This window comes from Rattus rattus, chromosome 5, assembly GCF_011064425.1.
Source record: "Rattus rattus isolate New Zealand chromosome 5, Rrattus_CSIRO_v1, whole genome shotgun sequence".
Taxonomy (NCBI): domain Eukaryota; kingdom Metazoa; phylum Chordata; class Mammalia; order Rodentia; family Muridae; genus Rattus; species Rattus rattus.
The window spans coordinates 133271450-133342965 of NC_046158.1; the positions used below are offsets into that span (position 1 = coordinate 133271450).

Consider the following 71516-nt stretch of genomic DNA (forward strand, 5'->3'; position numbering starts at 1 on the left):
TTCATTAGGCATGAGATCAGGATGAGATGAAGAAGCCAGAAAACAATGTTGGGCACTTCATTTTTAACATTCTCGTATGAATGGTGTTTCCAAGTCTCCTGGGATGAGATGGGCCTATGTAGCTCAGAAGTGCTGTGAAACTCAGAGTGTCGGGAACAAGCTAAAGAGAGTGTCTAAGTGGAAGGAGTTGGTGTTAACAGTGGAAGACTGTCCTGTGCTCATTCTCTGAGGCAGATGAACAGGAGTTGGTGTTAACAGTGGAAGGCTGTCCTGTGCTCATTCTCTGAGGCAGATGAACAAGAAGTCTGGGAAGATGGAGTGGGTGAAGGAGGGTAAGGCAGGGAGGCTGCCAACGTTTCCTGGAAGCTGAGCCCAGATCAGGTGTCACCCCATTCCGGCATGCCCCTCACTTCCTAAGGGTCTGAGGGTCTTGTCCAAAAACAAGAGCAACAGCTTGCACGGCTTAGAGATCTCAATTTTGTGCTTACAAATTAGAGGTCTTTTGTCTAAGGATCAGAATCTAGATAGCTGGGGTCCAGAGCCATGTTCTTAAGCAATGGTGGATCCCACTGCTCGAGGGGAGGGAAGAGTATTTGTTGGCTGACTGGAAGTATAGAGGAATACCTTGATGGCCATGTTGGTGAGTGGATGGATGGATGGACAGATGGATGGATGCATGCATGCATGTATGCATGGTAGAGGGATTAATGAATGGGTGAGTGGATTAATGGACTGCTGAATGGATGAATTAGTGGACAAATGGATTGCGGTGTTTCTCAACTTGTGGGTTACAACCCCTTTGGCAAAACTCTATTTCCAATAATATTTACATTATGATTCACAAAAGCGGCAAAATTATAGCTATGAAGTAGCAACAAAAATTATGGTTGGGGGAGCATCACACCATGAAGAACAGTATTAAAGGGTCATAGCAGTAGGAAGGTTGAGAACCACCAGATTAAATGAATGGGTGGATATATGATTGTATAGTTTATATATAGTTTATATATGCTTATATAATAGATAGAAAAATGGATGGGTGAAGGGAAGGTAGATGTATAGATGGATGGATGGGTAAGTAGAGAGGAGAGTGGGTAGGTACATGGGTTGATGTGTGGATAGACAGACAGATGGAGAGATGGAAGGATAGGAGGGTGGACGAGTTGGAGGATGGATTGGTGGGTGGATGTTCAGCTTAGCAGCTCTTTGGATAATGAGTAGACAGGAAGATAGGTAGAAGATGCTGGAAGGATGCCTGGGTAGGAGGAGAAGAATGAGTAGAATGAGAGAATGGGAGGTAGAGGGTGAGTAGATGGACAGGCATTGATTGGAGAGAGAGCTACAAAGACTTGCTAGCTGCCAATGTGTAAGCAGTTGGAATTTCCATCCCTTCCTCCACAGCTCAATCGGTAAATTCCATCTTGGGTAATAGATTTCTATGCTCTGGAATAATTTGTTTAATGACTATTTTTTGTCCCTAGATCATTTTAATTATTTGAAGAATTTTAAAGTGGCATCAATGATTCTGGACTATGTCCTACTGTGTGACTCTTGTCAGTTTCCTGTCTCTGGGTCTTGGAATTCTAATATGACTTCTAGGCTGAGGGTGCTTATCTCTGCTTTCGGGCCAGAGCTGGATGGATGGATGAAAAGAGGACAGATGGATAGTGGAAGAATGGAAGGGTGGACGGATGTGTGGACAGATGGGTAGATGGGTGGATAAGAGAACCAATGGATGGGTGAGTGGCTAGGATAGACAGATGGCTGGGTAGATAGGTGGATTGTTGAGTGGATGGACAGATGGGTAGGTGGACGGACAGATATCAGGACAGATGGATGGATGGGTGAGTGAATAAAAGGATGGGTGTATGGGAGGATAGTCAGAGTGGTGACACACACTGTCTCAGCAGGAAAGCAACATCAGCATGTGGACTGCTTGGTGTGTGGCAGCTCTGTCTGTGGCAGCTGTGTGTGGCATCCGTCAAGACACAACCACAGTCCTCCGAGTTACAAAAGATGTGCTGGGCGATGGTACGTCCGATCCTAATGGGGGTCATGGGTGGTATGGGAAGGGGTGGGAGGTGAGCCAACTCCCAGTACCTAAGGACCCTCCCCATACTAGCAGACCCCAGGGTTAGTGGCTGGGCGACCTCTCCCTTTTGGGCTGTAGCTTCTCCTTTCTCTCGGATGCCACTTCCTAGGCATTAGCTCATTCTCTCGAGACAGAGATTAAGAACTTAGGCCCCAGGATTCCTGAGATTCAAACCCTACTTATTTAACCTGAGTCTCAGTTTCCTCATTTGGAAAGTGGGTGGGGTCATCTGGAAAGGCCTGGTATTGGGAGAGCTGAGTGGGGTGACTTGTGGAGACCCACATGGTTCCTGGGGCACAGAAATTCAGGTACAGTTGCCTTTGGACCATAAGTTCTTGTTCCGTACCCTGAGAAATGAGGACCTGCTGTGGCCCCCGTACCTGACCAGGGCTCCGGTGAGGATGCTGCAAGATGATTTTCTATCTGAGAGCCTCAAAGCCTCTTGTGTCTTCATTTCATCACTAAATGGAGACTGTTAGTCTGGCCTTGTCTGTCCCCTGAAGTTTATAATTCATGAGACTTTAACAAGCCATGGAGTGAGGGAAATCAAAAGGGAGGGAGAGAAAGGAAGCCCATTAAGGTTTGGAATCTAGCTACAGGGGTGGGAGTGACACCCAGGACATGAGCTCTCTGGGTGCTGGTCTGTCTCCTTGATCTATTGCTGCTTTTTCCTGGGGGTGGGGTGCCAGGATGAGGCCCCATAAGTAGGGTGATGCTCTCAGGCGGTGCCTGGGGACTGAGAAGGGGACCCTCCTGGCTGACACCTGTACCTCTCCACAGCCATCTCAGGCACAATTCAGAAGAGTGACGCCTTCCGCTCCGCCCTGAGGGAGGTGCCCGTGGGTAAAGCCCGTGGTGACGGTGGAGGGCCCTTCTTGGGTGGACTGCTTGGTGGAAGTGAAGGGGGCAGTGGTGGGGGAGGAGGTCTCTTGGGGGGCCTGCTTGGTGGGAGTGGAGGAGGTGGTGGTGACCTGTTGGGTGGAGGCCTATTGGGTGGTAGTAGTAGCAGTGGTGGGGGACTGCTGGGTGGTGGTAGCAGTGGTGGGGGTCTGCTAGGTGGCAGTGGGGGACTGCTGGGTGGTGGTAGCCATGGTGGGGGTCTGTTGGGTGGCAGTGGGGGGCTGCTGGGTGGTGGTAGCCATGGTGGGGGTCTATTGGGTGGCAGTGGGGGACTGCTTGGTGGTGGTAGCCATGGTGGGGGAGGGCGGGGTGGCAGTGGGGGCCTGCTTGGTGGTAGTAGCCATGGTGGGGGTCTGTTGGGTGGTGATGATAGCCATGGTGGGGGGCTATTGGGTGGTGGAGGGAGCAGTGGGGGGGGACTGCTAGGTGGTGGTAGCCACGGTGGGGGTCTGTTGGGTGGCAGTGGGGGACTGCTAGGTGGTGGTAGCCATGGTGGGGGTCTTTTGGGTGGTAGTGGAGGGCTGCTGGGTGGTGGTAGCCATGGTGGGGGTCTGCTGGGTGGCAGTGGTGGCCTTTTGGGTGGTAGCAGGCACCGCTATGATGACTACAGACGAGCTGAATTCCCCCGAGGTGTCGGTGGTGTCCCCTACAACGACTTCCATGTCCGAGAGCCTCCCCCCAAATACACCAATGGCAGACAGCTTGGTGGCAATTACAAATATGGTCACATTGAGGCGAACGACAACACAGCTCAGCTGGGGGGCAAATACCGCTATGGGGAGATCCTGGACTCTGATGGGAGCCTCAGGGACCTGCGGCACGAAGACTACCGTCCTTCAGACTATGCCTACCACCGCGGCTCCGGGAGGTACAGGTCTGCAGCGGACCCATCCTCGGTGGGCAGGCTCCACCGGCGCGAACTGAGGCCTGGAGAGATCCCAGCTGGTGTGGCCACTGGAGCACTGGGCCCCGGAGGCCTGCTGGGCACTGGGGGCATACTTGCAAACGAAGGCATTCTGGCAGGCCAAGGGGGCTTGCTTGGAGGAGGCGGTCTTCTTGGAGATGGAGGACTTCTCGGAGGAGGTGGTGTGCTCGGTGTGCTGGGTGAAGGAGGAATCCTGAGCACCGTCCAAGGCATCACTGGGTAAGGAACTGAGCTCCACCTATCAACAGGTGAGCCACAAACAGGCAACCATGCCCCGAGGCTGAGGAGAGGTTAAGACATCCTGACAGGTCCAAGTTACACAGTGAGCAGTGTTCACTTGAAAGAGGCCAGAGCCTGGACCCAGCACTGCCTCTTTTATTCGCGTGTGACAGACATTAGGACATTCCTTTCACCTCTCTGTCTTTCAGTCTACTGGAATGTAGAACGATCAGAGCAACTCAATTTATGAAGAAAAAAAGTGAAGGATTTAAAACTATGTGACAAATGCTATACCATATGCTATACCTTATGCTATAGTCTCATGATGAGGCACATTAGAATTATTAATTATAATTATCTATTATAATTCCAGTCATGCCCAGGTTCCCTGCTATAGTCATTTGACTCAACCAATATATTGTGCTCTTATGATGTGAGGGACACTTAGCCCAGGGAACTTGTTGGCTGGTGAGGTGTGTGGGATTGGAGAAAGAAGCTCCACCTAGTAGAAGAGTCCACAAGGACTGGCGGGAGCTTCTGGTGAATAAGAAAGCAAAGAATGATGGAGAGTCACCACCCTGGGGTTCAGGGCAGGTGGCTTCAAGCTAGAGTACCCTGGCTGAAGTTTGAGGATTAATGCAGGAAGGATCCAGCAGGGGGCAGTGTCTTCACAAAAGATTCAAAGGAAATGAGGGGTACAGAACTGCACACAGATGTCCCCGCGGGTGGGATGCTCGGCCGTGGTCTTTTTGCCTTGAACTTCTCTATGTTTTGTTCACGGAGCTCAAGTATCTCTGTGGTAGGAGGACAGAGTGTGGGGAGCAGAGGAGGCGGAGTGAGGGAGGGTGTTCTGTGGCAGAGGGCGGCAGCAGTCGCCAGCTCACTTCTCTTGACTGCATGCAGGTTGCGCATCGTGGAACTTACCCTTCCCCGGGTGTCTGTGAGACTCCTGCCGGGTGTGGGTGTCTATCTGAGCTTGTACACTCGTGTGGCCATCAATGGAAAGAGGTACGTGCCCTAGGTCCAGGAGAGGGCCCTGACAGAAGAGCTTGGGCAAACTACTTCTCCTCACCATGTGTGGTTGCTGCATGGTGGGAGACCAAGTGTCTGCACTCCGAGTCAGCCTGTGGTGGTCCCTTCAGTAGTAAAGGCAGTTCAGGGCCTGGGAGGCTGGAGGTAGGGAGTAGCCTAAGTTCCAATACACTGTGTCTTCTTGAGTTCACTAGCAAGGCCACTCTGCTGCTTCTGGTTGACTGTGGCCACAGGGAGAGCACCTTCCTCATCACCCTCTGTGGGGACCTTGGAGTGGAACTCATTTCCTTGGGGTGGGGTGGAGTCACATGTACAAAGTCAGTATGGTTACCTTACAAACTAGAGTTTACCAAATGCTGTTCCTAGAATTTAAAATTCTCACTGGCTGTGGGTGAGGGAGATTTGTCCCGATGCCTTGAGGAGGTGGGATAGCATTTCGTTTGGGGCTCCGAGACGTGGTGTCAGGAAGAATTGAGGTGACAGGTTCCTGACAGGCCTGCTCAAGACTGACACCTGGTGGTGAGAGTGGCTCATGGTCTCATTGGTCACCTGGTCTGTTCTAGCCTCATTGGCTTCCTGGATATCGCGGTGGAGGTTAACATCACGGCCAAAGTTCGGCTGACCATGGACCGCACAGGCTACCCGCGGCTGGTCATTGAGCGCTGTGACACCCTCCTGGGAGGCATCAAAGTCAAGCTGCTTCGGGGGTGAGTGTGAGGTGGAGAGGAACAGGGCAGGACTGAAGGGCACTGCAGTCACCCATCCCGGGAAATAAGATGGTCTCACACAGAGACCACACATACTGAGAGACTGGTACCTACTTGGTGGTAATTCAAGGGCTGCACCCTTGAGCCCAGGATGTGGGCATCCATCCACCTTGGAGAAACTTGCCCAGGTTCAAATCTCAGTCCCGCTGCGCCTTGCTGTGTGACCCCGAACAACTCTGAGCCCCAGATTCCACATCTGGGAAATGGGGTAAATTCTGTCTTTGGGGACCAAGATAATGAGCATAAAAGTAGTTGGTATAGAATCTGGCATGTTGTCAGAGTTTATGAAAGTATATCCCAGAGGGCTCAAATGTCCATGAGTGTCCCAATGCATAGAGCAGTTTCTTGTCTGGTTATAGTCAGCATACCCCTGGTTGGGGGTGTGTGTGAGAGATTATTGTTTTGTCTTCTCTACAAAGCCACTATCTTTTGTCCAGAGAGTTGTCAGGCCTACGTGTTGTCCCCAGGTCTGGGAGATCTTGGGTGAGAGCCCATTAGTGACAGCTCAGAGCACAGGGCCCATCTGTTCACTCCCTCAGTCTTTGGGTCTCTAGTCCCCATTTTCTCTCCTTTGACCACATCACTGCAGCCCACATCTCACGTGCCCTCTAGGACTGAGAGACTCACTGTGCAACCAGAATCCCACCCCCTGCGTCATGTAGCTTCTCCCCTTGTGCTTCCGGATGGATAGGGGCAGAGAAAACAACGCTCCAGGGTTCAAAGCGCGAGACTTTCGCATTCGCTTCGTTCAGGATGTCAGATGACGGAGGTGCAGAGGGAGCTGGCCATGCTGCTCACTGTGGTCCTCCTTCTGCTTCCTTGGTTACATCAGGCAGACACCAGTGTCTCCACTGCCCACCCCTTCATGCACTCAGGCCTCTGCTCTGAAGCCCGCAGCGCGTGGCTCCTTCCTTTACTCAGATGGGAGGAATTTTCTGCAGTCAAACCTTGCAGTGTCCTTGTCTAACAACTTAGAGCTGTGTGTTACTCCTTGACGAGCTGTCATTCATTTGCCCACACCCTGTTTCCTCCATCTGTTTCTGTGACAGTCTGTAGCTGTCTACAGACGCCATTTACAGGAGGCCTGATGCACCTCAGCACTTCCCCTAAGGAGATACGCATAGAGCAGTGGCACACCATTTCTGACACACCAGGACATGTGCACCTCAGGCATACTCCCAGGGACCTCAGGAGAACCAGGACAGGATCAGCCCCCCTTAACATGAATCCACTTATGAGGAGGACCAAGGGGCACAGCGAGCCTTGGAGGTGTCCAAGATGCTGCTTTTTCCAGGATCTCTCTCCACAGCTTGGTGGAGAAGTGGCGGTTGGCTCTTTGTGGGGGAGAGGGTCAGCTACAGTGTAAGGGGTGAACAGGAGTGGTGTTAAGATCTGAGCCCTCCAGGGAGATTGTCTGTCTGTCTGTCTGTCTGTCTGTCTGTCTGTCTTTCTGTGCATCATCTGTGTGCATGACCCATCTCTGGCTTTCATCAGCTAGGATCCAGGTGAGCATCGGTGATCCACTCTGATCAGGTTTCCTGCCTTCTTCCTGCTCTGTTAAATAGCTCCCACCACCAAGTTTTCAGTCCTACTTGCCTGTCCTTGAGTGTGACCCAGTGGGCACATTTTCTTGACTAGATTTCTCCTACTGCATCTATACATGTGTTTTGAGCCCGTGGAATGTTCTATATGCCATACTGTGAGCTTAGATATATATTCATTTGTGCCCAGGCAAATGACAAGCCAATAATAACCCTGCAGAGGGAACTGCAGGGAAGGTCTGGGTAGCTAGGAATTCAGAATATCCCAGCCTCTCTGGTATGACAGAGGCCTGATATCTGTGGTTTGTGGAAAAAAGGAAAGGAAGAAGGAAGGAAGAGAAAGGGAGGGAGGAAGAGAGAGAGAGAGAAAAGAAGGAGGGAAGGAAGGAGAAAGGAATAATGGGGAAGAGGAGACGTTAAAGAGAGAACAGAGGAAGGGGTAGGAGAGAGAAAGGGGATGGAGGGATGGAGGGATGGGGGATGGGGGGATGGGGGATGGGGGATGGGGGGATGGAGGGATGGGGGATGGGGGATGGGGGGATGGAGGGATGGAGGGATGGAGGGATGGGGGATGGGGGGATGGGGGATGGGGGATGGGGGATGGGGATGGGGGATGGGGGATGGGGATGGGGGATGGGGGATGGGGGGATGGAGGGATGGGGGATGGGGGATGGGGATGGGGATGGGGGATGGGGGATGGGGGGGATGGGGGATGGAGGGATGGAGGGATGGAGGATGGAAGGAAATTTGTTGTTGGCCTATGTGGACAGGCCTGAGGGGAGCCTTCTGTCTAGTGCCACTGTCCAGGGCTCAGGGGCTCTCAATGCTCAGAGCTGGAACCAGGCACTGGTGTGGCTGGATAGCCCAGAGCCCTCCATGCCTGTGAGTCTCCTCACCCTGCCTCTCCCTCTGTAGGCTTCTCCCCAACCTGGTGGATAACTTAGTGAACCGAGTGCTGGCCAACGTACTCCCTGACCTGGTAAGGATGGGTGAGAGGGCTTTGTGTCTCCAGGGTCACACAGGTGACCCAGTGGGTTGGAAAGGACCAGGTTGGTTGGGACCATTGAGTGGCAAGATGGGAGACCCACAGCTCTGGACCCCAAGCTGGGGTGCTTTCTTTTTGAGTGAAAGCTTGAAACCTGTTTCCCATCTTAAAGATGGGAATTAGGAGAGGTCCCCTTCCTGGGCTGTGGTGAAGACGCAGCCCACAGGGAACAGTCAAGCCATCCACACCGCTTGCTGCTTCTGCCATGTGTACATGTTCCTCCCCGGCTTTTATACCTCCTGAGCTCCCTGGTGTCTCTTTCCACAGCTCTGTCCCATTGTGGATGTGGTTTTGGGTCTTGTCAATGACCAGCTGGGTCTCGTGGACTGTAAGTGTGCCTTCTTTGCTGTGGTTGCCAATGTCTACTGAGGACTGCTTGACCTAGCCCCAGGGTTGTTGCAGCAGCTGGGAGGAGGGGGCAGGGTGGTGGGCGGAGAGTGAAAGTCCCAGAAGTTCCACAAGCATAGTCAGGCCTCCTGCACTGGCTTAGGGCCTGGGAGGCATGGCCTAGACAACAGTCAGAATTCTGTGTAGAAGCCTGGCTCTGCACTGACAGCTATGGAAGTAGAAAGTATCCTCATTCTCTAAAAGAAGGCAGTTCAGATCCTGACCAGACCCTGAGGACCAGGCTGCAGTGCACCCACCAGTCCTGGATTTCTGAGATGGCTCCCGAAAGCAAGGCAGTCCCCTGGCATCTTCTCTCACACAGCAGCACCCACAATGCCTCAGCCTTTAACTCCCGCAGCCACACAGCACAGCCTTATTTTCTATGGAGCCCATGTCTCTGCCACACCAGGCCCCTTGAGAATGACTTTCCAAGACTGGGAAAGAAAGTGAAGAAGACGATGTGTTTATTACAGGGAGTCAGGGAAATGTAGATCCAACCGTGGCGCACATCGTGCGGCCTTAAATGTTCCCTGGTGCACTATGGTTCACACCTTACGGAGTTTGTCACCATTGGGATCTCTCTCCCGACTCTGCCGCAGAATCTAAGAGGTGACATTAAACACATTTTCCAAAGGAGGAAGTGAGCTCCAGAGAGGTGCAGGGACTTGTCTGTGGTCACACAGCAAGGAAGAGTCAGAGATGGGGGTGGAACAAAACTGGCTCTTCCTTGAAGCGTAAGCTGGATGGAGCCTGGGTCCCCACACCACCCCCAGCCACATGCATAGGTATGGGGTCCTGGAGGTTTGCTTTGCTGGGAAGGGACCCGTAATGTGACATTCTTCTTTCACGACAGCTTTGGTGCCTCTCGGGGATACTTGGGAGTGTGCAGTACACTTTCTCCAGCCTCCCACTGGTGACCGGGGAGTTCCTTGAGTTGGACCTTAATGTAAGTGATAGACTGGGAACTTCTCTCTGAAGTTGAGTGTGGACTTAGCATGGATGCTCACACACACACACACACACACACACACACACACACACACACACACACACACACACACTCACGAGGTATTAGCACATACTGGGAACAACATCTGATCAGGACCATTCTAGGACAGAGCTGAGAAGCATCCTCACCCACCATTCAGTGCTTACTCTGAACCATGCACGTCCCAAGTGAGTGCTTTACTGATGAGCTGCTCAGTGTGTTCTCAGAACTGCAAGAGTTGTTTCTCTGGCACAGAGAGGTAGTTCCATTACCAAGATCACACAGCTAGTGATTGTATGTTTGGGCTCTGAACCCAGGCATCCAGCTGCTAGTGTCTGCAGCTGCTACTGGGGACTTGGGACTGCTGGAGAAGCACTGGCCATTAATTAGCATGCTAGTGTGAAGTTAACGCGTTTTCAAAAGTTTGGTTGGCAGCGTTTGCTGTTTTCCATAGTATAAGCACCCCCACAGTGGCCAGTTCAACCTGGGAAACATGACTTCACTGAAAAGTTGGGAGATTGGATCTCGTGAGCTGGGGTGAGCAGATCCTCCAGCACTCCATGGATCTTGCACCTACTGTGCATGGGCACCCGTGCCAGCAGATCCTCCCTGGGTCATGTGGGCATGATGCTCCCCTGAGCCTTCAGCACAGGTACATGCCCATGTCACATGGTTGTACAGACACGTGTGTCCATTGCAGAGACATGCTTCCTGGCCTGTACCCACTGCCGGTGAAGCAGGGACTAGAACAAAGCTTCTCCTTTAAGGGAATTTCTGATCTATTGCAAGAAAAGCCAAGAGAATTCTTTAAGCAAACAGGCAGTTACAGACCTAGCGCCATGACAGAACCTAAAACAGTGACTGGGATGCACTGGCAAAGCCAATGAGGGCTTCTAAGAGGAGGCAGCCCGGGCTGGAGAGATGGCTCAGCGGTTAAGAGCACAGACTGCTCTTCCAGAGGTCCTGAGTTCAATTCCCAGCAACCACATGGTGGCTCACAACCATCTGTAATGGGATCTGATGCCCTCTTCTGGTCTGGTGTCTGAGACAGCGACTCACATACCACATAAAATAAATCTAAAAAAAAAAAAAAAAAAAAAAAAAAAAAAAAAGGAGGCAGCCCTTGAACTGTTGATGTGTGCATGCGCATACATCTGCACCATCTACTGTCTGTTTGGTTAGAGGAATGCAACTAGTAATGAGCAGGGAAGGTGGGGTGGTAAGGAGGAGGGAGGGGACCTGGCCCGGTGCTGGCCTTGGTGGCTGAGGTGCAGAAAGAAGGTGAGGGCAGAGTAGCTAACCTATGAGTCCAGAGAGGTCCCTGGAGCAGTGCTCATGTACCAATGTGGACCGTGCAGGTGCAGGGGCATGCATGCATGGACTCCCTGTGATGGGCTAAGACATTGGATCTGTGCCGTAGTATATGTATGCACACATGTGTGTGTGTGCATGCCTGTGTGTAATTGTAGCTGTAACTGATCATAAAGCAGGAGCTGCCATGACCCCCTTCCCTTTCAAGCAGAGAGAGATCTGTCCAAAACAGTAGCTCAAAATCATGGGCGCAACCAGGAAGGACTGTCCAGACACCTCCTTCCAACCTTCGGTCTCACGTTCTTCCCTCCCCTCTTCTATGCTCCCCAGACTCTAGTTGGGGAGGCAGGAGGTGACCTCATTGACTACCCCCTGGGCCGGCCAGCTATTTTACCCAGGCCACAGATGCCAGAACTACCCCCCATGGGCGACAACACCAACTCCCAGCTGGCCATCTCGGCCAATTTCCTGAGCTCGGTGCTGACCATGCTGCAGAAGCAAGGTGCATTGGACATAGACATCACTGATGGCATGGTGAGTCGACCTAGCAGGGCACTGAGCGGCTGGCCTGGGTCCTTCCTAGCTCATGCTTTGGAGGAAGGACTGAGGATGGTCCTGCCTTTTGCCTGGTACTCCAGTTAACCTTTTCAATGGTGATCTACCCACCCATTCACTCATCTACCCACCCACCCATCCATCCATCCATCCATCCATCCATCCATCCATCCATCCATGTCTCCACCCATCCATCCATCCATCCATCCATCCATCCATCCATCCATCCATCCATCCATCCATCCATCCATCCATCCATGGTCACTATGTCTCTCTCTCTCTCTCTCTCTCTCTCTCTCTCTCTCTCTCTCTCTCTCTCTCTCTCTCTCTCTCCCTCCCTCCCTCCCTCCTTCTTCTCCTTCACACTCCTCTCTTTATCTTTCTGACAAGTGGTACTGCCTTTATCATTTGAGGTTTTAGGAAGTGAGTAGATAAGAAGGAGAAATGAAGGGATTCAGAGGAGGTCAAGCAGACGCTAGGCTGTGCCCACGGACTTGCCCAGGATTCCCTGGATTTTATAAAGAATTCTACCAGAGAAGATAGATTTGGGTTTGCCTTGAACACACAGGCCATTTGTGTAGATAGACAGCCTAAGTAGTTGACTCCATCCACTTAGCCACACAACTGCAATATGGTCTACACAGTGGCTCCTCTGGTGTGTATTCTTGAGGTGTTAGGCTTTCCAAGGGATGTGTCTGTTTTAGGGTGCACTGGGATCTAAGCAACTCACATGACCTTGTCTTTGTCCCACAGTTTGAAGATCTCCCTCCACTTACCACTTCCACATTGGGGGCCTTGATTCCCAAGGTATGTAAGCAATCCCAATGGCTGTCCTTGTCTCTACTTCTTTTATGTCCTGAGGGGAATGTCTCCACGTCACTGTAATATAGAGTTAGTACTCTGCAATTTTAAGCAGTGCCCTCTTGGTTAAGAGACAATAGGAATCATGGCTGGAGATCTCTGCAGGCCATGATGACACCTGGAATGGCTTTGCCTCTTCAGTTGGGCAGGGTTCTAACCTGGCTCCTTGGGGCTCAGGATGGGTGTGGAGGCCAGATTCTGGTGAGGGAACACAGGAGGATCAAGGATGAAATACCCTGAACTCTGATGGTGGGCCAGCCTGCACAGTCTCGCCTTGGCCTGGCCACTCCTGGGCTGGAGTTTGAACTCAGGGTCCTGCATATTCCAGACAAGTGCTCTCCCCTCTGTGTGACTTTGGACATAGTCTTGGCATTTTTGAGTTTATTCTTCTCATTTTTAGAAAAAGGCTCATCCAGGTTGTCCAGAGAGACAGCCAGGGCTGGGCACACACAGGCAGAGGGAAATCCTGGAGGGGTTGTCAGGTGTTTGGAGGAAGGCATGACTCAGCATATTACAGATGCCAATGACCTCACTGGCTAAGCCTTTGGTTCTTCTCATCTGAAAATGAAGGCCCAGAGTGGGCATTTGCAGATGTTAACAGCTGTTCTTGCTGATATCTACAGATTCCCTTTCAAGTGGCCCTGCAAAGGCAGAACAAAGGCCTCTCTATTCCCAACTCTAGTTCTGAGCACCAAAGAACTCTATGGATGGTAGAGGCCACATGGAGGATACTCGTTTAGAGCCCTCTGGATCATTCCTCATCTCTCTCCATCTGCCCCTTTAGTTCAGGAGATAGAGAAGCCATCAAAACTCAACAAGTGACCATTACCGCCCTCGTGTGGTCGGCATTTAAATAGCAGAAGCAGCATTTTGAGTTCTAAGCCTCTGTGGTTCTATCATGGACCTGGGATACTGGACCACTTCCTGTCCACACTGCTCGTGATATCTCAGGAGACTGTCCCAGAATCTCCTCATTCTTTGGGAGACAGATCCTGCTCAGATGGGCAACAGGCAGAGAGATCACACGCAGAGCCAGAGCCTGTTTACAAGAACACAGGGCTTCAGACGACTCAAGATGGTCTTAGAGGTTAACGCTAGGCAAGGTGGCAAATGGCTTGACTCACAGCGCTCTGGTGGCCTCTTGGTGCGCTGCTGCTCTGGGGACACAGTTCCAGCTGCCTTGGGGTCTCTGAAGGAGGCATTACTAAGTCTCAGACACAGTGCCTTTTTTGGTTGGGGCGTTTGGACCCCAAGCTTCTCTGGGAAAACATCCTGAAAATCTCTATGAATAGCCACTTGGCCAAACGTCTGATTAGTTGGTGCTCATGCCCTTGAAGGTGACTTAGGAGGATGAATTAAATAGCTGAATTTATTGAATTTGTTTGTGGACCCAGAGTTCATACAGAAGACGATCAGCCTTCTTATGTCTTCTTAGGCATAATCGCCCTCATCCCAGTCATGGGCAAAATCTGCTTGAGAAACAGTTGCCTCCCACTCCCTCTGAAAGTGACCAAGGGTTTGTGCAGTGTCCAGGACCTGCTTTCCATATTTAGAGTTTTCCATGGAATTAACTGGTATTTAATAACTGTGATAAACCAGTCTTTTAGTGAGATGTCCCTTCAGCAAGTTAGCTTTGGGGAGCTGATCTGCCCCCAAGTGCTTGCCCTGGGGTCCCCAAGGGGATCCAGCTAGTCCCTGCTGGTGAACTCTACCTTGAGATGATTTGGGGCTACCTTCACATCCCAGGAAGGGTGTAAAGGGACCTGCGCCCTCTGCTGGTCATAGACAGTAAGCTGTAACAATTGTCTCTGGCCTCTTAATTTCTCCTCTAGTTCAGGAAAAAGAAGTGCCCAGAGTTTGAGTCGCTGAATTAATTAAATTTTGACTGTCACTCAGACCCTATTCCAGTCTTCAGGAGACTCCACCTGGCTCTCAGCCAGATCCTGAACATCTTCACATGTCTGGTGTTGAGCTTGAGGCTCCACCCATCTTGTCACATGTAGTTTGTGTGGTGCTCCCATGTGAGGGGATCAGAGAGAGCAGACTCTTGCCCTACTCAACAGCAGATCCATGCCTTTGCCTGGACGGAGTGGGCATCCCACCTTGAGGAACCACTCCACGCTCTGCCCACTCTGTTTGCTGACAAAAACCCACTCCCGATGACCCTGTTCACTCAGTCTGGTTCCTCCTGCAGGTGTTCCAGCAATACCCTGAGTCCCGCCCACTCACCATCAGGATCCAGGTGCCCAACCCCCCAACTGTGACCCTGCAGAAGGACAAGGCACTGGTGAAGGTGTTTGCCACCTCTGAAGTTGTCGTCTCCCAGCCTAATGATGTGGAGACCACCATCTGCCTCATCGATGTGGTATGTGTCTGATGGTAAAGGCTTCTGATGGTGAAGGTGTCTGATGGTGAAGGCATCTGATGGTGAAGGCGTCTGATGGTGAAGGCGTCTGATGGTGAAGGCGTCTGATGGTGAAGCCCCCCCCCCAGCTATATCTAAAGACAGATCCATAAGGTCTCCCAGGCTCCTGTCTTCTTCACAGCCCCACAGCCCCACCAGTGGTGAGCCGTCCAGCTTAGGGGTCAGGGAAGCTGGCTCACATCCAGCCTTAGTCACTTTGACTGTGTGACTTTGGGTTAATGACTTCCGATCTCTGGCCTGACTTTTTCCTCTCCTTGGGGAGTGTCATATGGGCATCAGTAAGCTGCTTGGAGCAACTTTGGGGACACCATGAAAGTCTTGAGGTGTACCTGCCAGTGGTCAGACAATAGGCAATATGCATTGGACACTACTATGTATTATACCTTCGTGTAGACAAGACCAGGGTCACCAGCACACCCAACCACTCACGCAAGCATGAGCTCACACACCCATCACCTCATTCATTACCAGCTTATGCAGCCATCAGCTCACACACTCCTACACCCATACACTCATACACCCATACACTCACACACCCATACATTCATACATTCATACACTCATATATTCACACACTCACACACACATCAGCTGACATACCCAGCTTATACACATATACTCACTCATACACTCCTACACTCATATACTCACATACTCACACACCCAAACACTCTCACACCCATACACTAACACACCCATACACTCACACTCCATACACTCACACACCCATACACTCACACATACACTCATACACTCACTCATACCTCACACACTCCTACACTCCTACACTCACACACTCATACACTCATATACTCACATACTCACACACCCAAACACTCTCACACCCATACACTCACAGGCCTATCAGTTCACACAGCCATCAGTTGACAGTATTATACACTTGCACACTCATCACCCACCTCATACACCCACCAGCTCACACACCCATCTCTTCTTTGCACTGGAAACAAAAGTTCTCCTTCCCAGTTATCTTGAGGTCTGATAAATTCTTGTGAACCCTGTCACTTTGCCGTACACTTCCCAAGGGCTTATTAAAATGAAAATAATCCTTCTTCCCTGGTTCCCAAAGCCCTCAGAAGGAAGTCAAGCATCTAACAATGTCCCCCAAAGTTCTGCAAGGTCTTCTCTTGGTCACATTTCAGTGCTCTTCCAAAAAGTCAAGTGTGATGTAACCACAGGGCCTTGGTTAGGCTGCTCCTTGATGTCTGCATGGCTCGGTCACTTGCTTACTGTAGGCTTCTGTTCAAATACCACCTTCTCAAAGGCTCCTCTATATCTTAAAAACCAGCTCCCGTCTTCCGAAATCGCTCATCTAAAATGCAGCCCCCCACACTGCGTCTCCCTGGCTTGTCGCCTTATTCGATATTACAAAATACATTTTTGAGATTATTGCTGGGCAGAGATTGATCCCATTCATTGTCAGATCCTCAGAGTGCAGCACAGGCCCAGCACATAGAAGGTAGCAAGAAAACATTTTGCAAAAAAATATATGCTAAGGGCCGCTCCCTCCTCTGAGCGAGGCTTTTGGCACTCAGGGCTCTGATCTCATCTGCTGTCTTCACAGTGCCTGCAGCTCCAGGACCAACGAGCTATTTCTAGGCTGGAAGGTGGTGCTCTTGGCTGAATCACGATAAGCCATTGTGGTTGGGGCGAATGGGGTGGGGGTTGGGGGTAGAGGGTGTCATTCTTTCTGGGCATCATCAGATGTGACTTGGGGATGGGAGTGTGTGTCATGTGTACCATGGTGAGTTTCCAACAACAGCTCAGGTGTGTGAGCCGGCTAAGGACCCCGACAGAGTGACCCAGCACTGAGATTGTGGTCCTGACTTCCTGAGCCCACATCTCTGCCTGGTCTGGCCCAGATCATTCCACCTCAGCCTCAGAGTCCTCTCTCCTTCTTGTCCAGGCTTCTGTTGTATAATACCTCCTTCTTCCTTGCCCCAGGGCCTTTGCACATGCCTACCCCAGAACCTAGACTCTCCCACCACTTGTCATCTGCTCAAACCCACACCCTTCAGTCCCCAGCACAAACACCAAGCACAGGATGGCTTCCTATGCCAGCTTGGATCCTTGCCACAGGCACTGGGTCCCCAACTCTTCTTCACCACTGTTTACCAATGCTGTCCCCTTTGTTTGTTGGAAACAGACATTAATTTTCATGGGGCTGTTTCATTTTATTTTATTTATTAGGGGAAATCAGTCAGTGGGAAGTGAGAATTTTCCCCTTGATGAAGCTTCTGTTGGAAGAGGCAGAGGAGTGTAGATATTTTATGCCTCTCTTTAGGGGAGGGCAATTATGATTGGCAGGGGTCCTGTCCAATGGCATCTTCAGTGGCTCATTCCCAGCAAGTTTCAAGCCTGTAAGTCCCATCCCCAAGGGACCTTGGGGAGTTTTGTCAATACCTACAGAGCTGGTGTTGGCATGTCTCAGAGAAACGTTCTCTCAGCCCCTACAGAGACTTGTGTGAAAACAGCAGGGGGTGTTGGCTGACCTCTGCATGCGAGCCATAGGTTTGGGGTGCTTCTGGCAGTCTCATGCTTATGAGGGGGCTGGGCCTTTTGACAGAGTGACTTACCTTTTGGGTGAATGGGGCACCAGTGGGCACTGTACACTGTGAGCACTCAGCTGGCATCAGGAGGTGAGAGAGCGCTGAGACTGAGGTGGAATGATCTAGGCTAGACCAGGCAGGGATGTGGGCTCAGGAAGCCAGGACTGCAGTCTCAGTGGTGGGTCACTGTGTCAGAGTCCTTAGCTGCCTCACATACCTGGGCGATGCTGGAAACTCACTATTGTAGGCATGGCACTCATTCTCATTCCCAAGTCACATCTGATGATGCCCAGAAGGGATGACACTCCCACCCCCATCCCTGGCCATCGTGGCTTGCCATGCTTCAGCCAAGCGCACCACCGTCCAGCCTAGAAGTGGTTCATTTGTCACAGATATGCAGCCACTTTGAGGACATGGCAGTACCGTAATGCTTATGACATTAATGGTGCTTATTCTTCTCCCCCTGCCTCCAGGACACGGACCTCTTGGCTTCATTTTCTGTGGAAGGGGATAAGCTCATGATCGATGCCAAGCTGGATAAGTAAGAGGGACTGTGGTGGTGGGTTTCTGCTCCTCAGAGCACGTCTTCTGTACTGAGACAGCTGGTGTCGGCTCATGCAGGGCCACCAGGCAGGGGTTGAGGTGGGCTATGTGGCTGTCAGAGCTGGGTAAATCCAAGAGATGGTAGAGGTGACCAGGGTTCTGTCTGCTGAGACTGTCATGGACCAAAGCCAGGAAAAGAGCCAAGAAAACCTGTTGTGTCAAGAAGTGCATTAGGGGTCACCAAAGCGCTGGTGACAATAAGTTGCTAGACGACTCTACATGTTGTGGCCTTCTTAAAGATCCATGGCATCAGGGCCTTCATTCTCTTGTCTTAGAGGTGAGAAACTAGGGCTCAGATAGGTGGATGTGCTAACTTAAGGCCACCAGAGTGAAGCTAGGAGCCAGTGCAGGTCCGGGTGTCTGCCACCCTGAATGGGGAGACCTGAATCTAGAGTCCAGAAATACCATTCAGATCCCGATGTGATCACTGACTGGCTGTGTGATGCCTGTCAGCTGACTTCTCTGAGGGTCAGTCTTCTCATCTGGCTACCACAGCCTTTACCTCACAAGATGCATGAGAAAGACCATCACTCATTGGGTGCCTCTGGGGCAACTAGAGGTTACAGAAGGGTCTCTGTTTAATCTTGACCCAATTCTGTAGAAGTAAGTATTACTATCAACCCCATTTCAAGATTAGTGAGACCCTACTTTGGACTGTCAGTCCACATTTAGTTCAGGATAAGTTTTCCTTTTGATGATCAGTGTTATGAAGCCCAGCAATGGGTTCATACATGGTGCTAGTTGGCTACCCAGGATGGTCCAGCAGGTGCGGGAGGGGATGGCGAGCCATGAGTGGTGAGAAGAGCAGCCATGGGCAGACCAGGGGCTTCGGAGAGGAAGAGTGGGGCTTCCCACTGGGGAGACTGACATGGACAGTTTGCAGAGTGTCAAGGCATTTGGAGGGTGTGTTGGGAGAAGAGTGGTAGGCCTGGACCTCAGGATGCTCAGCTTGGAAAATCTTCTCCTTGGGAGGCTGCTGTCACCCCAGGTGGAAGCTGAATTTTGCTTTTGAGGAGCCACAAAATCCCTCTGCCTCCAGGGAGAGTCTGTGAGTCTGTCCAGGCAGGACTGTGGGGTTCACTGAGACCCTGTTGGTGCAGACTGCAAACTCACACCTAGATCTCTCTTAGAGTAGGACAGGAACAGAGGGCACAGGATCAGGGTGAATCCTGTTCCCTATCTTTAGTTCTGTGACTGAGCTGAAAGACCCCGCAGCCTCAGCCTGGGGTCTGGGATGTTATGAGGATTAAGGGAGATACAGGTAGTCAGTGTCCATGCAGAGCACTGGTCATGTATCACACACAGACATTCCGACATCCTAAGAGAGATCCCTCACTTAGTTCTGGCAGCCATCTCCTCTACGGGAGGGGAAACTGAGGCACAGAGGGGCGAGGCTCCTAAGATCTCACAGCCAGTCTGTGGTAAAGCTGTAATTTCAGGCTTATCTATCAGCCTGGTGTCTGAAACGTTCTTAGTGCTCAGTACGGGACAGTGAGCTGCTCTAATCGGTTCTGCCAGGACAGTCTTCCCGGGGATGCTGGTGGAGAGGCTTCTGACAGTTGCTGCCAGTTCGGGGCCACTATTGCTTTTAACGGACCACATTCTTCTTCTCTAGGACCAGCCTCAACCTCAGAACCTCGAACGTGGGCAACTTTGATGTAAGTATCAGGACTTAGGCATTAGAAGAGACCTTTTGAGAGGTCCATGCCCTCTGGTCCTAGCCGAGACCAGCAAGGTTGGGATTTGCAGGGGCTTGGCAATGCCGCTGCCGCCCCTTCTCATGGATGGAGACTGAGGCTGCAGTGTGAGAAAGGGGTGGGAGGTGGGCACACAGCAGCCGCTCAGCCACAACGGCACCGCTCATCCTAGAGGATGCCCTGGGGCCTCACCCAAGTCCTATTTCTTCAGAAGGAGGAGGCACAAGGGCAACCAGGTGCTAGGTACCCATCTCTGCTCTTGAAGTTGGGGGGGCAGGGCCCATGTGTGACTGGGTGAGCATTGCCCACTCATGCCAAGTCTCCATTTTCTTCTACAAAAGGGAACTGGGTATGGACTCATTTCTCTTCTAAATATCGGGCCTTAGCACGCTGCCTTTTAAGAGTTCATAAACCTGAGGTCCTTAGAGTAAAGACCATTTCTTTTGTTTATTCTTGGGTCCCCCACCTAAAGCTTTAGAACTCTCTCTGTCTCTCTCTGTCTCTGTCTCTCTCTGTCTCTGTCTCTCTCTGTCTCTGTCTCTCTGTCTCTGTCTCTCTGTCTCTATCTCTCTGTGTCTCTGTCTCTGTCTCTGTCTCTGTCTCTCTCTCTCTCTCTCTGAGATTGTGCACATGCTGAGAATGGCAGGCCCATTCATCTTGTCACTTGCTTTTGAGCTTCTCCAACCGCGAGCCTTGTAGTAGTGAAGTTGATGTCACCAGCCCAGTTTCAGGCAGAGAACCTGTCCCCAGTTTTGCAGCTGCCTGGCAGAGCTCCAACTAGAACAGGAATCTTTGGCTCCAGGTGGGGAGGCGGACCTCATCCCACGGTCTCAATGCATACGCATGAGGTTTCCAAGCAGGGCATCAGCTCAAAGCTAGCCTTTCCCCCTTGAATAGCCTTTCTCATGCAGTCCTCTCAAACTTCTTGAGACTTAGACAGTGTGTCAATCCTCCCTTTTTTCCTAAATAAGAACAGGAAACTCAGGGACTTTGCTGACCTACCATAGGCGATATGATTTATCAGAGCCGTGGAGGGGACACTGGGAACTGGGTGCCCACACTTGGCCTGTGCGGAGCCCTGGGTAGGTGTTTGCACACATTGTTTGTTCTGGTTTTCAGTACCACTGCATGTAGTAGGGATCAGCTACTCCTCTTTGGAGATGGAGAACCCATAGCCTAGAGAAGTTGAGGGCAGTTGACAGCTGACCCTCGGCATCAGTGAGGGATCAGCTCCAGGGCCCCCAAGATGGCCAAAATCTGTGGATGCTCATGGTCTGTGTGTAAATGGTGCGGTGTTTGCATGTGGCCTGACGGTCTTCCTGCTTACTTTCCATCTGATCTAGATCATGTGACATGTGAGTGTGGTTATTATCTGTATAATTGAGGGAATCATGAAGAGAAGAGAGACCTAAAACACATTTAGTGAAGATTCGTTTTTTGTTTTTGTTATTGTTACAGAGTCTTATACTGTTAGCTCAGGCTGGTCTTGAACTTATGGCGATCTTCCTGCCTCAGCCTACATATAATTCTGATTATACTTGTGAAGCACATTGATCGAATCCTTAGAAACAGGGCTCATGGACACAGAGGCCTGGCTATGTGACTAATAGCGAAGGCCAGGCAGCTAATCCCCAGAGTCCTTGCAAGTCCCAGTGCACAGTTGAGGAGGCTCAAGGTCGGAAAGGTTCAGAGCCTTCCCACAGGTCCCTGGAGGCTGGGTTGGGACACCCCTCAGCCTCCTGGGGGAGGAGCTAAGCCTTCTTTGCTACTTACCTCCTAGCAGCTTCGCTCTGGTCCTTTTCTTCTCTTTCTGTACTGTAAGCAAGTGGATCAAGTGCACGGAGAGGCTGTGATCTGGAGCCTTTGGGGTTCTCTTAAGGCAGAACTAGGCCTTTACCTTGAACTCCAGGTCCCTCTGAGTCTGTCAGAGCCGATCGAAGCCCTGCCTGAGCTTTGTTCTTCTTCCTCAGGTGTTCATCTTGGAAATGTTGGTTGAGAAGATCTTCGACCTAGCGTTTATGCCCGCAATGAATGGTAAGAGTGGGCGCCCATGTTTCTCTGAGGCGCGTGGCTTGGGGACCTACTGATTACAGACATATTGGGTAGGTTGAGTATAGATACCCGATGAAGTAGCGTTTCCAGGGACTTCATTAAAAGTAGATTGGTTTAAGTTTACAAAGGCAGATGCTCTTCAAGCTTAAAAACGAATAAGAGGTAATTTTAGATTGTTTTGAGACAGGGTCTCACTGTAGAGCCCAAGCTCATGATACTCCTGCCTTATCTGTCTACATGTTGGTATTATAGGTGCCTGCTGGTGGCCCAGTTTAATGTCTTTACTTAGCAAGGAACGAAGGGCCACATTTCTGTTGTCAGGGTATAGCTTTGCTCCCCAGCTCCCGCAAATGTTTCCTGTTTGGCTGCTTGTTTGGTTGTATTTTTCTGATTCCTATCAGGATTGTCTGTGTGTAAAATTTCAAAGCACAGAATACATTTTAGAAGATGCCACCCAGGGATGAGTCATCCAAACAGCTGAACAGTTAGTGTTTCCTTCTAAACATTTAGCATTTCTGGGCCCTCAAGATCACCCCTGACTCCTTAGATGTCACAGCGGCCTAGCAGGTAGAAAGAGATGTGGCAGGACTGGACAGACCAGAGCTGAGACTCTTGACCTGACTTGGTACCCTTGAGACAAGTTTTTTTTTTTTTTTTTAGTTTTCCCAGATACAATTTATCACCTTCAAATGTGAGAGATTTAACTAGATCTGTGCTTCCCAAATAGGTTCCAAACAACAGCACTGTAAGGACAGTGTTCTGTGGCCGAAAGAGACTGGGGAACAGCGTAGTTCCTCCTGTAGGGCAGGCTCCATGCCTTCCAGCTGACAAGCCCTGCTGGGGTCCAGAAGGCTAACTTCAGCTAATCCCGAACTCCACCTACCCTTTCCTCTACCTTCCTCCTTTCCTTTCTTCTTTCTAGAACATCAACCAGCAAACCTATTGTTTTTTGTTTTTTTTTTTTTTTTTTTTTTTTTTTTTTTTTTTTTTTGCTTTTCTTTTTCTTGGAGCTGGGGACCGAACCCAGGGCCTTGCGCTTGCTAGGCAAGCGCTCTACCACTGAGCTAAATCCCCAACCCCTCTGACTTTGTTTTTAAAGTTTCATTTTGATGATGATGATGATGATGATGATGATGATGATGATGATGATGATAGTGTGTGCAAAATGTATGTGGGAAGGTATATGTGCCACACTGTGTGTGTGCAGATCAGAAGAGAAATGTGTGAAGTTTATTCTCTCCCCTTTTTAATATATGGGTTCTGGAGATTCAAATCACATCTCCAGGCTGGTGCAGCCCCTTTACAATCAAACGTCCACAGCAGTCACATATTGGGGGCCCACGTGCATCGTTCTGTTCCTTCACTCAGCAAATCTTTCTCCTTGCTTCTGGCACTAGGGACAGAGTCCCTAAGGAATTGACATGGGCAAGGGTAACGGGTGCAGAGACAGAATTAACGCGTTCTAGTTTCTCTGGTGACAGGAGTCGGGAGTGGGGCAGGAGTAGCAGCTGCCCAGAGTTACCGGCTAAGGTCTAGGAAGACTGTAGATGACAAGGCTTGGGAAGAGCCCACAGGAGGGGTAGGGATGTAGCTCACTTGGTAGAGTGCTTTCCTGTATGCGCGAAGACCTAGGTTCAGTCCCAGCACCATAAACTGACCATGGTGGTGCATGCCTAGAGTTTAAGCGCTCAGAGATGGAGACAGGAGGGTCAGAAATTCAAGGTCCTCCTCAGCAACACAGCAAGTCTGAGGCCAGCCTGGACCTCTAGACGCCAACCCCAAGGTCAAAAGACTAAAAGACAGCTGTGGTCCCCAAGGTCGAAAGACTAAAAGACAGCTGTGGTCCCCAAGGTCGAAAGACTAAAAGACAGCTGTGGTCTTGTGAATGCTGGTTGCTTTCGGCCAGGCTGCCACCTCTTGGCTTCATGGATAACAACTGACTGACTCTTCCCTCTCTCTTTATAGCTATACTGGGTTCTGGAGTCCCTCTGCCCAAAATCCTCAACATTGACTTCAGCAACGCCGACATCGACGTGTTGGAGGTAAGAAGAGATAAACGCTGGTTTCCCGTTCAGCTCTTGCCATCACCTTTGTCCACTGGGAGAGGAAGTGGTGCTGGGTAGTGGGTGGGGTTTGTAGGAGGACAGTGACCTAAGTTCTTCCCTTCAAAGCACAGGACCGGGGCTGAGGAAACAAGGCACAAAGCTGAAACCTCTTATGCTTGTACCTCCCATTTTCCAGTTGGGAAAGCTGAGGTTCTAAGCAGTACTAGGTGTGCCAATGGAGTGTGGCAGAGTTCACTGAACACCTGCTTTGTGCCACACACTGCAACGGGCTGGAAGCAAGTTCAATCCTAGCTCCAACCTGACTCTCCCAGACCAGCAGAGATTAACACACTGAAGTAACTGACTTATTAATTACACTGATGGCAGGTGCCGTCAAATTCAGGGGCTTTGACTCCATTGTAAGAGATGCGTGAGAAGCATAGTGAAGGTTCATCCTGAGCCTCACTCGGGAGGACATTCAGGCTGGAAGTCACCCCAGCAGACACTTGCTGGTGTTCATTCAGAGCTTTCTAAAAATTCTGCCTCCATCAAGGTTCTGATGGGGAAGGCCCTGGGTTTTGGCTGGGTGGCCTTGGGCAGGTTATGTAACTTCTCTGAGCCTCAGTTTTCCAATCATAGTCATGAGCCATCAGGTTACTTTGAGGATAAAATGAGAATCTAAATGGAAGAGATTCGCACAGCCCTTGGAAGGCAGTAGGCTTCTGAAAGTGTCTGCCATTACCTTGCTATTATTATAATACTGCAGAGGGGACATCTTGGTGCCCCAAACCCAGAGAGAACACACTCCCAGACCAGACCAGATCAAACCAAACTTTCTTCACACACGGAATTTCTTTTAAAGAATTCTGGGTATATTTGCACTGCTCTGGGTGTGTAAAGAACACACACACACACACACACACACACACACACACACACACACACTGGATCTTGTTGGGAGAGCAGTATTCCTTCCACATCTGGAGAGTATTTCAGGGAGGTGACGGTGAGCTTGGACAGACAGTGCAGGTCTGGAGCCGTCCCCAGGGGGTGCCTGTCCTGGCCCCATTCTTTGAGCATCTACAGGACTGAATCTGCACTACCTGAACCTGGGTCCTCGTGAGAGCAGCAATTTCCATCCTGTGTTTTGAGGGAGAGATCTCGTGAGCCAGCATTTGCTGTACAGCTATTGTCACCAAGCTCTGGGACTCGAGAACAAGCCTGGCATGGAGTTATTGTCCCTGTCATCATTTCATAGTTTGCTAAGCATGTGCCCCATGCTCCCTGTCATAAGTTCAGTCACAGCCCCAGCTTGGGGCCCAGTACAACTTCCAGCGGACCTTTGGACCCTTTATAATGGTGGCTCAGTAATGGCGGACAGATCACATACTAGGAGGAGTGTCAGTGGGGCAGACCCATTACCCAGAGTCACTCACTCTGCTGGAGTTTGCAGGGAAATCACATGCAGGGACCCCCAAAACTACCCCTGCATGGGGCTGACCCCACCCCTACCCCAGGTTTTTGAAACCAGGTAGGGATGGACTTCTCCTTCCTCACCAATGATCTATGACTCTTTCCATGTCAAAATATTGTCTTTATTTCTCTTTCATATCCCAGTAAGGGAACTAACTACATTGATCTATAAATTAAGCTGTAAGATTACAATTTATCCAGAGTCATAAGGAACCGCACAGTGCTGTACTGATGTGCAAATGCATGCTGGGTTAGTTTAAAGGTAAGGTCAGCTCTGGGCCTGGCCTTGCAGCCCCTGATAATGTTTCTCTCTCTCCATCTCTCTCCATCTCTCTCCATCTCTCTCTCTCTCTCTCTCTCTCTCTCTCTCTCTCTCTCTCTCTCTCTCTCTCTCTCCCACCCCCCCTCTCACAAATCTGACTCTAGACTCTAGCCATTTATATTTAGCAACATTTTAAATTTACAGATTTTTTTTTTAAAAAAAAGTAAGACCAGATCCTTTGAGAGTGCCATTTTCCTAGCTTCCCTTCACCTTGGCCCACTGACCAAAGCGGAGCAGTGAGCCCCAGTACATGCCTCCATCAGCTCCCTGAGTGTCCTCTGTCCTGCTCAGGGTCTGCTCTGGGATAGCCCATGTTGCACTGTGTTGTCCTGTCTCCTTCGAGTCCTGCCACCCCATGGAGCCTCACTGTTTCACTGACTTCACGACCGTGACATTTTCTGTTTGCGGGGAGGGCCTAATCTGAGACAGACCTGACGTTGCCTCCTGGTGGAGCCAGGGTTGTCTCTGTCACTGTCACCTGCCAAGACCCAGTGTTCACTTGGCTTCTCCTGGACAGGCTGGCTGTCTGGTTGTCACTGCCTTCTTCCTGCCAGGCTTCCCGACTGTGAAGCCGCTGTCTGTCCCTCTGACACTCACATACCTTGTATAGAAGCTCACGGATGCCTCCGTGTCCTGCCTCCCTTCTCACCCCTCACTCACTTTGGCTGCTGTTAGCTCTGTGTGTTCTCCTGCTGCTACTCTATGCATATGTCATTCCTCTCGTGCTTATTAATCAGAATTCTTACGTAAGAAAGAGCTGTCTCTCACCTCCCACTACTTAGGTGTAACCGAACCTTCTGTTGGAAGAGAGGATCGCAGTGGGCATTTGATTCTGGTTACAATCTGTGCACTATTTATTCCAGTCATGTGTCCTGGATTTGGGAAGGCTGCAAACAGGGGCATAGGCCCACTTCTCTGATTTGATTGAAAAGGGAGATGGGGACAAAGAGGAAAGGTATCACACACCTTACCCAACGTCCTCTGCAGGGCAACATAATGGTCCACACGCCATCTCACCCTGTCCATCTCATGAGATGGCAAGCGAGTGGCTGAGGCTGCAGCCAGTGACACTCACCTGCTCACCCTGTTCTCTGATCTTCCCTGAAGGACCTTCTGGTGCTGAGCACATGAGTGACAGAGGTAGACGACGTGAGAAGAAGTCAACCAGCTTCAGGGAGGATTGTCCTGGACACCATCCCGGTCCCAAGTCTCTTCAGCCTTCACCACAGGTCCCCTCCCACCCTCCCACCCTTTCCTCCTCCTGCCCTCAACCTGGGAAAGGATCCAGCCACTCCCATTGGCCAACAATGCCATGCTCAGGACAGCCTGGGGACTGAGATCTTGTGCTTTCAATAAAACATTTCACTTTCCCTGCATTCGGGGTGTTTCCATGAAGGATCCTCCTGGGGCCTAGCATTTCCCTCCCTTCTTGTCTGTGTCTTGGAAACAGGCAGTGGATGACACACTGAGGGCCTGTAGAGGAGCGGTGGGGTGGGGGTAGGGATGGTGACTTGGATTCAGCTCTAGTGCTTTCTTCTGCACTCACTTCGGTGCATTTCTCTTGCCTCAGTTTCCCCATCACTACTGAGTGCACAGAGGAGGCCTGGACTCAGGAGCAACACATTAAAAACTATTGGACATCACATCACTGAACGACTGCCATTGCCTCCTGGTGCTGTCATGATCACGGTGCCCTGACCCTTGTCAATTTTGGTTTTTTTTCTCCCCTTACTCTCCTCTTGTGTTTCAGCTGTGACTTGCCCTGGTACAGACGGGCAGGCAGTTATATCCCAGGTTCCCTCAAACTAATACCCACTTGCACGCTTGAACACACACACACACACACACACACACACACAAACACACACACACACAAACACACACAATCATCTCTCCTGACTCATTCCCCCAACAGACCAAGTCTGCATAGCCAGTTATGGCTGTTAAGACTTGATGACATTTAACTTCATGGGAGAATCAGGGGGCAGGAACCAGGATGGTTCCCATTTCATAGATGGTGTCACAGAGTCACTGAGATGGTCACTCAGGGGTTTGAGCAGTGTCACACAGCTGAGGGTTGGACTTGATGGCTTAGCTCTGGGAGCTTTGCCCTCGCTGCTCACTGCTCTGCTGCATGTAGTTGTAAGCTGCAGGTTTCATGTGGCCTTAAAATTTTATGATTCCCAGAGGAAGGATGGAGTGGGGACAGTGCCATGCTGTCATAAGCCTGCTTCTTCTGGACACAACCAATCTGCTCATATTTCGCTAGAGACAGGGTCCGACCTGCCCAGACAGACAAACTGATGACCACATTTTCTGTATTCTTCTGTCTAAGGGGAGGCCAGAGAAGCAGCTGGAGGGGAGGGAGGCCTGGCTTGTTCTGCCTCCTTCCCCACCTTGTAAAAGTACCAGGCAGCTCATGTCTGGGCCTAGGACAGAACATGTGCTCTGAGAACAAGCAGGTTTCTAAAGCAGTCCACAGGGACCTATGGCTTTTAAGCACAAAACCAATGGCTGTACATTCAAGGACTTTGGGCTCTGGCCACAGCGTCATTCCGTCACAGATGACACATCCCCAAACTGCTGGAAACACCAGAGTACAATGACTATCTCTTCATAATTAAACATAAGCACACGGTGTTCTATAGTGGCTCTCCTGTGAACAGCAACCTTGTACACACATCAGAAGCTCATTGAGTGAGAGAAAAATTTGGAGTTAGAAAAAGGAGACTCAAGGGGCTGGAGGGATGGCTCAGAGGTTAGGAGCACATACAGTATTGAAAGAGGACTTGAGGTTAGCCCCCAGTGCCTATGCAAGGTAATTCATATCAACCCCAGTTCTGGGAAGATCTGACACTCTTACCTTCCTCTGGCCTCCATGGACACCTGAACTCATATGTACATACCCCAACACACACACACACACACACACACACACACACACACACACACACACACACACACACACACACACACACACAGAGAGAGAGAGAGAGAGAGAGAGAGAGAGAGAGAGAGAAAGACTTATTGTGAAGAGACACCATGACCAAGACAACTCTTCTCAAGGACTACATTTAATTTAACTGGAACTGGCTTACAGTTTCAGATGTTCAGTCTGTTATCATCATGCAGGTAGACATGGTGCTAGAGGAGTTGAAAGTTGTACAACTTGATCCAAAGGAGGTCATGACACTGGGCTGGAAGAAGAATTCCAAAGAGAAAGATGGAGCTAGCCTCTACCGTACAAGTCCTTCAAAGAACATTCTGGAAGAAAGGAACTTCCCCACACAATGGAATCTTCTACTCATCAAAACCCCAGAGACACATCTTCCCTTCTGGAAAAAGCAGAGTGCACTTCTGTGAGCCACATGGTCTGCTCTCTAATGTCCTAAGCCTAATGTTGAGCACAGCTCTCTCTTCCTCCAAACCTCTGGCTTCATGTTGCTTTGGTGGAGGCTGTAGGTAGTGGCTCATCCAGGGTTGGCAACAACTTTCCAAGCCATTCCAAGTTGTCATCTCAACACCTACATTTTGTGTAACCTTCAGTAACCAGTGTTTGCCTTCCAAACCCAACACTACAGTTGACTCTTAAATGACTGCATTTCAGCTAGCAACCTCTCTGAAAGAAGAAGAAAAAAACCCACCAAGAAGCAACAGTCACTGTATTAACACAGTCAAAAATCACCTCCAAACATCCATGTTCACTGGGGGTATTGAACTAGGACTGCCAAGAATAATTTTACCACTGCAGGAAAGACAAAACAAAACAAAACAAACAAACGAACGAAAAACAAAAGAAACAACAAAAAACCCTAAAAAAAACCAAAACAAAACAACACTAAGCCAGAATTCCAAAGTTTTGTAACCACCTTATTTTCAGGGCACAGTAAGCATTGCTCAGTGCTATTTTACATACAGAAGTGACACAGAAAAACAGTTACGGCAAACCAAGCGTGCACTCTAAGCTATACTGTAAGCTATAACACACTTACAATAGACTGGTCAGCTAGAGGTCTTCTAAGGGGTGCCCAAGTAGACAGACTTTATATTTTTCATGGTTGCACAAATTACAACAGAAATCTCAAATCCCATCTTTCTGCATTCGTTACATCCAATTGTTTTCTGCTTTCCTGTGGCATAACAGACAGTCAACAGAACTCCAGATTTCCTGTCACCCAAGTGACTGTCACTCAAATGGTTAAAAACGAGCCCAGGTAGCTCAAAAGAGCCTAGAAAAGCAAGGCTAGTCACACAGATGACAGTTGACACAAAAAATGATGTTTGAAAAGGACACAAACAGCTTAAAGGATTCTCCCCAGTGAGAAGAAAAAGGGAGGGAAAGCTGAACCAGTCACAGGGAACTTACCAAGGGTCAGACTTCAGGGCCAGGAGAATCCAAACACTCATGTTTTCTGGTGTACTGAATAAGGCAGAAGGCAGCCAATGGCAGTTGAAGCTGAAAGATCAGAAGTAGTCCCGGGAATAAAGTGGTTACAGCAGCTTCATGGGCTGACTAACTTTTCCTCTCTGTAAGGCGTCTTTTCTCCTAGTTGGCCTGTCCTACTGGAGATGTTAGGGTCAGAGCCTGAAAGATACAATGAGGGAGTTAGGCTTGCACCAAGGTTCTGGAAAGCAACTGGGGCCAGGGAATGTATGCTAGGTTGTATTTCCTATATGTATGTGGGCATCCCTGAAAAAGCTGTGGCCAACAGAAACATTCTGCAAGAGACATAAGAGAGATCTGGTTCAGCACGGCTTAGTTATCTGGCCTGGTCCAAATTTCTAGAGTCTGACATGGGGCAGTTTATTTGAGCCACATTTAATCACTGGATAATTTTGGAAAAAAGTTTCCCGATGACAATTAACTCTTGTGTACAACAAAGCTTACGAGGTTTTCACATTGAAACTTTTTATAAAGTGCATATGGCTTCTTCCATAAAGACGAGTTCTGTTGACTCGGAAACAATGTCCAAGATAAGGATCAGGTAGGGAGAATGACTGAGGTAAGCATCATACCCTGTGGGAGTCAGGGATGTCTTTGTGCTAAGATAGCATAGAAGTTACTTAGGCTGTCTTAAAGTACAGGTGATATCTCTCATAAGAATGGGCTTCATGGGCTGAGAATCGATGCTCAAGATCTGGGGGCACGGGCATGGGAAGACTGGGATAAACAAGCACAATAGTTTGGGGGATATGGGTGAAACCTGGATCTCTAGATAGCAAAAAGTCATCAGGTTGTAAACTACATCTATTCCCAGCATTTTGGGTGGAAAACAAAGAAGACATAAGCATGCGTGTTTGAGTTTTCTGGTTTCTCTTCTGTGACTTCCTCTACACAAGGGTATTGGGAGAGGTCATTTTGTGAGGCCCTGAAGGTGAAGCTTCAGTAGAGACTTTAAGACACTAGACGTGGGGTGCTCACTAAGTAAAGCTACAGGCACAGAGTGGAACCAACCCAAGAGAGAAGCTGTAATGCTGCTATGGAAGAACTAGAAGGCTAGGTTTCTCAAGGCTGTTGAGCCCAGAAGATTCTATCATGAGTCCCAAATGTAGGACACATAGCTACAGGATTTGATGTTTGCCCTCTTGTATTTTGGTCTTGCTTTGTGCAGTCTTTACTTACTATCTTTCTGTTTCTTCCTTTTGGCATGGAGAAGTCTAGTCTATGCCATTGTCTATTGGAAATACGTAACTTAAAGAAATAAAGGCAGGTGGCCGCCATCTTTTCCCACCACAGTGAGACACTTTACCCTCTTTCACGTGATCCTGGAATGGAGTCTCAGTCTCAGTGGTTGCAAGTCACAGCCCACCTGAAAAGTCTTTGACATAGAGTGAGGTGCCTGGTAGAAAATTCAAGAAACGTGACACCCCCTCCAATATTTAGTTCTAACCTTTTTATTTTCAACATGGGAGTGTGAGACTCCAGAGGCAAGGGGTGTGGTCCAGGAGTTCCTTATTCAATGTGGGAGCTGCAGAAGATGGCAAAATGCAGATTCTTAGGGGTCTCTTTAGTATTCCTGGACTCAGGGTGGGGACCTGGGAGCTGCCTTAACGAGTGCTCTTGGATGCAGAGGGACAGGGGAGACATAGAGAAACATTGTCTTTGTCCACCGATCCCTGGGTATAGTTGGAGAAACTGAGGCTTGGGGTAAGTGAGGGGCACACATCAAAGAGGTGACAGAGATGGCTTAGAATTCAGGTGTTTGATGCCTAGCTGTGAGACCAGCTGGATGTGACTGGTTGGCTTATGAAGATGTTTAAAGAAGTCTCCCCACCTCAAACCCAACGAATCGAATCTACCTTCCCTGCCCTCCCCAGGTATGGGCTGACTGTGACAACTCCCTGTCAGTCAGCAGCCTGGCAGTGCCCCCAGAGAGTGGCAGGGCCAGTTCTAAGCCTTGAGCTGACACCCCTCTCCCTGTCCCACCTGAATTCTGCTGTCCCATGCAGCCATTCATGCCAGCAAGTCCATCCTCCTGGCCCCCAGGGATTCTACATTTTCTTCTTGCTGTTTAGTCTGTCCACCCCAGTTCTATTAGTCTCCCCAACTTGCCATTGTTCCTTGTCATTCATGCCTTCTGAGGGAACCACTCAACACACTTTGTTGGTAGTGTCCTGGTTCTGCTCTTTTTCATAGATTCTAGCCCTGTGTCGGTGTCGCTGAATGATTTTCTCCCCACCTTGGCTACAGACTCCTTCTCATCAGTTCTGATTGGGCATTAATTCCCAAAGTTCATGTGAAGGAGTGATATAGGTGTGTTTCTGTTGTCCCTGAAAGTTCAGTTCTGCTGTTGGAGGGACACCCTTGGCTTGGGAAACCATTACAAAGCACGATGTCACTTGACCTCCTCCAGCGAGAGAGGAAGACTCCCATGTGACAAAGAAGAAACTGAGCTATGAGGAAGCCATAACTTTTTATGGCTACCTGGTCAGAAAGGTGGTGCTGTGTGCCAGTCAAGCCTCCTGACCCCAGTGGCAGGCTTGAGTGTTCATCTCAGAGCAGCAATGGGTGGGTTTTTCTTGTGCTAATCCCTGGCATATGATTCAGCTGCCTCAGTAGTTCCTCAGAACAGGTGCAGGCATCGCCTGCACTTTACAGGGAGGAAATCATGGCCTAGAGAGACGACTTGAACCTCACCTCTCCCGCCCTAGCCCCTGAATACCAGGGACAAAGCTGAGATTTGAAGCAGTTGCCATGACATCCAAGCACATTCTTTCATTTGTAGGCACAAACACTAGGAAAGAAATGTAGATGCGCCAATCTGGAGAGGGTCCCGAGGAGATGGGCGAAGCTGGAAACTAGTAGCTCTTGTGACATCAATGGTCCCCAAAACAAACCTCCTTGGAGAGATGGGAAACCATATGATGATGGGGATATTTGTACCATGGTTTGGACACTCTTCCCCTGGCGGCCTCTTGGTCCCTAATGAGTGAAGATGGCCACAGCAAGCATGGTGATGATGCTTCCTCAGCAGAAGACGAGGTGCTGTCAGGATAGCAGTGAAGCGTCAAGATCTTAGTTCCTTTTCTTACATTTCTTTTAGATAGGATCTCACTAAGTAGCCCAGGCTAACCTTGGTCACCTGCCTCAGTGTCCACAGTGCTAGGATTACAGGTGTGTACTACCACTCATGACTATTTTTATCCTTTCCATATTAGTGTGTGTGTGTGCACATGCGTGTGCAAAGCTCACACACATGTAAAGGTGTATTTCCTTACTTTTGTTTCCACTTTACAGATGAGGGGCTGAAGTTTAATCAGATCAGTCAACACATAAGTAGGCGATCAGTACCCACTGACACTCCTTCCACATGATGCCATGGACCCCGTGGGGAGTTGGAGCAGCATGCTGGTTAGTTTTTAATGTCAACTTGACACAACTTAGAATCTCCTGATAAGTGATTGATTGCCTTGAGTAATTAATTGCCTTTATCAGATTGCCCTGTGGGCATATCATTGCAGGGATTTTCTTGGTGCTAATGGATGTAGGAAGACACAGCCTGTGATGAGTGGCACCATTCCCTAAGCAGGGAGTCCTGAACTACACACACAGGATTAAAATAGCTAGCTCAAAAGCAAGTGGGCGTATGGGTGCATTATTTCTCTGTGTGGTTGTGATGTGACTAACTGCTGAAGTTCCTGCCTTGACTTCCCCTCAATGATGGACTGTAATCTGGAATTGTAAGCCAAATAAACGCCTTCCTTCCCTAGGTCGCTTGAGGTTAGGATGATGTGTCATATAAGACAGAAGCGAAGTCAGGGCAAGCAGGAATAGATGCATGGCACTTTCTGTAGGTTTCTCACTGAAAGAATTAAGGGAAACTATCTCCAGAGTTTCAACACTCCAGCATTCCCTCTCAAAAGACCCACATCTGGCTCCTCCTTTCTCCCACCTTCCCTCCCACAAACATCGCTTCTCATTCTTCATGGAAGGCAGGTCTATCACAGTCTCCAGTCCCTTATGCAAGTGCATGGCTGGGAGCAGTGGCATTCAGACTCTGAACAAAGGACTGGGAGTGAGCCTCAGTGGCAAAGGAGGTTGGCCAAGTGCCTTCCAGTGTGATTTCAAACAAAGAGGAGCATTGTGACTAAGGCCGCGTTGATCTGTCTTTGAGGGACGGGTTCCGATAACAGCCTATCATGTGCTTCATGGTGAAGATCCTGGAATGGCCCCAGTGTTGAGCAACTCTGCTCAGAGAAACTCTTGTGGTTCCCACTTGGCAGCATTCTGAACAGAAAGACTTTTTTTGGGAGAACATTTATATCACTAACAATGACAGTGTTAGGCCTCTGATGGGTGGTGAGGCCCCCACTCTGTCTGCCAGTTAGTAAATTATTTCACAGATAAAGGAATGAATGGGGAGAGAGCTCTTTCTGATTCCTTTGTGTTAATTACCATTAAAATTGTATTAATAACTTGTATGTGCTTCTAATGATAGCAATAACAATCTGAAAGATTGTGGTGTTTTTACATTTTCAGATTTTATTTATTTTGTGTGGTGGGAGAGTATGTGTGTATAGAAGCCTGTGTGTCACACACTCATGTTGGGGGGTCAGAGAACAACTCATAGAACTGGTTCTCTTCTTCTACTATGTGGGTTCTGGGGATTGAACTCATAGAGCAAGTCTTGGTGGCAAGCATCCTTACCCACTGAGCCCTCTCGATGGCCCAAAGACTTTTTCGATGTTGAATATATTAAGGAAAAGGAGATTAACAAAAATTTAACCAAGATATGTGACTCTCCCCCTCTATTTTCTCCTTGCCCTTCCTTCTTTGATTCGTTCCTTCCTAGGGTCTTCTTTGTAGCTCGTGCTGGCTTAAATTCTCAGTTCTCCTGTTGCCTCCAGGGTGCTAGGTTTGAGGAGTGTTATCCCCATGCATGGCTGAAGAGGCATGTATATAATAATACATACATGCATGCATACAAGCATACATGTGTGCATGTGTGTTTGTGTACATGTTTACATGTATATGTATATGCATGTGTATGTATATCTGTAATTTCTCTCTCTCCCATTCCCTACCCTACAAGACATGTATTTTTGGTACAGGAAAATCCTTGCTTGTCCTCCTTGCTGTTCATTCCTCTAACACAGAAGGTGCATTTCCAACCCCAGGACCTTTGCTCATGCCCAGATTGCTTAGCCTTCCTCTACATAGATTCGTGTTGCTCTTTTGTCTCCTGAAGTTGTCAGCTACTTTCTAAGTGATGGCTTCTCTGACTTCTGTATCTCCAGCATCTCTCCCTTCCCCCAACCTTTTCAAGCCTCGATATCGTCTTCTCTCCCCTCAGCACCAGACACATATGTGGCATATATTCGTTTTGTTTATAATTAAGCCAGAATGCCCATAGGAGTTTTTAAATCAGTTTAGTTCACCACCGTCCACAGCACCATGCCTGGCTTACTCAACAAACTTTAGTGAAATGAACTGAAGAGTGAATAAAGGAGGAACAAGGAGTGAGCTTGTTCAGCAACACACTTTTGTGGACAAGCATACACTACTAGGGCTGGGAGCTAGAAAGGCAAAACAATTCCAGGGAGACAGGAGAGCCGCAGGTTTTTGACTTCAAAGGATGTGCTCCCCCTGTTTTCAATTGGATGCTGGTGCTGATGGAGCTATTAGGGTGTCCGGGCTCCATTTGTAAATGTAAGAAAACCCTGTGATGCCTTTGTCTGCAGTCCTCCAAACCGATTAAAGCTCACTACTCATGCTGCGACATTTGAGATAACAGCATGAACAGGCAAGCATCAGGCCCAACAGCCAGAATGGCTGCCCCAAATAAGATGGATCTACCCAGAGCTGGCCCTGAAGACTTTATTATAAGATAGAATATCTTTGGAAAACTGACTTAGCAGGATCTACTAAGTTGGTCACTCCCATCACTTGGCCCAAGTGTACTGTGCACACATGGTACCAATGGGAGGTACTGGGTGCATCCGAAACAGACTTAATAACTATAGTGGAGTATTACATGACAAGGAAAATGAACAAACCATGGCTGTATACACAGTATGAATGAGTCTTACAAACAAAAAGTGGAATGAAAGAAACTACTCCAAAGGGCACACTCTGTACCCTTTCACCCATGGAACACAATGGGGCAAGAGAAAGGAACCTATGGTATGAGATGTCTGAGCAGGAGTTATCCTTAGGGATGGTGATAGGCTGGGAGGGGCTCAAGAGAGACATCTTCTGGGCTGGGGGTAGGGAAGATTGATAATGTTATGGTCCTTGTTTGGATTTTGGTCCCAAGAGGAATTGGTCTGCCAGGGTTGTCATAAATGAGCGTCATGGCATAAGTGATGGCTTAGACAATAGAAGTGCATTTTCGTCCTCTTCTGGAAGCAGAAGTCTGAGCTCAAGAAGTGGTTGGGTTGACTCACTTCAAGTCTACTCTCCTTGGATTGCTAATGGCCATTCTTCCCCTGAGTTGTCTATCCAGTGTGTGTGTGTGTGTGTGTGTGTGTGTGTGTGTGTGTGTGTGTGTGTTCTGCTTGACGAAGGTGTGATGGAAACTCAGATAGAGACTGCCATCGCCCCAAAGTAAAGGCAGTGCTTCAATGTGTGCCTCTCAGGAGGCCTCACAGCAGCGTCTGCCTCCTTAGCTCTGACCATCCTCAGCCTCGGCTAAGCAAGACTCATGATGTCCGACTCTCAGGTTTGGTGCCACCCTCTCCGGTGGATATTTTTTTTCTTCCTCTTGCACAACAAGTGGTGAGATAGGTACACAGACAGACAGAGGTCTGCCAGCCATGCCCAGCCAGCTATGCCCTGTCATACACCCCATGGCCTGGAATACCTGATGACTGGTTCCAGCGCCCTCTGCGATCTGAAGTTTTGGAACTAGAGTGTCTGGAAGAGACGAACAGCTCAAATTGGGAGGGTCTTTCTGTGGTTAGGACTTTCACTCCGTGTCTCTGCCCAGGGCCTGCAGCTCTCTGGGCTGTAGGCTCCTCCTGCTCTGCTATTTCTCTCACCTGCAGGACGTGCACAGGAAGAGCCCTGCTGAGGTAAAGTGAAAAGTGGCAGAAGGGGCCATCTTTAAGAGACTTTCCACAGTTCTCTTACAGTCCACACCTCGCCATCCCTGTCTAATGAGGTGGGCGCTAAGGACAGGGCCTAGGGGGATTTGAGAATTCCTGGCAGGAAGAGACACAGTCAGTGTCCTGCATCTGGGCCATGGTAGAGCAGGATCTTCCTTGAAATGCTTAGTGTGAACTTCAGATTCAGCTTAAAGTGAGGCCCCTCCATGCCCTTGGAGGAGGAGAACTGAGTGCAACTGTAAGCATTTCTAGGAAGGTCCTGGAATTGAGCAGGATCCAGCATTCCTTCAGGTCCTAGGGCTCTAAGAGGTAGACCTTAGTAGGCCCTGAGGCCTTAGCACACTGACTCCATGATGGAAGTGCCATTCAGCCTGTAACATTCACCACCGGTCATCACTCAAACGAAGCCCTAACCCATCAAAGTCCACAGCTCTGGGGAAGCCTCTAAATGTACTAACCTTGCCTTTTGGCTTCTGTAGTTCTGCTTATGGCTAACTGTTCTTGTTAACTCAAGAATGCCAGCTCAGAACATAGTTTTTGTGCTTTAAAGTTTGCCCTTGGAAAGACTTAGGCCACTCTGAGCTTCCTAGCACCCAGTGTAGTCACTGGCCCACTAACAGAGACTTTCTAGTAAGTTAAGCCTACATCTGAGCAGTCTTCTCTGGTGAATACCCCACAGTGGGAACATTCATAGGTCCCTGGAGTCCCCACAAGACTAACAGGAGCTGTCACAGCCTTTTACTTTCTCACAGAAGCAATGGAATGTCCCTCGACATTCAGTTCTGTCCCCAGCACACCCAAAAGGAAAAGAGAGACAAACTAGCTTAAGATTCTTTAAGAGTTCAGGTATCCTCTCAAGGATGTGTGAGCAGAATTCTGAGGTAATTTCAGGAATGTCTCTCAGGAATAGCCAGATCCTCACAGGAGGAGACATTTTCCACCATGCCAGAAACTCTCTCCCAGCACATAGACTCCCAAGAGCTCCTGTGATAATTGGAACTGATTGCTTAGATGGTTGGAGTATTTTGGGGAGTCAGACCAAGCTGAAAACTCTTTCTGCTGCTTTGCAGATGTTCAAACAGAACAGAGATACCACCACCCCCAATCACACACACAGACACATAGGCTTTGGCCCACCTGTGAACACACAGATGCATTTAAGCCAGCCTGGATTTCTGCAATTTCGGGAAGTCACACTCCTTCCCAAGTCACTGATATGCATGACCTATGGTCTCATTCTCCTTAGGTCCTCAGGGCACAGCCCTGCCTCACCTCTGTTCTGTGTTAGCAGAGGTGGCCCATCTTCCAACAGCCTGCTCAGGTCTCTGGTACATTGGCCCAGCCCCCTGTTCCTGATCAGTCCGTTGGACTGGGCTACCTACTATTTAAGCGTCTCTCTGCCTTCACTTTGGAAGCAGGTGCAAGAGACCCACATGTCCTAAGTGGCTAGAGCTGTAACCCAGGTAAGGTGTCTCTATCCCCACTCCCAAAGCAAGGAGAGTATTTAGGTGAGGAGGGACTTGAGTTCTGGGGTCCATCTTGCCTCGTCACTGATCCCCCAGGCTACCCTGGGGCCTTGAGGTGGGAACTCTCACCCTTGAACATCATGCCTGCCAAAACAGGACACACCATACTTGAGGGAGATAAAATCAGATGAGCTTAGGACTCTTTGCCATCTAGCTCATCTGTATGCAGACATTTTCAGGGCACAGACATGTATGTTGCCCTGAAATGGTCGCCCCTTAATATTGTTGGGATCAGGTTTCTTTCTGATAGTCAAAAACAATCATTATGCAAGTGTAAAGTGCCAGACTAGCTTTGTTGAACTGAAGATGGTGCACACCTGGGAAGGAGGGGACATAACCTGAGGTGAGCCAAGTGCCAGCTCAGGGCCTGGCACTTAAGTAAGCATCCTCATTGCCACCATTCAGCGGGACCGGTGGGAACAAGGATGCTTCTTGCTACTTCAGCACAAGTACCAGATACACAAAGTCATTTGCAGAACTGAGCTCAGGCTTCAGCAGTGGATGGGGACGGCTGAGTTCCTGAGCCAGGAGCTGTTGATGAGGGCAATTACTAAGTTGGGTCTTTAACAACGACAATAGCAGCATGAACTCCATTTTTCTGTCCAGTCTGTGAGAGCGATCCTTTCCATCTATTTCATCTTCAGGGCCCTTTAGAGGGGACTGAAATGTCACCAATTTCATAGCAGCCATGCTCCTAGATATGTATCCATTTGTGAAATGAAATCCTATGTTAGAGTAAAATAAGAAAAAAAAAAAAAAACCCCACGTCTTTGAACTAATGAGATGTGGTACTGAAAACTGTGATGGTGTGGTACAGTTGGCCAAGGGGCCATGAGTGACTGTCTCCTTCCTCCCTTTCTACTCCTTCTTCCTTCCTTCTTGTCATTTCATGTATTGAAAATTCAGATGCCATAAACATTGCATAGAGCAAGCCTTTGTGGCTGCTTTTGGTATACTTAACTCACATGCTTTTACTTCCATGAAGCTTTGCATAGGACTCGGGCAAAGTTTAGACACAGTTCTATGCACTTTTAGCAATGTATATGTATGGGGTTGGTTATATTAAAAATTTCTGAGTAATTGCTTAGAAGGTGGATGTTTGAAATGCTAACATAACATTTAAGTGACCCCTGGCTTTGTTAAGACTTGATTTCCTGAGTCGTTCAAAGTTAACAAAGTCAGAAAAGCCACGATCATTTTATAAGGCATAAACTTTTGTCTTTCAAGTCAATTGTTTTCAAATGTCACTAAGAGTGAAACAATATTCTTGAGACTGCCTTGTTACTGTAGACATGGATAATTCAGCTCCATTCTGTTTTCACCAGTGCATTGAATCTTGATCTTAGAAAACATAATTTTATTTTGAGATACTTTCTACAGCAATTGAAATCAGAAATATTTTATTATATATTTTATTTTTCTCATTAATACCCATCTTAATTCTTCATATTTTATGGATCTGTTAGATTTTTTTAAATTTTATTTTCTGTGTATGGGTGTTTGGCTCTGTGTGCTTATACACACCACATATGTATAGTGCCCACAGAGGCCAGCAAGAGACCTTAGATCCCCTGGAACCGGAGTTATAAATGGTTGGAAGCCACCACGTTGGTGCTGGGAACTGAACCATGGCCCTCTGGGACAGCAGCCAGTGCTCTTATCACAAAGCCTCTCTTCATTTCTGCTCATTAGTATTTAATAGTCTTAGTCTTAGGGAAGACCTGGAGAAAAGCAATCTTAGAAACCATTTCTCTACACATTAGTAATTTATGAAAACACAGTTGTTAACGGTCTCAAATATATTACAAAGTCAAACTGAATCCAGATGGTATTTATGAAGGACTGGGGCACATTAAGGCCATCTGTCTGCACAGGTAAGTTTGACAATGCCTGCCTTTAAGCCTCTTAGCAGCCAACAACAACTTGGCTTTAAAATGTCCAGTTTTATCCTTTATCCTTTAGCCCCAAGGTAATAGAGAAATTCCTGAATGGCAGTGAGCCATGGTTAAGATAAGGAAGGACATTGAGTGAGAGGCAGCATCAACATGGCGGATAGGAATGAACAAAATGGAGAGGCAACAGCCCCTGTACATTAACATTACGAGGAAGACCTAAAACCATGCCCAACATATTTGCTACTTCATACATACATGTTTTAATTAGGCCTGACAAGAATAGCAATTTTATTATGTGATATATTGAAAGTATGTAAAAATCAAGCAGCCATATGTTTGCTACTCATTTTAAAGAATTCTAGGAGGTGGTGAAGATTTCCACCATATTCTTCTGGGTCAGATGCTCATCTTGGTGGCTTAGCAAGAATGGATGCTAGGGGAATGTTCAACATCATTGCTGCATAATGAAAAGCCCTTCCCAGAGTGCCACAAAGGGTCAGGAGTCCCTCTTACATGGTTCAGGAAACTCCAATCGTGTGGGGCGTGGGTGACCAACCCTTATGTGCACCTCTGATGAATCGCTGGAGTTCCTTCCAACTCAGTAATGTGTTGCATACAATTTTAAAAACATGCTACCGCCATTCCCAGGAGCTGTGATTTCGTTCCCAGCCCCTCCGGGATAAGCTCCAGATTGGCTGCCACCTTAGCTCCGGGATTAGTGACCACGCTCTAGACTCTCCTGGTTCCCTTTGTTCCACCAGGCTTACCCCAGGATCAATCTCAACCACCCCCCAACCCAGCTTCTCTCTTCTACCCACCTTTGCTTAAAAAAAAACCTCAGCTTTATTACTTTAGAATTTGCCTACAGCACAATTGCTGGGCACAGAATCTTTTGCCCTAAACTTATCAGTTAGCCCGTATCAGCCAGCTCCTGCCAATCTCCTCCGTCCAGGTCAGAGGCAGAGGCTGCAGGCCCTAGCTGCCCCGAGGCTTTACAGACTGCTGCTTTCTTCTCATTCTAATGCATGGCAGCAAAAGCCCCTTCTCTTTCCCTGCATCTGTTTCCCCCTCCCCACTGCCCCCTACCTAAAAGTCCCACCTGTCCTTTCTGCCCAGCAATTGGCTCCCGGACTCCTTTATTGACCAAGTCAAGAACCAATTTGGGAACCAGATCTTCCTACCAGCACCTCCCCCTACAGCAACGGGATAGGTTCTCTTGATGTGATTTTTATGAGACACGAGGAATGTCATGGGGCTGTACACTACTGATACCTAGTAAGACCCTGATCACCTATTATGATGTTTGGTTTCAATGTCAACTCGCCACAACCTAGAGTCACCTGAGAATGGTGTCTGTTGAGGAATCATCTAGATCAGGTTGGCCTATGAGCATGTCTACAGGGACTGTTAATTGCAGTGAGAGGACCCATTCTAAACGTAGGTGCCACCATTTCATGGGCTTGGCCCTAAACTACATACGAGTAGAGAAAACAAGCTGAGTATTTAACGGCAACCTGCAAGCAACAGTCCACATGTTTACTCCTCTGCTCTTGGCTACGAATGTGGTAACCTTAAGTTTCTGCCTTGGCTTCCATACAGTAAGGATGGAGCAGTCAGCCAAACAAATCCTTCCATATCTCTGCTGCTTACAGCAATAGAAATTAATCTACAACACCCATCATCACCAAGGTGGGCTGGAAGAAGCACTGGTCCCTTCAGAGTGCAGGAGACTTTCACAAGATAGATCTCTAGTGGGATTATTGCTGAAGACATCAGATCTTCAGACTCCATCAATCCAGTCAGAGACACAGGTGTTAGATTAGTACACAGGATGGTCCACGAGCATTGTATTAACCTACCATGCAGCTAAATTGGCATAGATTCATAAAGATTAGTCAGGTAGAACTCTCACTGAGGTCAGGGAGATGGTCAGGAAGACTTAGAATTGTTTGCAGTTATTTTTACAATTTTTGGGTCACAGCCTGTGACCCAAGCCAGGTTTGGTCCCTGTTATTAATAGAACAGTTTAAAGAGCCAAATTAATAGTGAAAAGCAGGGAGAGGAGTTTTATTCAATAAAACCACATTGAGAAGAGGAACAAGGGACTCAGGGACCACTGACACCCCTAGTCCATGTTTAGGGTCTAAAGTGAAATAGAAATTCAAATAGGGGTCAAGGATATGCCCATCCAAGCAGTCCTGGTGAAGGTGTGGTCCTGTTCACTGTTGACCCATCATAGTCTGGCTTCAGTCTCATCCTGAAGGTGGTCTGAGAAGTTGTTAGAACTGTGTGAAATCTCTAGGAGACAAGTTGTTTTTCTCTGGTGGCATTTATTTTTTCTCCTGGAAAAGCCTTTTGGGGGGATTTCCATTTCTTTGGGGTTCATCATTTCAATATTCTGCTAGTCAGATTTTTGAGACACAAGTGTCTCTTCAGAATGTCTTCGCCAGGCTGGTTACAGTTACTCAAACCACAATAGAGATCTACCAGATACCCTTGTTTCTCTCTGTACTTAAAACGCCTTCCCTGCTAGTTTCCATCACAAGTTACAGAATTCAGGATTTCCTTACAACCAGGAGCTACTCAAAGAGTTCAAAAGAACAGTAATGGGTCAGAAGAGTCCCAGCTCCCCCAAACAAGGAAACCATCTTCATGCCGGACAAATGACAGAATTCAAGTGCCTTCATAAAAAAAGCCAAAGGATCCTCAAAAATGAGAAGAACTTTATTTTTATTTTCAGTTGTATGAATAGATGTAACTCACGGTGTGAATTTGTGCTTGCAATGTCCTCAGAAGCTGGGAAAGGAAAGGGTCACATCCCCTGAGGTCGGAGATAACAGGCAGTTGAATGGCCCGATGTGGACACTGGAAACTGAACTTAGATCTCCAAGAGAAGGATGTGCTATTAACTTAAGAGCCATTTCTCCAGACCTTAAAAATGACAAGGGAAAGGGAAAGGCAAGATCTGAGGTACACGGAGCCAGAAGAATTTACCGAGGGTCTGACTGCAGGACTTTTAGAGTCTGAGCACTTATTTCTCTGTCCCACTGGACGTGGTAGAAAGCAGCTAACAGAAGTGAAAAGATAAAAAGCCCCCCCCCCAAAAAAAATGATTCCAGAAACTATGAGACAGCTAATCTGAATTTGGGGCCCTGAAGTGAGATTGCAGTTTAAACAGAGGACAGAGCGTATGAACATCTAAAAAGTCTTCCCATCGGGGTTTAACTTGGGGCTGGGGTAAGTCCCAAAGATGTTCTTTCTCCTGACAAAGTTTGTAAGCACAGAATACAGAATACCACAGGAGCTAGGCTTGGTCCTGTGTACACCAAGTAAAGACATTAGGACTGGTGAAAAGTAGAAAAGACAATCATTGCATGCTCACTGGGGAGAACAAATAAAGTGGGGGGAGTAGTGACTTCCAAGTCATTTTTGGTGTAATGATGTCATCTTTAGGTTTAAGTAGAGGAAGAACTGCGGTCGTCTAGTTTCATTTTTTTCCCCCTGTGTTAACACTGTGATCAAAAGCAACATAAGAAGAGGAAGATTGACTTGACTTACACAAGCAGCTCACAGTATATCATTGATGGAAATCTAGGCAGGAACTCAAAGCAGAACCCATGAATAAACATTGTGTAGTGTCATAATCTTTAACCTCTGTATAGCCTAGGACCACATGACTAGGGATGGTGCCACCCAGAGTGCGCCAGGCCTCCTGCATCAATTGATAACCAAGACAACTTTCCCATAGACATGTCCACAGGCTAACCTGATAAAGACAATTACTCAATTGAGAATTTTACCCCAGATGATTCTAGATTGAGTCAAGTTGACAATTAATGCTAACTAGGATATGGGGCATGAGGCTAGAAGTCCTGATCAAGGGTGTAGTCTGGTTGATCCTTGTATCAGCTCTGGTTCTGACAGGTGACCTGCTCAAAGAAGTCTTTACCCCTGCCAACACTTGAAGTAATCTGGCTGGCTCTCATAAGATAAATTTTGCTCCAGGGTGTAACCTTATCATTATGGATAATTGCTCTCAGTTGACAGGTAGATAATTCCCTGAGCCTTTCCTCTTAAATCCAAAGTAAGTCACAGGCTCAACTGAGGGATGAGGGCTTTTAGCCATAGTTGTTTCTAAGTGCATGTTACAGAGGACGTCATGGCACCAAATATGTCCTCCTCACTGTGGTCTTCTCTGATGAGCCTGCTCACCTAGTCTGTAAGAGAGGGTAGTAGCTGTTTGTGATGTCCTCATACATCAATGCCTTCTTGGTACTTAGGGCCTTAGTACCATCTTCCCCCATTTGCCATCATCCTGACAGAGGTCACAGGTTCAGTACCCTTGGGCTAGTATCAGATGCACGCCTAACCCCACTGCTCCATGCTCACCCTCCTTCTGCCCTCTTCCTTTTCTCAACCTTCAGGCTCATGGAGGCTACCTTCTCCATCTGGCTCAGTCCCTCACAGCCTAGGCTTAATTCTCAAGCTGGCAATCCCAGGAGAGATGTGTATAAGACACATGGGATTATAAAGTACATTTAACTGATTTAAACATTTTTTGAACAAGTTGCCAGCATATTAAATCCAAGAGCTTTAGTCTCTCCTCTTGTTCTTAGTGCTGTAAGCTAGTCCTTACTTCAGAGTCTGCAGACACAGGAGCGGTTAAACCAACCTTGTCAAAAGGACATGGCACTTTGACAGGCAACTCCAATTTGCATTAGTGTGGAATCCCCTGGTTTTCCTGAAAGGGCAGCTGAAGGGTAGCATGGCTCCACTCTTCATCCAGCAACAGAGGGGCTATGCCCTTGAACCATTGCATTAAGCAATGTCCCAATGCTACACTTCTTTCATGAGGTTGCTTGCCATCTCTTAAGATACATGAATATTTAATTCCATCATGGCCAAGGCACATTCATCATGGCCTACACTTCCCTTACTATGTGGAGTTTGAAGGGTAAGCAGGGAGGGAGAAGGAAAAGAAAAGAACAGAAGCCATGTCCTTTTGCTGGCATAGCCACTGGGTCACAAAGTCACTTATGGTGCTCCATTCTTTGGGGTAGTCAACAACCCTTACCCATCTAGATTCAGGGGTAGGAAAATAGCCCCCACTTCTTGGTGGGAGGAGCATTAGAGATGGTGTAAACACACACACAGGAGAAGTAGACTATCATGTGACTGTCTCTGAAAAACTGAAAACCTAGCCCTCCACCCCTCACCCTCTGGCCCAAATAGCTAAGAGTGAATTCACACAATAACATCTTTGTGTCCCAGATCTACCATTAGCCACGGAGGGACTCTTGCCAGCTCATTTTGTTTCCATTTCATCTTAGGGTTGTTAGAAGAATTTAATGCTAAGTAGTGAATAAAAGGCACTTAGCATGTGAACTAGTGCAGAGTAGGTCCTCAGTATAGGGTAGCTTCTGTGACCAACCACTTCTGCCAGATCCCCTGCTATAACACAGTTGGGGTCTTGTAAGGGAAGGATCCGGGGGTACCTGGAAGAGAATGGGGGACAAGAGATGTGAAGAAGGATGCCAAGACAAGAGTTTGATCAAGGCGACAATTTTATTTTTCCCCAAGGCTGAATTTATACCATAACATGGGTAACAGAGGGAGGGGGGAAGTAAGAAACATTTACGCAGGCCAAGGACACAATATTCGTGTGGTCAGGGAATAGGCTGATGTTGACAGGTTGTCAGAAAGGTCACAGGTTTGTCATATCTATTAGTCAGCAGGATGTTGGTTTTTCAGAAAGGTTACAGGTCATCACATTGGGTATCTTGACGAATCATATTATTATTCATTTTGACCACCAGGTTTGTATTAGTCTTCTGCAGCTGGCTGGGGATTTTCCATGAACCCAGTCATACTTAATTCTAACCATAATAATAATATCAACAATGGAGGGCTTCAAGGGCATCGCTCCCAACAGGGTCTGGGCTCAGCCTGCTTGGCTTTGGATTTTTCTCTGTCACCAGCTGTGTGGTTTTGGGCAACTCGATTTACATCCCCACACTTCATTTCTTCCCTGAATTCTGTTTTAGAAAGACATCATATTAATTGTCATACAACAACCTCCCAGTTTTAACTACTTAAGCAGAGGAGCTCACTGTCTAGAGGGTTCCCCACCTCCCCAATGCCAGGATCTTCCAAAAAAAAATATGCAGTGACTGTTTTTACAGATGGGGAAACTGAGGCTTGGCTAGACCACATAAAGGATGATTATAAGTTTTGCATAAGACCCCAGGACTCTAGGGTCATGGACTACTGTTACTCCATCCGCCAACCATTTTCTCCACAGGTACTTGCAGTGAACATGAGACTCCTGTGGGCATCCCTCTTCCTCGGCTGCCTGCTTAGCAGAAGCCATGGTTTATTGGAAGATTCCATTCAGAAATCAGGTGAGCTACCCCATCCTTCTTGGGAGTTCCATCCAAGGAAACTCCAAAAGAGACAAACTGACACCTCTTAGTGTATCTGACCCACCAGAATAATGTAGATTTGACAGTATCTCTGGGTGCTTTGGGGGGCACTGTATCCTCCCCCAGAGACACCTTATCCCATCTGGGGCATATCTTGGTATCTAGATCTAATAAACTACTTTCTTCCCATTATTGATTATCTCAACATAAATTTTCATTTTTACACCCACTTCCCAGGCAGGTCTTCTAGCCTTCAATTCTGATGGTTTTATCTCATGAAACTTTGCCCTAAAGAGCAAAAATCCTGATCTCTGGCAGCCCCAAATTGTAGGCTCAGCCACCTGCTGCAATGTTCCAATTAAAGACAAGAACGATGGTGAGAAAAGCAGAAAGAGGAGATTTAACTGAAAAAAATTTCAAAGAGGAACCCTCCCCGCCCCCCGTTCCCTCCAAGCTCATCTTTAGGATGTTGTTGCAAAATATTAAAAAATAAAAAAAAGCATTGTTGTCTTTTATCCTCCTAGGTCTGACACCTCAGTGCTCCGAGATATCTGCTAGATATCTTGGCGGAAACACATCCCAACTTCACCACTGCGGCCCAGTGTCTCCAGCCGCACTTTCCTACACTCAAACCCTCACATAAAAAAACACACAGCACAATAATCTTAGATCCAATTGATAAGATATAATTGCCCACCTAAACATACAGAGCCCAGTACCATCCATACCTTAAGAACATTGATAACAACCTGTAAATACACAGAGCGAGATCTTTACGTCAGCCTCCATTGTCCTGCCATGGCTTCTCGCTTCTCCTCCTCTCTTCCTCTCTCTTCGTTCCAGTCTCCTCCTCTTCCTTCAAACTTTTCTTCCACCCATCCTTCCTTCTCCTCCAATGACAGGCCTCCTTCTATCCTGTACCTGCCCCTCACCTCTATTTTACAAATTCAATGGGGAGAAGTTTCTGTTGAAGTCACCTGATTCCTGAGGAAGTCAGCTGTCCTTGGGGCAGTGGAATTAGCATCAATAAAGATAACTCCAGGGCAAATCACTTTGGAATTTTCAGTTCAATAGAACAAGACCTGGGGTGAGGGGCAAGAGGTCTGCTTGATGAAGGCTGAGAGTCAAGGTGTGGTCTACTTGGTTCTCCATCCCAGTTCCAAGGGATGCACTGAAGTTGTTTCCGGTGTCATCATTTGAGGAGATTCATCTGGTTCTCACAAGGTATCACTTCTGCTGTGGGGTGTGTCCCCACGCATAGACAGTTGGGTCTATGAGCGCAGGGGGTCTGTCTTCTGAGACTTGCTCCTCCTGGAATCCAAGATGTCTGCAGGTTTCAAGCCTATCCCCGAGCTTTCAACCTTGCAAGGGAAAGAGCTAAGTTAGGTGCACGGATGATTGACATGTCCGGGAGGCAGCAAGCAGGAGTCTGAGCCGAACTCAAAGCCCCGGTGCCGGGTTTCTATCCTGTGGGCTCAGGGAGGCATCTATGCTTTTTAGCAAAAGAGGTTCCTTCAGTGTCTAAGAACACAGGTAAGAGCTTAAGCATCTGCCTGGGGAGCACACAGCACAGACATACAGCTTCGGGTGTGATGACCGATCCTTTGCACATAACTCCTACCCTGTAGGTCTACAGCCTGGCCCACATTTATCTCTGAAGTCTTCATTTGAAATCATATTCCTGGGACAGATTTTTGCCTTAGGTGTAATTTTGTTGTCAGGAATAGAAACTTCATCTGCTAAGAGGAAAATGTTGATAAAAGGGAAGAAGAGCTATCCTGTATGTCTCAAAGTTCAGAAGCTCCCTTTAGGGTGTGAAAACCAAGGTCTAGCAGTAGAAGGGGATATAGCTTGGTTAATAGGAAAGAGAAGTTGCCTAGCTTTTACAAAACCCTGGGCTTCATCAGCAGCACTGAAGTAAAAGAATAAATAAAGTGTGTGTGTGTGTGTGTGTGTGTGTGTGTGTGTGTGTTTGTGTGTGTGTGTGTATGTGTGTTGTGTGTTTATGTATGTGTTTGTGTGTGTGTATGTTGTGTGTTTATGTGTGTGTTTGTGTGTTGTGTGTTTGTGTGTGTGTATGTGTGTGTTGTGTGTTTGTGTGTGTGTGTGTGTGTGTGTTGTGTGTTTGTGTGTATTTGTGTGTGTGTGTGTGTGTGTGTGTTTGTGTGTGTGTATGTGTGTGTGTGTGTGTGTGTGTGTGTGTGTGGTGTTTGTGTGTGTGTTTGTGTGTGTGTGTGTGTGTGTGTGTGTGTGTGTTTGTGTGTGTGTAAGTAAATTAAGATGTGGGAAACTGTGAGCTCCTAACCGTTGCTCCCTCTTTGAGGCTTTATTTTGTTTCTCCGAGTACCATTGCTCATTAGTCTTTTCTTTATACAGCTCTGCTCCATGGGAGATGACCCCGTGTGTCTTGCACATGTCTGACCTTTCATTGCCTCCTGGGTTCATGTGCAAGACTGAAACTTGGTTTTTCTTTTGCAAAGAACCTGGCTCCAGAGTTTGGCTGCAGCTGGCCCTGCTTGGAACACCTATTTTTCTGTCCCCAATGGGAGCTCGTGCCCCAGGACCTAGCCATATGTTTTTGTCTCAGCAGGCATCAAAAGTGGAGGTGGTGGCCCAGGATTGGATACAGGATTGCTGAGTGGTAATAAAGGTGAATACACTAAATTGGGAGATGCCATCGGGAAAATCCCAGCTCCGATCCCTGCTGCTTCACCTGTCAAGGTCCCTGAGATCAATACAGACATTGCGGGCCAACTTGATCAACCTGAGATGAATATTCCAGGAGACTTGGACACAAGTGGCATTACCGGCCAAGTATCCTTCAGGCAGCTTGGGTCAAAAGAGTATGAACAGTCCTGGCCACCATGGCCACGGGTGTTTAAGAGAGTCTAACGGTTTGCTGGTGGGTGTCATGAACTTTATCTTTAGCTTCCAGGTCTGAGGTGGTGGTTCTGGTCCGAGGCTGTGTCACCTGGTAGCCCAGGTCAATCTGAAGCAAGGTCAACAAATAGTTGCCTGGGACTGGGTCATCTGGTGATGTGGATCAATAGGAGCAGTTTAAACAAATGATTGGACTGATACTATGTCATTCTGATTAATGTGGTCAAGATGGTGCTGGATCAATCTTCTGGAAGATTTGATCAGGGCCAATAAATATCCACTGTGGCTTTAGGTCATCAATGGTTTTGAAGGAAAGTCAATGAATGGTCAGTTTGAAGCTAAGTTATCTGGGGACTTAGTCAGTCTGGAACAGGATTAGTAAGTGGTCTGTCTACCTGGGTTTTAGTTCATCCAATGGCCATGGCCAATCTAGACTAGTGACCACTTCACAGTCATGATTAGTTTAGGTGTAGAGTATCTTTTGTCTCTGATTCTTTTGACTGTAGGTTACATAATAGTTATGACAGGTCTGAGGCAAGATCACCCTTATGTTAGAAATTAAAGCAGATTCATTAAAAGGTGCTACCAGGACTCTACCTTTGGATGAGTTTTATAAGGCGAGTCACGGGTTCATTACCATAGACAGCCATGAAAAGGCCCTGATGTGGGAGAACATGTTGGAGAGTTAATCATTTTGTCCGTAAGTAGCCATAGTAGAGCCTTAAAGGGAGAGACATCTATAAGACAAAAGTGTTTTCTGCCTTACAGATTTTCAGGGGTGGAGTTGGCAAGCTCCATGTCACATGACCTAGCCTTGCTTGTCTAGGTGCCAGAGTCTGGAAGGCATTGATAAAAATGAAGTTATAATTCATGACTGTCCTTGGTCTAGATATCAGGGTGTGTGGACAGGCTCACAGCTGTGAGAGGGAGAGACTAAATGTGTAAGAAGTATGAGGTCCAGTGTGCTCTCTTATGAGCTCTGTCTAGAAAGAGCTGTAACCTACTTCTTGGATCAAGGCTTGGTGTCTCTGACCACCCTGGTTTCACTGAGGAAGTACTACTTGAATGTCCTGTCCACACGGGAACTCCAGTAGGTGATGGGGCTGGTTCCATTAGTTCATCACAGTTAATATGAAGGCACTCTAAAGAGAACTAAGTAACATCCTTAACCAATAGTTGTCAACACCTGTCCTCAACCACGACATCCTGGCCCAAGAAGGGCTGTTGGGTGCTGTTATTCTCAACAGCCAGAATCTAGTCACAGAAAGAGAAAAACTACAAATGCTACTCCTGGGTGGCAAAGTATCATTTGGTATAAAAAATGACCTTGTGGAGGCAGCAGGGACCTCAGCTGTGGAAGGCTTGGTCTGCAAAGGCTCCCTGGGTGGCCTTTGTGGCCATGGGAGTCTCTCCGGCATGAATAATGTTCTGAAGACCATGAATTCTGGGAAACTTGATAGCTGGTGAGTTTGACTTTTTTTTCTTGTTTGCATTAAGACAATTCCCTAAAGCATTAATCAGAGAAGGTTCCAGGTACCTGAAAGACATTGGTCTGACTCATTCTTTAGAAAGTTTAGAAGGAGTTCACCACCTCTTATTCCTAAGTCAGCCACTGCCTAGTGTTTCTCTAACACAGTCTGTCCTTTGGGTTTATGAAGGTTTTTCTGCTATATGGTAAGTCACACCAGGAAAGCATATCACAGATGCTCTGATCACTTATCTCTTAGTTATTATGGGTCCCCCAGTGAGCAAAAGAACCCCTTCCTTCCAAGCTAATCCCACAGTTGTTAGCTGAGGTTTTCAATATGGTATCTGCTTTCTCTTACCATTGTAATCAAATACAAACCTCAGGTGCTGGCCGATGCTTTCCTGATCTAGGATTTATAGAAATGGGGCTCAGAATAAAAAGCAAGGGTAGAAGGAACAGGCATGGGGTGGAGGGAAGGGAAGCCACTGCTGCCTGAGTAGGGAGCCAAGGAGCCCTGGAAATTGGCGTTTTCACTTCCCCTCACTCTTCTCGTGCAGGCTCAATGTCACCCGCTTCGACATTGTCCATCTGTCATGGAAGGTCTTTGCCTCATCTGATCTCGAAGTTAAATTTCAGACCAAGTTGACTATCAACTTCTCAGGGTGAGCAAAATGGGGGATGTTATGGTTCGAATCTGAACTGTCCTCTTTAGGCTCATGCTTTGAACTCTGCTGCTGCTTTGGGATGCTGTGGAGCCCTTAGGTGGTAGAGCTTACCTGGCTGAAGTAGGCTTTTGAAGGTTCTGGAGCCTAGGGAATTCCTAGAGAGAACCAGTGGTTTTATGGGTAGTGGGGAGTTTTCTTTCACTCAACAGATATCTTAACATTTCCCCAAGACGTTGATAATTTCTGTGTAAGTATACAGTGCCTTAGGATGGCGGTGATGGCGGATGCAACGACCTTTTTGCTTTTCTTCCATAGTCTGAGGCTATGTTGAAACAAACATGGGGAGGAAACTAAAACACAAAAGAAAACCATCCTCCAGTCTTACAACTGAGAGACACTGGCCTTTTAGGTGGCTTCTTTGCAGATCTTTCCCCACAACCATTCTGTAAGGCAGTAAGTGCTCCATGCCACATGTGCACCACGGTAGCTGTGAGCTATCCTGTGGACAGACACCAGGATTGTTCACCAGGTCATTCCTTTAAATAACTGTGATTGGTACAAATCATAAATCTGTTAATTCTCTAATTATTAGAAAGTCTCATGAGCACAATTTATAGCTACTTACTTACTTACTGTGCTGGGAGTTGAATCCAGGACTTCACATGTACCAGGCAGACATTCAATTATTGAGCTACATCACCACCTATAATTTATAGCCTTTGATAAACATTGGCAAATTATCTTACAGAATCCTGGCGATGGTGATTAAATGTTTCTAACATTCTTTTTTTTTTTTTTTCTTTTTTCGGAGCTGGGGACCGAACCCAGGGCCTTGCGCCTGCTAGGCAAGCGCTCTACCACTGAGCTAAATCCCCAAACCCTCTAACATTCTTGAGTACTTCATACAGTCCAGGTTCTGGGCAGCAGTTTCCTTGAGTGATCTTTTCAGTCCGCACTGTAGGCCTCCAAGGGAGGGGTAGCTATTGCGTTGATAGAGCTTCAGAGAAGTTCAGTCAGATTCCACATGCAGATGCAGAGAGAGCTCTGTTGGAAAAGTGCCCGTGGCACAAGCTTGAAGGCATGGACTCAGATCTGGTTTATGCTCCATGCCTGTCATCCCCGTGCAGGTGAAGACAGAGAGAGGTGGATCCCTGAAGCTCATTGGCTGGCCTAGCCAAATAGACGAGCTTCAGGTACATAACATCATACACATATGCACACCATCACACACACACACACAATTACACACCTCACAATACAACCACACACGCACACGCCATCACACACATACCATCTCTCATACACACACACACACACACACATTACCATCATCATCATGTAAACACCACCACACACTCACAGTTACACATGATCACACATATAACACATGTAAACACCATCACATACATACCATCTCTTTCTCTCCCCCACATATACACCATAACATATATACACTATACCACACACACACACACCATCACACACACACCATCACACACACACACAATTACACACCTCACAATACAATCACACACGCACATGCCATCACACACATATCATCTCTCATATACACACACATCACCACCATCATATAAACATCACCACACACTGAGTTACACATGATCACACACACACACACACACACACACACCATCACACATACACACACATCATTACACGCACATATCACACACATATTATTCAACGTGGGTGGTTGTGGGTATGCATATAAGCCCAGGAGGAGATTCTAACATTGGAGATGTGCATGAATTTGGCAGAGCTCTAGGCTGCAGGGAAAGAGGTAGCCTTTCACTACCATTTTTAAAATGAGTCTTGAGCTATGAATAAGCATTTATTCCAACAAATTATTTTATCAACTTTATATATACATATGATATACATATAATAAATACATGTAATAAAAACAAAGTAAAAGTATATATAGGCCATCACAAATTATTTTTTCAAAGTATGTGTATCAGGAAACCTTTTAGAGTATTCCCAGACGTGCATTCAGCCTCTAACAGCCCTCTTCCATGCAACCAGGATGCTCTCATTTCTCAGTGGCGCCACAGTGGATGTGAACATTGAAATCCCCTTGCATTTGCAACAGGCTGAGCCTGGTCAAATCTCATTTTCCGTGAAGAGTTGCCAGACAGTATTCACTGGGATCCAAGTGAATACAGGGTAGGTACAAACCCAAGAGATCTGGGCACCACACAGGGTGTGTCATAGGACGGTGCTATGCTTGAAGTAGTTATCAGGCTCCATGGAATCTGACCAAGACGCCAGGAAACTATGCCACTAGTGTTTTAATGCCCTGCTTCCAGTCAAGCTTCTGTCTCAAGGAGTTTGGAATACTAAGCAGAAGGGGACACCTTTGGGCCAGAAGTACAGACCTCCTTGGCAGCACCCACCTGTGGAGAATTTTGGGTGCTCCTGTTTCCAAGCTCTTATGGAGAGATCCTGGGTAGGAACTCTGCACATCACTTTTCCTGCTAGGCTTCCATCTCCTGAGGTGTCTGTGTGAGCTCTTAAGGGTAGAAGTTGCCTTGTAGTCTTCATCATTTTTCCAGCACACATTTGAGCCAATAGACATTGTTGTTCCCGGAGACACACAGGAAACAAGACCATGCAAGATATGTGAGTGAAAATAAAGGGGAATGAATGGAAGGATGATTGAATGAGAAATGGATGGATGGATGGTTGGAAGATATGTAGTGCACACATTCATGCATGGACAGAAGGTATGTAAGTGTATGCATTTATGTATGTATGTATGTATGTACACACTTACAAATATTTGGATGGATATGGATAGATCCAGGGATGGATTTAAAAAGAGTAGATAAAAGGCATATTAAAAAAGATATTAGTGGTCTACCTGAGAGGTCTAAGCTAGCTTCACTGGGGAGGTCAGTGAACTTGCTTAATTTAACACAGTCATTCTCAACCCTCACAATGCTGTGACCATGTTGTGCTGGTGACCCCCAAACATAAAATTATTTTCATTGCTACTTTATAACTGTAATTTTCTACTCTTATGAATTGTAACGTAAATAGCTTGTATGCAGGATATCTGATATTCAACACTTGTGAAGAGGTCATTTGACCCCTAAAGGAGTGACAGATTACAGGTTGAGAAACGCTGATCTAACAATGGAGACCTAACTACTACTAAGATTGTATAGCAGAGAATTTCAAAGCCTTTAGTGGTAATGATCATTTCCAGTGTTTCCCTTTCCTTTCCTCAGTGTATTCTCCCCAATGATGGAATCAATGTTGAAATGGTCCTTGAACATCTCCTTGCCCAACATAGTAAGTCTGACAACGTGGCCCTGGCAGACCCTGAGCACGTGCTGTGGAGACGGTGCTGAATCTAGTGGCATGGGGGAGCAGCCCACAGGGGCAGAGGCAGCCAAGTGGGACAGCTTTATTACTGAGCTATGCAGCCTCCTAGAGTTGCTCTTATGTCCTTCGTCAAGGTTCCTGCTTCTGAAGAAGAGACAGAGAAAAAGACAGTTGTAGAGGGGTAACTGTGCAGCAGGAAGCTTAGGCCTGTATAAGAGGGAGATCGTAACATGTTTGTGATAGACCTTCTCCATCTTATGTCAGAGACTTTTTTGGCAAAGCATCTTAGATTACAGAGTTCAGCATGTATATACCAGTGAAGTAGGTGTAAGTATCCTCTTACAAGGCCACCGATCCTCTGTTACAGTTGTGCCCAGTGGTCCGATTCTGGTTCAACATCATCAACCAACAGTTGGCCATTCTCAGAAGTAAGTAGAGCTGTTGCCTGAGCATGGCTTTCTCGTGCCTACTGCTACAGTAGCAACTATACCTGCTCCCACACCGCGGCTCGAGAGCTTCCTGAGCTACACCTCAGATCTCCCATTTCCTGGGGGATCAATTGGAGACCTCGGGGCATGCCATCAAGGTCTTTCTAGAAGCTAAGTTCCCAGTGTTTTCATCCTTCTCTAGTGGAGTGACCTAAGCCACCTGCATATACCCTACAATGTATGGAGACACAATGGCTGAGTTCTGCAGGACTTCCCACTCCGGCTTTCTATGCTTGAAATACTCCTTCATCTCCCAGTGTAATCTCCATGTTTGGTCTATCTGAAAGCCTCTGGGGCTCTGTCTCAGCAGAGCCCCCTCCTCAGGACTCTTACAGCCTTTGGCACGCCCGTTTACCATTCACTGTATTGTGTGGAAATGTCTACTTCCGGATTGTCTATCCCAGTAGCCCAGATCTCCTTGAGGTTGCAATTGCCCCTCCATTTATCTGACAGTCCAGATAAGTACAGTGTAGACCCCCACAAATAAATTCTGCTGGTGTGTAGAGTGGAAAGGGAGAGAAGGGATATGGTGGGCATGAGTAGGTGGGAAAGCAGAAACATGGTAGGGAGATAGCAGAAGAATGATGGACACTCAGGAGGATGGGAGTGTGGGGTTGAGGGGGGATGGTAGAAGTCAGAAGGGGTGATGGAAGGATATAAAAGACAGACAAGTGGAAATGGAAGGAAAACACAAATAAAAGAATCTGAGGAAAGATGGAAGGAAGGACTGATGGACAAAGAGCAACAGAGTTGCAGTGCGCATGTGTGACATACCATTGCTGGGTGCATGAGGAAGGGAAAGTAGGGTCTGTCAGCAGATGTGTGAAGATGAAGGAAGGCGAGACGGACTGTGACCAAGTGAATGGAAAAAACAAGCTACTGAGATGGCTAAATAAAGGGAAAGAGGAAAGGGGGAAGAGAAAGGGGCAGATGAGTGGAAAGAAGAGAGGGAGGGCAATTGGAAACACAGGAAGAGGGAGGGAAGGAGGCTGCTGGGATGGGAAATGGATAGGTCTGCTTGTAGGAGAGGTGGATTTTCTTTGCCAGGGTGTGAGCACCCACCACCCTGTCCTGGATGACCGTGGGGTTCTGCGTCCTCAGTACATACTCAACAGATGGGGAATGATCTCTCTTTCGGACGTGCTTGCTTATGAATGGATGAGTGAGTTTTATGAGCCTCTGTTTCCATCAGTTGAATGCTTTGAGTTTTCTCTGACATTTGCAATGCCCCCTCCCCACTTCTCTCCATTAGATATCGCCTCATTAGGGGTGCCGGGGAACAGCAACTTGCTCAATGCCTCGCAACCCATGCTGTATGAACGCACGTATCACATGGACTTTAAGGTAGGAAGAGCCAATTCCTCCTCCCGTAGAGAAGCCACGTATCCCCATGTGAGGTCTCCTGGGCTGGGAATGTACCCAATCTGTACTAGCAAGAGAGCCAACCTGAGCTTGGGTTTTGAATGACTATGCAGCCTTGAGCACTATGCCCTCACTTCTGAACCGCAGTTTTCTTGTCTGTCAGGGAGGGGTGATTTTCATAGCCACACACAGTTTTTAGCACCTGTGTCTCCCAGCATTCGAGCATACCTGGAGTTGGTATCTTCTATTCAAAGGGATAGCATGGTTTAGCTGGCAGGTTTTACAATGTCCTACTGGTCCATGAAGTAATCTGCACTTGAAGAGGTAGTGTTCAGTACCGTGAATATGAACTAATGGTTAGAGGAGAAAGTGCCTGGCATATATGGATTAGAGTACCAACTCAAAAAATGATTGGCTTGTTCTGATTTTCCTTTGATTTAAAAAGATTTAAATAGCCAATCAAGTTTACTGCTTGGCAGGTTCACACGGAGCCTTCAGGGTGCTGGGGCAGTGGTTCTGGTGGCCTTGGCTATATGCTCCCCACCCTAATCTTTCCAGGCTATGGGATGGCCAGGAACTTGGGGGCAGTTCCTAGATTCTACCATGAAGTGGGATCTTAGGGTCAGCAGCAGTCCACTGCTTCTCAGCCCTCAGATGTCCAAGGACAGAGTCTCAAATCCAGAGTTTAGGAACAGAATTATGACAGTTCAGTGTTTGGTTTGGACAAAACCATTCCCACCTCAGAGTCTCCTTTTCTTGTCTGTTTTTTCTCATTTGCAAAGTTGGTGTCAGGTTTGCAGGGGACACAGAGCCTGGCACATAGTAGATATACACTTACTGTGAGTTTTCTGGTTTTGTTTTGTTTCTCTAGAACAAAAGGTTCCCGGCTTCTTTCATCAACTGGTTGATTAAAAGTAAGTTTTCGTTCTCATATCCGTCCCAGAATCCCGCAATCCTACCTCTCTCTTCAGTGTTGAAGTCCTTTGGGAAGGGTACGGGAAATGAATGCGAAACCCCAAGCCACAGAACATCTGCCTGGGTAAACCTTCTTGATGCTGGGCTCCTGGAAAGACATCTCTACAGTATTACAATGGGGCTCCTGAGATAGTCCATTTTAGAGGGGTTATGCGTAAGTGGGTCTCTAGGACAATTCACTGATTGCAAGAGAAATTCTTGGAGTTGTCCAGTTCTAGGTGGTTGGTGCCTTAGGGGGGTTTTTAAGTTACTTTATACTTCGTTATTAAGGTTTCTATGACTGTGGGACATCTTCCTCAATGAGTAATGTTACAGTTAGCTTATTGAGACAGCTCACTCCACAGCGATTTTGATTACCGTGACACTCTGATGCTTTCCTATCCTCAGTGATTCTGAGGGATTCCTGAAGAAGTTTCTTCCATGGTGGGAAGTGCTTGGATGGAGTTCCTGGGACAGCCGACTCTACAGAACAGCCATCCCTGAGCTGGGAGTTAGGGATGGGCTTAAATCCCAGTTTTGCCAGTATCTTAGTTACTTTTCTTAATGCAATGACCAAATACCTGACAATAAGCATTGAAATGAAGGAAGGGTTTATTTTGGTTTGAGGGTAAAATTCATTGGGGGCAGAGAAGACAGCAGAGCATGGGGTCACATTCTGTCTGTAATCAGGAAGCATGGGCGAGTGCTAGTGCTTCTTACTTTCTCCTGAATAAACCCTAGTTCCCAGCCTGTGGAATGATGTAGGACTCATTTAGCCTGGGTCTTCACATCTCCATTAATTCAACTTATTAACCTCCTTGACAGACCCAGAAGTGGCTCTAGATGGTCATGTTGATAATTAATGTTAATCACAGCTGCTAACTTCCCTGTGGCCCATCTATGAGTCCTGTTCTCCCTGTCTCGAAAAAGTCTTTCTTTTTCCATCTGTTAAGAAGGTTTTTAACTAACAAAGAGTATTGGAGGGAGAGGGGAACAAGATCAGATGCCAGAAGAGTTTGCAGAAAGATCCAAGCCATGACAAGTTTTCCTCATGGTGGCCAGTGTCTTCCCATCTCTTTGCTGTGAGATGTAGATGCTCAGTGACTCCCCAGCCCCATTTCCTGTAGGATATTGATAAGACCAGGCAGGACTATGACAGTGATGCTGAACACTGAGTGTCACTGGAATTCTGTGACCTTAGTTGGCTCTGGCCTGGATCTTGTTTTCAGCAATTTCCCGTAGCCACCCCCTACCAGCCCCTTCTCTAGACCTTGGGTTTTCACTCCCAGAAGCTGACCAGGGGAAAGCATGCACAGATCTGTGTGTTAGCATGCACCTGCCTCAGGTGGGCCCACCTATAAGAACTAACCAAAGGCACGTGCTTGAGAAGGGACAGGGTGGTGAATGGCCTTCCATTTCAGACAGTAGGCAGGACTTAGAGTCCTGACAACTCTTGGGATCATCTGAAGCTGGTGCTGGGTCCATCTAGACAAATGGCATTCCAGTAAAGTGTGTCGGCTGAGAGTTGGGCCCTGTGTTCTAAACAGATGCTAGAAGAGATGCTACATGAAGCCCTAGCCCTGAACCCCAATTAGCTGTGCCTCTGTACCTGACACTCCTCTCTTGTGTGAGAAACATGCTCGCAAGCTGCTTTCTCTGTTCAAAGGTTCCCTGTGGGGTCTCCCCAGGGGTGGGTAGAAGGCCCAGATAACACATGTCTTAATCACTCTTCTCACTGCTGTAATGAAACATCCTGACAAATGTAACTCAAGGGAGAAAGGGTTTATTTTGTCTCAAACTTCCCAATGAGAGTCTGTCACAGTGGGAAGTTACAGCGGCAGCACAGCTGGTCACATTACATCTACTGTCAAGAAGTGGGGTGATAAGTGCATGCTGGTGCTCAGCTAGCAGCCCAGAGTATGGTGCCACCCATCGTAGGAGGGGTCCTCCAACCTCAGTTAACAATCAAGACACCCCCTTCCCCATAGATATGACTAGAGGCTTGTTTATTGGATGGCTGTAAATCCCATTGAGTTGACAGTTAATACTAGTGCAACACCCTTTGAATTCCTGGAATTGAACGTCCTGGTTTCAGAGGCTAAGGAGTCCCAAGAACTTTGTGATGAGAAATCATGGGTAGGCAATGCCAGGCCTATGGTTCTAATACTGTTGAAGCCTGAGAGGAAGGATAGCACCTGCCTCATTGGGCGGCCATGACAAAAATGGTGGACAAATTTAAGTTCAGACCTTGGACAGTGGAACCAACTGCCTCTATGGCCAGATGGTCTAATCCACAGAGCAAAAATCAGATAGGGCAGTGGCAGAGGCAGTCAGGGGAGGCCCCAGAGGCTCAGTGGGGCGCCTAAGGGCTGTGAGAACACGCACCTCACTCTTGTTCCTCATAGACAGGCCTTGAGTGAGCAGGGGCTGGACACCACATGCACTTCTGTCTTTCCCCCTAACTTTAGGGCAGAGCAAGTTTGACCAAGGCAAGGCACCAGCCTGAGCTGGACTGACCAGGGCTGGTCAGTTCCCAGATAGGCCACTAGGGGGAAGCCATGAGACTGTTAACATGTTTCTTGGATTATGGCCAAATCTGTGGGCTGGAATCAAAATTCCTAGTTTCCAATCCCAGTTCTCTCAGCAGAATAGAATATTTAACCCAATGTTGCGCCAGTATCTCCACTGAGGATAATAATAGGAATAATTTATTCATTTTTACTCTCAACAATCAGGTCGTTAAAAAAATTAGTGTATATTGATTGTAAAAAGTGGAGGCTTTATAATGGCGTTTCCATTCAGGTGCTTTGACCAAATTGACGCCCCCTACCCCAACCCCTCACCACCACCACAATCCTCTCCTTCACCCAGCACTAGCCCCTTTCTACTTTTACACATATACATGGATTTCATATGATTAAAACAGATTAAACGCTTCAAACAGATTAAAACATTATTAAGAATAATTTCCGTGGGATAACAGGACATTCAAAAACGTTTGCATGGCAAAGGGAAAAATCACCAGAGTGTAGTGGCAATAGACAGGATGGGGGAGGATCTCTGTCAGCTGTGCATCCAACAAAGGAGTACTGTTGACCACGGAGAGAGAGCTAAACAAATTAATTAACGCCCCCTCCAAAAATCTTTCAGTCAGTAAATGAGCAAGATTGTTGAATAAATTCTCCAAAGAAGAAATGCAGAGGGGCTCCTCCTGTAGGGTGGACCCGGCATCGTTTTATGGCTGCTAAGGAGACTCCTGCACCTGACTAAGAAGGGCGACAATGTTAGTCGAATGGTGTGGAGTAGGATGGTTCTGTGGGAGAGTAAAAAATGGAGAGGCACGTGCCATTTAGCAAACTGATGGAAGCTATCCTGAATGTCAGGGATGATCAATAGGGCCAGTCAATTTCCAGCTTGATGGGCAGTCAGATAGTGGGACAGATGCACTTGCACAGTTGGAAGGGAAGGAGAAGGATGAGGGGAGGGCCAGCAGCAAGCAAGAGGCCCTAACAGGTTCAGTGAGAGGCCCTAACAGGTGCAGTGAGAGGCCCTAACAGGTGCAGTGAGAGGCCCTAACAGGTGCAGTGAGGGGCCCTAACAGGTGCAGTGAGGGGCCCTAACAGCAGTGCAGGTGAGGGGCCCTAACAGGTGCAGTGAGGGGCCCTAACAGGTGCAGTGAGGGGCCCTAACAGGTGAAGTGAGGGGCCCTAACAGGTGCAGTGAGGGGCCCTAACAGGTGCAGTGAGGGGCCCTAACAGGTGCAGTGAGAGGCCCTAACAGGTGCAGTGAGAGGCCCTAACAGGTGCAGTGAGGGGCCCTAACAGGTGCAGTGAGGGGCCCTAACAGGTGCAGTGAGGGGCCCTAACAGGTGCAGTGAGAGGCCCTAACAGGTGCAGTGAGAGGCCCTAACAGGTGCAGTGAGGGGCCCTAACAGGTGCAGTGAGGGGCCCTAACAGGTGCAGTGAGGGGCCCTAACAGGTGCAGTGAGAGGCCCTAACAGGTGCAGTGAGGGGCCCTAACAGGTGCAGTGAGGGGCCCTAACAGGTGCAGTGAGAGGCCCTAACAGGTGCAGTGAGAGGCCCTAACAGGTGCAGTGAGAGGCCCTAACAGGTGCAGTGAGGGGCCCTAACAGGTGCAGTGAGGGGCCCTAACAGGTGCAGTGAGAGGCCCTAACAGGTGTAGTGAGGGGTCCTAACAGGTGCAGTGAGGGGCCCTAACAGGTGCAGTGAGGGGTCCTAACAGGTGCAGTGAGGGGCCCTAACAGGTGCAGTGAGGGGCCCTAACAGGTGCATCTACCGCCTCATCCAGAACGCTGCCAAAGACCAAACACATGGTCTCAGTTAGAAATGACAGTTGGCTCAACCCAACATCACAATAAGCCTTGTGTATTCTGATTGGAGAAGTTTAATGTGTCTCATTTAGTATTAAAAAAGGACAATATTACAGATTTTATTGGACACAGTTTTTACATGTGGGGCAGTGTGTCTTTAAGTGAGGTAAAGTACTCTTTAAAAATGGGTCCTATTTTTTCCTTTAACTCAAGATTTTTATTTTGTTTAATATGGAGGAAAAAGAACACAAATGGAATATATATGTATATATATGTATATGGAAGAAGATGGTTAGCTGTCAGAAAAATATGCAAATCTAAGACAGCAGCACACTCTAGTCAGATGGCTGTGATCAAGAAAATAAATGACAATGAGTGGTGTCAAAGATGTACCAAAGGGACACACACGCACGCAGGCGCGTGCACACACACACACACACACACACACACACACACACACACACACAGGAGCAACCACTGAGGAAATCGACATGGCAGGTCCTCCAAAAACTGAAGATAGAGCGGGGCATGGTGGCACTTGGGAGGCAGAGGCAGGAGGAGGTCAGCCTAGTCTATAGCACAGGTTCTAGGACAGCCAGGGCTACACAGAAAAACCCTGTCTTGATTAAACCAAACCAAAACAAAATACTGAAGGTAGAACTTCAGTATTTCACTCCTAGATTTATATCCAAAGGAGGCTACGTCAGCAAGACCCCTGCACAGCCATATTCATTGTTACGCTGTTCACCACAGCTAAGATGTGAGTCACAACCTGAGTGTCCATAGTAAATGAATGGATAGTTATCCTTTAAGGTAAATCGACTCTGTTGTGTGTATGCCTCACAGTTTGTTTATTTTTATCAGATGTCTACTCAGGAGTCACATGGTAGTTCTATGTTTGGTCTACTGAAGATACTACAATGGTTCCCACAATTTATACTTTCACCAGCAGTGAATAAGATTCCTCTAACCTTGCTGTCACTTGTCATAATTTTTCCTTATGGCACCTTTTCTGACTGGGATGGGATGTAATCTCAGTGTGGGAAGTATAGCTTGTTTTCTAAGCATTTCTTGGCCCTTTGCGTTTCTTGTTTTGAAAACTGTCTGTTTCCTACATCTGCTCAGGTATCGATTGGGTGTTGTTTCTTTGGTGTTTGAGTTCTTATGCATTCCAGATGTTAAACCCCTGTCAAAGAATCTCTCCCATTCTGTCTGTCTCCTCACTCTGGCAATTGCTTCCCTTTTGACTTGGTGGAATCTCGTTTGTCAGCTTTCACTCCTATGCCTGAGCTGTTGTGATGGTTTTTAGAGAGCCCTGGCCTATACCTTTATCCTTCTCTGGCAGTTTCAGAGTTTCATTCCTTACATTTATATCTGATAACACTTTGGACAGATTTTGGAACAGGGTGAGAGATATGGATCTAGTTCCATTGCTCCACACGTTATCAGAGTTTACTCAGCATTGTTTATTGAAGAGGTTTTAATTTATTTTTAAATAATGTATCATCAAAAGTGAGGTGGTTGTAGCCATTTGTCCGTTGATCTACATGTCTTGTTTTGTGTCAGTAGCATGATGCTTTTGTACTGTCTATGGCTCTGTCATATAGTTTGAGGTCAGGTTCTATGACACCTCCAGCATTGCTCAGGTTTGCTCTGGCCATGAGTCATTTTATTTAGTGCTCTTAGGGCTATCCAAGCATATAGCTGTTCCTATTCTTAGTTGACAAATCAGGAAACTGGGGCTCAGAGAGATTAACAGTCTTGAACCAGTACTGGGGAGAGAACGTGGAGACACTAGGACTGCGTTTACCCTGCACTGCTTCTGTAGCTGTTGGGTTCTGGGCTCAAGCAAAGCACCTACTCACCACTCAGTGGGTGGGAAAATGCAGCCTAAGATGTGGGAGGTTGAAGCTGGGGTTCCCAAGTTCCCAGGCATCTAGTTGCTGTGGGAACCACACGGAGTCAGGAACAAAAGGTTGGGGGGGGGTGGTCCATGGGCCTGCAATGAGGAGCCTGGGGCCGGGGTCTCACAAACTGTTGGACATCCAGATGCCATTGGGTCATGGGGAATTCAGAATGGAGTTGGGAGGTCCACAGGCCTGTTGACGAGGCCGGGGCCAGGGTGAGGAGAACTCCAGCTTAGCTAATTTGCAAAAGTCCTTAGCTTAGTGGAGGCTTAGTAGGCTGGGAGCACAGAGGAACCTTCTGTGGGAGGCTTAGGCAACCCAGCTCTGTAAGCGAAGGCCTTTTCTATGCTCCCCTTGGTGGTTCTTGATGGGACAGTCCTTGGTTCCAAACTGTTTATTGATTGTTCTTTGTGGAAAGTGGGTGCATCCCACTTAATCAGGGTGGACAAGAGGTTTTTGCAGGAAGCTTATTGGCTAAATCCTCAGGGCCTCTAGATACCTCATTTACATGGAGAACTCTGTTCTGGGTTACATGACCACAGGTCACATTTCCTAGGTGGGAAGCATGGCAGTGTTCCAGGCCAGGAACCTGGTAGGGAGCAGGGAGCCACCTACCATCTCGGGTAGGTGCCTGGGTGGCAGGGACTCTAAACCTCTTCAATCTTACCAAGTTTCCTGGCATGGTCCCCATCCCACACAGAAGCTGGAGGAGTTGTGAGGGTTGTGTCCTAGTGAAATGTCCCTTGCTATGCTGGCCTCAGTTTCTCCACCCGTACGTCATTGGTTTGGGTGTATAAAGTGGGTATCCTTCCTCATTCTCTGGTTTTCTGACTCTGCCCTGGGGAAAAGGCACGGTGGCAGCCCAGAGACCGTGGGCTCTGCGATGAAGGGACAACCTAAGTCTCTGGAGCCTCTCCACCCCCGCAGAGCTGCCAAAGCTTAGGCTCTTTTGAGAATAACAGAGCCATGCTTGGTAGGCAGACAACAGCATTTGTTTTCTCAACCTTCTCTTGTCAGCTCCCTCTTCATAAACAAGTTGAGACACCCTGCTGGCTTGAGGAAGACTTCTAAAGCCAGGCAACTGTGTAAGGAAGAAGATGGGACAAGTGGAATATGCCTTAATGTAGCCCCTAAAGTCTCCGAAGACCAGGAAGGCTCAAGTGGAGGGCAAGACCTGCAGCACCCAAGGATCCTCCGGGGAGGATCCTGGGAACCCTTCTTCCATGACATATATTCTTCCAGCAGGTCACTGACAGGCCTTTACTTATGTGGATCTATCATGGTGTTCTGTGTAGCATTAATGAAATGCCAAGTTGTGGACAGAAAGTTAAATAAAGCAAATCCCCTCCCCTATGTCACTGCTGCTAAAAATATAGCAGAAATAGGCTCAAATGTCTCTCTATTTAGGAACAATAAAGGTCACCTTGGACTCACGTTTCCTCCTACCTTCACCCCCAGTTTAGCTAAGCTTTCTGCTGAGCCTAGTCCACCCATACAAACGACCCAGATGCTTGCCACAGCTTTGGGCAGAGACTCCAAGGTGGGGAGAGACTGGTGGTACACGACACAAAATGCTTGTTTTGGGTACACCCACTTCTTTACCTGTGTGGTTCCTGCAGTCAGTCGTGCACACAGGCCCTCAGTGGGTCTTCAATAGGCAACACATAGAGGGAGGCAGTGGATGGGAATACCCACACCCTGGCTAGTTTACCCCTGGCCCTGCTCGCTGCTGTTCATCCACTCATTTGCACTCTGCCACGGTTTCCTCTGCAGGAATAATAATTCATATTGAAACGCAGGTGTTTTCTTCACCCGGGATAGGATATTTACTTTAGGGCTCAGCACGTGACCCTTTCAGGGCTGGTGGGAATGAGTTCTAGAAGGCTCAAAGGGATGCTAGGGAAGAGATAATCCTCTTACTCCTGAGGTTACTAAGTTACTGGTGGTTGTCTCTGCCTTCCCCTTGTTAAAGTCCCTTGAAGCCAGTGCAGAAGAAATCAGAACCCAGTTGCAGAGTAAATATGGCCCTGAAGATTTCCTTTGAGTGCCTGGGATCCATGACATTTCAAGGGCCCTCTTTGTTCCCTAAGTCTTTTGGGATTGTATCTTCTAGCCAGTAACACAAGGAGCCTGAGAAATGCAACTGACAAACACATTTCAGTTCATTCTGTATAAGTTGTAGTGGGAAATGAGAGAGAAGTAGAAAGCAGAGTTGAGCCTGTGTGTGTGTGTGTGTATGTGTGTGTGTGTGTGTGTGTGTGTGTGTGTGTGTGTGTGTGTGGTGTGTGTGTGCATGTGTGTGTGTTCATGCATGTGTGTGTTTGTGTGTCCATGCATGTGTGTGTGTTTGTGTGTGTGCGTGCATGTGTGTGTGTGTAGCAGAAAGTGAGGTGGTTACATAAGAGGTGCTCTAAAGGACAGAGAGGATTTACAATTGTGACATGTGACATCCTCAGGCCTCGCTCTGGTGCCAGGAGGAACTGATGCATAAAAGAGTGAGAGGTCATTTCCTGGAGGCTGTCACTGTAGAGAAGATCTTCAAATGCATTCCCTCCTTCATGCTCTGCCTGAGGATGGACATGTGCTGTTGTAGCTGAAACAGAAGCTTGGGATGGAGAATGAAGGTTCATAGGAGGGAGGGTGGAAGACGGATGCTCGCTGGGTTCTGGGTCTCATCACCAGCTCCCAATCATCCAGTCAGCTCACCTGCTTAATCTATAGCTTCTTCTGTCATTTTCAGTTAGTATGGTGTTTATTGAGACCCACCAGAAACCAGCCCCAGACTGACAGCTGTGGATATAGATGTCAACATGAGGGTCCTTAGCCTGAAGAAGTCAGAGGCTGGCAGAAGAGAAAGACCAGCACACATTCTTTCAACCACCTCTGTCTTGAAAAACAAATATATTATATCACATATATTGTATATACGGGACAGCTAAAATTTACTCAGGTAGCATGAATCCCTGTGGGGATCTTGCAAGTGTCATGGGTGGCAGAACAGCCCATGTGAGGCAGGAAGGAAATCTGGCTCAACACAGCTTAGCTCTACGGTGTCGGTTCAAACTTCTAGAGTTGGACCACGAGCAGTTTATTTTTTGGTATATTTAAGCACAGCACAAGTTTGGGAAAAAGTTTTCTTATGAAAATTATCACAATAAAGCCTAAGGCATGACTACATTAAATGCCTTTGCAAAGTGTATGTGCCGTCTTCCACAAGAATGGTTCTATTGACTGAGAAATGATGTTCAGGATGAAGATCTGGGAAGGGAGGATCCAGGATAGGTAAAATACTAGAAGGACTCAGGATCAGTAAAACACTAAACTCCTGTGCAAAGTGCATGGACCACCTTTCATAACGATGGGTTCTATTGACTGGCAATGCTCAGGAGTCTGGGAAAAGTCTAGCATAAACAACAGTCTGAAGATTTTAGTCCTACAGATAGCAAAAACCACCAGGTTATAAACTACATCCATGTCCAGCCTTCTGAACAGACACAGGTATATACATCTCTTCTGTGGAAGAGAAAAGCCCATGTGTTTAAAGTGTCTGGCTTCTCCAGTGCTATGAGAGAGAAGACCTGAGCCCCCTACAACTCCCACCTGGAGAGAAGTCCTGTCTTCATGCTACATTACATACCTAGACACCCTCGTCTCATAGACCTGGGACTTTGTCTTCTAATCTCCATTTCTGATTTCCACTCCCACCTCTGCATTGATAGCATAATTTTCCTCACTGCTCTGGTAGCTACCATGCTATCCTCTGTGTGTTTGAGTGTTATCATTTTCAGATTTTACCTGTATGCAAGATCACACAGCAATTGTCTTTCTGTCTGGATGTTTACCTCTCCAACAACGACCTTTCCCATCACCCAGATCCTCCTTCATGAAAACATGGCGCTAGAGAGACTAGGGAGCTTCCCTTCAGTGGTGAGCTGGCTGACTACTGAGCCTTGTGGATTGTCCAGGAAGGTCCCCATTGCTGGGGCAAGAACTTAGATTCTTCATCATTGACTCCAACTCAATACTCATGATCAAGCAGAGGCTCACTGATAGGTATCAACAGGATCAGAGGTTCCAGTGCAAGACACTTTGGAGTGAAAGAATGGAGGAAGGAAAGATGGATGTATAAAGGCAGACCCACTACACCAGGAAGGACCTGGAAGCTGATACAGGGCAAAGGACGGTTACAAGCCAAATCTTGGAGAGTCAGCTAGGAGCACAGAGGAGTTCAACCAAATGGCCACTTCTAGGGGCCACCAACCCAATCCTCCCTGTGGGAGAAGCTAAGCTGTCAGCCAAGGGTAATAAACGGGCAGGACCCCGTGGGAAGACATGGAGAGCCTAGGGACCCTGGGTCCAGCCTTCAGTACCTGTGCTCTCAGGACACCCCACCATTGTGTCTTGTCCCATCCCCCCTTCTTCTTCTTCTTCTTCTTCTTCTTCTTCTTCTTCTTCTTCTTCTTCTTCTTCTTCTTCTTCTTCTTCTTCTTCTTTCTTCTTCTTCTCCTCCCCTTTCATCATCTCTTCTTCTTTCTTCAATCTCCTTTCCACCTTCACACCCTCACTCTAATTCTCTCCTTCCCCCTCTACATCGCCCACACTTTCTCTGTGTCTTCCCTCAGCCTTTTCTTTTCTCTCATGCTTCTCTCCTCCCTCAAATACTTGTCACCCACTATACTTCAGGGGCCGGCTCTCGTGACAAAGATGGAAATAGCAAGACTCCCAGTCATCCAGCAGCTCAGGGGAACCAAAGCCACCAAGAACTCTCTCCAGGTCCAATTTCAGGTTTCTCTGAAAGCTTTCAGCAAATGCTCAGGGAACGTTCCACTGAGCAAGAAGAAGCAAATCCCAGTCGAGAGTGGGAAAGACACTTGTTTAGGTCCCATTTTCCCAGCCCAAGGCCAGAGGGGCTCTGTGTAACCAGGACTGATGGGGCTCAGAGCCATGTTTTGTTTTTAAGATTTATTTATTTTATGTGTAAGTGTCTTTGCTTGCATGACTTTATCGTGTGTGGGTGTGTGTGTGTGTGGGTGTGTGTGTGTGTGTGTGTGTGTGTGTAGGTCCCTGATGAGGTTAGATGAGGGCTTTGAATCTCCTGAGACAGGAAGTTACAGGAAATTGTAAGCTGCATTGTGGGTCTTCTGGCTTTCTGAACAGGAGTAAAGACTCTTCACCACTGAGCCATCTCTCCAGGCCTGAGAGGCTTTGTTTAATGTATACAAATTGTGTGTGTTAACATTGTTGAAAGCAAAATGAAAAAAAAAAACCTTCAGTCACTAAGGTTGCACAGTTTCACTAATTGCTACCTTTATTTGCAATAAAATGGCAGGTGCTTCAATATTCAAAAATTCCCTGCTGGTGGTTCAACTGTGAGAGATGGCGTAAAGTAAATGAATTCTATTTCTGTCTCTGTTTGTCTCCCTCCTTCCATCCTTTCTTAAAGAAAAGAAGAACATTGCAGCTGGGTTATAGCTTAGCAATAAGGAACTTACAGAAGTGCAAAACGACATTGCACTGCTGGGTAGTGTTCCAGGCTGATTTGGGGATGTCCTGCGAGGAGGTCTGGGGACTGCCTGTTCTGTCCTTTTGAGTGAGGGAAGTCTAGAGATCAGAGTCCCTAATGTTTAGCCTGGCCTGGTTCCTGTGTGACCCCAGCCTCACTATTGGGCCTCTCAGGTCCCTGTAGCTTTTTCCAAGCAGGGATCTGAGTGGTGAGCGAGAACAAGTACCAGCTCATTGCTTAAGTGCTGGGGTTAGTGAGAACAGGAAGCTGCCATAACTGGGATTAGCAGTCATAGTGGATGTAGGAAGTCCTACCCTGGGACAGCTAATCCTTAATGCCTCACTGGAGATTTTCAATAAGAAATTTATCTCACGACCCACATGGCCCCAGTCTTTTGTCCCCAACAGCCAAGTACTTTCCATTAGAGGAGACTTCCTGTACACTTGATGGATGCTCATTACAAGGTGACTCGGAGCAGTCAACACAGATCTGGGATGATCTCTGACAGCCTTACCTCTCCCCAACAAGAGCCCTTTATGTTTACTATGTAATGTAATGTAATGGCAGACACTGTCAGGAGTGTCTGCAGCACAGCCTGCCCGGTGTGAGGGCACTCACATAGGTTTTCCGACCTGTTTTATCTACACAGGGATAGCGAGGAGGTTATCTGCAGTTCCCAGTCTCACTTCACAGGGGTAGAGAAAGTCCCATCCCAGGTCACGTAGCCAGCAGAGGAAAGAGTGAGTATTTAGACTTAGATCTTCCAAGTCCCATTGAGATTCTGAGCAGCCCTGCCAGTCCTCTTACCACCCTCATGATGCCTTAGACACTTGCCTGCCCTTTATACTAAGGAAATGCAGGTACCAGGCATTTACCCACATAGCAGCTGAGGTAGCTGAGGCTACACACCAGCAGCAGGCCTGATGTCACCGCTCTAACTCCAGCATCCCCAATCTGTGTTCCTGGGGTGTGAAAACCCCTACTTAGTAAGATTTCATAGTGGTCCGTGGCTCTGTGACCCATAGCTAGAAACAGGATTCTCATGGATTTGTGGAACATGGTGATAGGCAGCCAGAAAGAGGGTCATTATACAGAAGCCAGCCATGGCAAGGCCACAAGAGACTTTGACTATCTTAGCTCACAGAATTACAAGGTCATAACATCCTCTGCTTTGGTCACCTCATGTTAAGGACAGGCCCTAGCAAAGACGGGGCAGAGACTGAAGGAATGGTCAACCAATAACTGGCCCACGGGAAAGCATCAATTCCTGACACTATTAATGATACTCTGCTATGCTTACAGACAGGAGACTAGCATAACTGATCTCTAAGAGGTCTATCCAGCAACTGACTTAAACAGAGAGAGATCCCCACAGGCAAATATTGGATGGAGGTCAGGGACTCTTATG

The 71516-nt window shown here is 47.7% G+C and overlaps 2 protein-coding genes across 2 annotated transcripts; both read left to right on the top strand.

The window, feature by feature from the left end:
* Positions 1–1925: 1925 nt before the first annotated feature.
* Bpifb4 (BPI fold containing family B member 4) lies at positions 1926–27224 on the top strand. Its single transcript, XM_032902419.1, is given in 17 exon segments — positions 1926–2031; positions 2873–2935; positions 3623–4136; positions 5040–5144; positions 5732–5875; positions 8392–8455; positions 8789–8849; positions 9762–9775; positions 9777–9854; positions 11538–11741; positions 12516–12569; positions 14818–14988; positions 18092–18159; positions 19837–19879; positions 21889–21952; positions 23936–24012; positions 26918–27224. Coding segments are annotated over 17 exon segments (1854 nt in total). The 3' UTR covers positions 26942–27224.
* Positions 27225–47094: 19870 nt separating this feature from the next.
* LOC116901046 lies at positions 47095–58796 on the top strand. The gene is made up of 10 exons (XM_032902628.1): positions 47095–47179; positions 49791–50014; positions 51257–51543; positions 52106–52210; positions 54260–54400; positions 55468–55531; positions 55932–55992; positions 57305–57396; positions 58286–58328; positions 58777–58796. Exons 1-10 carry the CDS (start codon positions 47095–47097, stop codon positions 58794–58796), a joined length of 1122 nt encoding a protein of 373 aa, XP_032758519.1.
* The last annotated feature ends 12720 nt before the right edge of the window (positions 58797–71516 follow it).

Bases quoted from the DNA above. Each gene is read 5' to 3' on its own strand.
- LOC116901046 (XM_032902628.1), top strand. From the start codon at position 47,095: ATGAGACTCCTGTGGGCATCCCTCTTCCTCGGCTGCCTGCTTAGCAGA. The intron at 55,532-55,931 runs GTAAGTCTGACA...CCTCTGTTACAG, and splicing joins ACATCTCCTTGCCCAACATA to TTGTGCCCAGTGGTCCGATT. The intron at 58,329-58,776 runs GTAAGTTTTCGT...TCCTATCCTCAG, and splicing joins CATCAACTGGTTGATTAAAA to TGATTCTGAGGGATTCCTGA.